We start from the raw sequence: 72,089 nt of genomic DNA, 5'->3' as shown, positions 1-72,089 counted from the left end.
GCAGCATCACACTATCAAGCCAATACCTTTGGAATATTGTTACATATGTTAGAATTATCAAGTGAGTGGCATGTATAAAGACCTAGTTCTATGACATATGTTATTATGATTTGGCCAAATGTATTGGCCTATTTTGAGCTATTGTATATGGCCATGAGATGTGGCTCATATTGATTATGGCTTGTAAGTATAGCTAGTCAAGTTATGATTTATTGCTTACGATGTGAAGATATGATTATGTTTGTTTGTCATGCATGGTTGGCAATATGTCATGTGTGTTGAATGCATGTTTTATGACCATGAATTAAATGTGTAATATAGAGATAAATAATAATGCTTTAAACATGGAAGTTTGAAGATAAGTTGAAACAAGTTGGCACAAAGATAACTATGGTATGACTAGTCTTGGCTTAATGTGGGAATGTGTAACACATGCATGTTGACACGGCCATTGTATCCATGTATATGTGTGTGCATGTAAGGGTAACAAAAAGGCTTGGAAAATAGCTTAAGAGTTAATTACACGGGATGAGACATGGCCGTGTGTCTCAACCGTGTGAGGGACACGGCCTGGTGACACGAGCGTGTGGCCTGGCCGTGTGGTTCAATTTATTTGCTGATGTTGTAAACAGAGAGTTACACGGCCTGAAGACACGGGCATGTTGATAGCACACGGGCATGTAACCCTGTTTCATGAGAAAAATTTCTAAGTTTTTCCTAGAGCTTTCCAAAGTTCTCGGTTTAGTCCTGAACTCTTTCTAAAGTATGTTTTGGGCTTCGTAAACCCAAATAAGGGACTATGTGCATGTGATTGAATGTTTTAAAATATGAAAGAAATTTTATGGCCCAGTTTGCATGATTGTTTGTGTTTAAGTCTGTTAATGCCTCATATCCTGTCCCAACGCCGGACACAGGTAGGGGGTGTTACAAACTTAGTTAATTAAAGATAAAATAACAAAATAATTTTTAAAGACAGGTTTTTTTATAAAAGATTTCTAAAGGATTTAATTTCTTTCTTTCTTTATTAGTTTAATTTAAGATAAAAAATAATGAAAAATGATGAATTCTGGTTAGTTCATAATTTCTCCCTCTACAAATGCCCCCTTAAGACTTTGTTATGTACATGACTTTTGCTGAGTTTAGAAAGTGGGAAAGTCTTAAAACTTTATTTTCTTCCAATTTGGAATATTCTTTTTCAAAGAATGGCATCGATTTTTTTTTTTCATTTAGACTGAACTTGGCAATAAAATCAAATTACCTATGCACCCTTATTTTTTAAGGATCAAGTTATAATGTAGTTCACTTTCTTTATGGATGTGCAGTTTAAGCTCACGCTTAGGAGCATATGTTTTTGGATGAACAGTTTAAACTTGTGCTGAGGAGTATGATCATTATTTTGTGCTAACAGTTTAAGCTCATGCTTAGGAGCATTATCATTTATTTTGGATGAACAATTTAAGCTTGTACTTAGGAGCATTATTGTTTAGGAGCATCAACATTTTGGATGAACAATTTAGGCTCGTACTTAGGAGTAATGTGACAGTTTAAGCTCATGTCTAAGAGGGTTGCTTTTTATTGGCTTCTTTGACATGTGATTGGAGTTTAATCATGATTGTTTCTATATTTTGGAAATAGAAGAGTGCCCCCAATCCTTTGGAAATCCACCATCCTACTTTTGCTTAGAGCCAGCGTAATAGGGTTGAATAAACCAAATTTTATGGTTCTATCCATCATGTTGAATTGAGAAGCCATAGTGGGTGATGTAAAGTTTGATGATGCTACCTCTTCTTCAAACTCATTTTTTTCTTCTTTATGGAGTTGCATGATTTTATCTTTCAACACGAAGCACTTCTCGAGAGGATGACTAATCAATATGTGGTATTTGCAATAGTTTAGATCATCTACTCGATTAGTTTCTTCATGTCACTTCATTTTCGATAACCAAATCAAGTTAGATTTTAAAATTTCTTCACACATATTGGGAAGGAGTACTATAGAATCAATTGAGAAATTATTGTTTGAATTTTTCATAGCTGTCAATCATTTGAGACTCAAGGCTAGTGTATCAATTAAAAGAATTTCCTTTCAATGATCAAATAAATTGTTTCATCATAAGATCCCTGTCAATATTGACACATCTACAAGTTTCCACGTAGTGAGCACATGTTGATGTAGATTTCCTTTGCCATTGAATTGTTGGAATTTTAGAGGCTAATGATTTATTGGCATCTTCCAATGATTGATCCTTTGAGTTTATGGCTTTGAACATTATATAAGGTGGAGAAACATTTTCAACTTGGTATTTGGTGACTTCTTTGATTAGCTACTTGAGTTGACATGAAAAAAAGTACTTTGAAGTCCTTCTTCGATAGCTTTGATTTCACCAACTTCTTGAAGAATTTGATGTTTAGTTTTTTTTTATAAAAAAATAAAAACTAGTTATAATAACTTAAAATCCATCCTCAAATGGGGAATTCTCTAGAAGTTGCAGCCCAAGCCTTCTCTCGTGATTCATCTTTACCAAGTTATTCGCATCCTGATTGTCATATCTAGAAACATGCCAAATACTCCAAAGTCAAATTGTGACAGTAGCTGATGAATTCTCCTAACCAGTGCAGAGTTGGAGTCCTCCAAAGATCTTTCCTTAATTACTTTAACCGCTTTACTATCAGAGTGAATTAACACTTTGTCATACCCCCCGGTCAATTAAAAGTGTCAACCTATCCAAGATGCCTTATAATTCTGTATTGAACACTGAACAGTTCCCCAAATATTTGTTGAACCCAAATAACCACATTCTATTACGATCTTGTACAATTCCTCTTACTGTGGCTAATCTAGTGTCATGATTTACTGAACTATCAGTGTTCAAATGAATCTAATTCCTAGTCAAATTTAAGCAAGGTATCTCAATACCTGTCTCTACTTGCTATCGATAAATACTATTTTTCCCAATTATAGGAAGTCTTAATTATACTACTGCTACTCCAGGAATTACCTTGAAAAATGAAGATGTTTCAATTTTTCCAAATACGCCAAATGATAATCCCAAAGAAGCATTACCAGTCCACGTTGCCCGCATAATTATCCCCACTATTCTGAATGTTTTTATTAAGCCATTATTGCAAATTCCCATAGTAAAAGTTGTCATGTCTTTCAATAGGAATTAAATAGTTATAAACACTTTGCGTTGCTAGACAGTCTCTAATAGCATGTAACACATCCTTAGAACTATGCCCACAAACTCCACAGGTCGTACTATGTCTAAAACCCCTTTTAGCTCTCTCCATATTAGTTAACAGTTGCTACTTGAAAACGAGCCAAAGAAAGAAATGAACTTGTTAAGGTCCTTGAAATTTCAAAGGTAATCGCCATACTGCCTCATTCGGATTCCAAGAGTTTCCTCGAATATTTCAATATGCACTTTTAACAAAAAAGGACCCGCCGAAATGCGCCCCCAAATAATTCTATCATTCCTTGCTACCGAATAGGGTGGAGGAGTCCCTACTATCCTGTTAATCACCTTTTCTAGTAGCCAAAGATAAAAAAGATCAAGGTTCCAATTCCTATCATCTGTAACCATATCATTTCACAAGCAGTCCAAATCTAGACAAGAATGACCATGAATCCAGTTAACAAGATGAGCTATATTCAGCAGCCAAAGGTTGTGCCAATATTTGATAGATCTCCCATCTCCCATTGACCAAAGCAAGTTCTCCCGTATAAGCGACCAAGCTTTTGCCAGGGTTCTCCATAAGAAAGAACACCTACCAAAATATATTGTCTCAAGAAACCTCCTAGAAACCCCATAATTGGCTCGAAGAACCTAAACCCAATGAGCCTTAGAATCTGACACAAGATTAAATCTTAATATTATTATAAATGACATATTATGATCCTTCAATTTTCAGAATCCAAGACCACCATGTCCCATCAGTTGGAAAATATTATCCCAACAGACCAAAGCCACCTTTTTCCCACTATTTGAAGGCCCTCAAACAAATTGCCTAACCATCCGTTCAATTTTCTCACAAAGCCCCTTTGAAATCATTATTGACTGCATGAAATAACTTGGGATTACCACTAAAATGAACTGAGCTAGAATTGCCTTACCAGCTAAAGATAAAGACTTAGCATCCCAACTTTATAGTTTACTTCAAACCTTTTCCACAACAAACCGCAAGGTACTGTTTGTAACTCTATCATGAAAGAGAAGGACTTCCAAATACCTCCCCAGATTCTGTACTCTGCGAAAACCAAGAATAGAATACAAGCTCTCCCTTAAGTTGTCATTGACTCCTTCAGAAAAATAAATATTGGTCTTATGGGCGTTGATCTTATCCCCTGAGTAATCACATAAGTTATCCAACAACCTTTTAAGTATCCTAGCTTGGATTTCCTCTACATGCCCAAAAATGATCAAATCATCTACAAAGAAAATGTGAGATAGAGAAGGATCGAAGCGAGATAGATGAATCAGATTCCAACAACTAGAGCTAATAGCTGAATGAATAATATGCCCCTACCATTTTATACACAAGACAAAAAGATAGGGGGACAATGGACACCGCTGCCGGGCACCTCGTGCAGGTCTAAATTTCTGTGTTTGAGTTTCATTTCATAATATCTGCATAGTAGAGTTTGTCATAACAGACATGATAACATTATGAAGAAAGTCAGGAATACCTATGGCCTGAAAGGATGCATCAATGAAGTCCCATCGCACTCGATCATAAGCCTTTTCAAGATCAATTTTAACAGCCAACCAATTTTTGTTCTTCTATTTGATTTTCATAGAGTGAATCACTTCCTTCGCAATTATGATGTTATCTATAGTACTCCTTCCCGTAATAAACCCAGTCTGTTCTTGTCCAAAAAATTCTTTGGAAAATCACTTTGAAACGATTAGCGATGATCTTCATAACCAGCTTATAGAGAACCAGATATAAGTTGATAGCGTAAAACTGAGAGAAATTTTTAGGATTTTACAATTTAGGGATAAGTAAAATTAAAGAATTATTTAAATCCAGATCAATTTCCTTTTATGCAAATACCTTTTTAACCCAATCACAAACCAAAATCCCAACATGATCTCACTGGCTTTAAAAGAAAATAGTATTTATCGATAGTAGGTAGAGACAGGTATTGAGATACCTTGCTTAAATTTGACTAGGAATTAGATTCATTTGAACACTGATGGTTCAGTAAATCATGACGCTAGATTAGCCACAGTAGGAGGAATTGTACAAGATCGTAATGGAATGTGGTTATTTGGGTTCAACAAATATTTGGGGAACTGTTCAGTGTTCGATACAGAATTATGAGGCATCTTGGATAGGTTGACACTTTTAATTGACCGGGGGGTATGACAAAGTGTTAATTCACTCTGATAGTCTTAAAGCGGTTAAAGTAATTAAGGAAAGATCTTTGGAGGACTCCAACTCTGCACTGGTTAGGAGAATTCATCAGCTACTGTCACAATTTGACTTTGGAGTATTTGGCATGTTTCTAGATATGACAATCAGGATGCGAATAACTTGGTAAAGATGAATCACGCGAGAAGGCTTGGGCTGCAACTTCTAGAGAATTCCCCATTTGAGGATGGATTTTAAGTTATTATAACTAGTTTTTATTTTTTATAAAAAAAAACTAAACATCAAATTCTTCAAGAAGTTGGTGAAATCAAAGCTATCGAAGAAGGACTTCAAAGTACTTTTTTTCATGTCAACTCAAGTAGCTAATCAAAGAAGTCACCAAAGACCAAGTTGAAAATGTTTCTCCACCTTATATAATGTTCAAAGCCATAAACTCAAAGGATCAATCATTGGAAGATGCCAATAAATCATTAGCCTCTAAAATTCCAACAATTCAATGGCAAAGGAAATCTACATTAACATGTGCTCACTACGTGGAAACTTGTAGATGTTTCAATATTGACAGGGATCTTATGGTGAAACAATTTATTTGATCATTGAAAGGAAATGCTTTTAATTGATACACTAGTCTTGAGTCTCAAATGATTGACAGTTATGAAGAATTCAAACAATAATTTCTCAATTGATGCATCAATGAAGTCCCATCGCACTCGATCATAAGCCTTTTCAAGATCAATTTTAACAGCCAACCAATTTTTGTTCTTCTATTTGATTTTCATAGAGTGAATCACTTCCTTCGCAATTATGATGTTATCTATAGTACTCCTTCCCGCAATAAACCCAGTCTGTTCTTGTCCAAAAAATTCTTTGGAAAATCACTTTGAAACGATTAGCGATGATCTTCATAACCAGCTTATAGAGAACCAGATATAAGTTGATAGCGTAAAACTGAGAGAAATTTTTAGGATTTTACAATTTAGGGATAAGTAAAATTAAAGAATTATTTAAATCCAGATCAATTTCCTTTTATGCAAATACCTTTTTAACCCAATCACAAACCAAAATCCCAACATGATCCCACTGGCTTTAAAAGAAAATAGCATAAAACCATCACTACCGGGAGCTTTTAAAAGATATATATCGGACATGGCACTTTTTTATTTCTTCGTCAGAAATTAGATTACTCAAAAACTGGAACTCGCCATCCTTTAGTTGTGGAAACAAATTTTGAGGGAGACTTCTTATTGGGCTCGGATCTTCACCATACGACTTCTAAAAAAAAAAACTAGTCGCCTCATGACATAGATCTTTCTCATCAAAAGTCCATTCCCCTACCTCATTTTTTCAAAATTGTGATCTGATTCTACTTCCTTTTCTAGAGTATGTGTCGATGAAAAAACTTAGTATTCCTGTCTCCCAAAAAAAGCCAGTCACACCGAGTCTTCTATTTACAAAGCGTTTCTTCATGTTATAAGTCATTATCCAACTCCTATCGAACCTCTAATTTTTCCTGAAAAAGAACATCTGAATGGGCGTAATCAAGGCCTTTATGAATATTTGTCAGTCTCTAAATCAACCTTTTTTTACTTGTCCCAATGTGTCCATAAACCTTCTTATTCCAGTCTCTAAGTTAACTTGTAAAAGTTGAAATCATAGAGGACATAAAACTGTTAAAATTCCACTTTTCCTAAACAAACTTACCAAAACTCGGGTGTTTCACCCATTTCACAAATAAAAATAAAAATGAAAAGGTCTACCTTTAGAATAATGAATCAATGGCCTAAGAGACAACAACAGTGGCTGTGGTCAGATTTGATCCTTAGAAGATAAGTTACAGAACAAGTTAGAAAAGAGACCATCAACTCATCGTTACTAATTGCTTTATCCAGATGCTCATAAACAACACTCCTATGTCATGTAAAAGGAGAACACCGAAACTCCAAATTGTAAAGATCCGTTAAATCCATAAAGTAAAAAAAACATATTTTTCTCTTATCACGCCTACCTCTCTTTTAATTGATAGAGAGAATAACATTAAAGTCCCCTATAGCTAACCAATGGCAACCATTCCTCGGAATCATTGATTTTAAATCATCCCAGAAAAATCTCCTTTTGCGACTATTTGAACCACCATAAACCAAAGCCACAAAGATAGGACTTAATAAAGAATTCTCAAAAATACGGATCAAAACAAACTGAAGGTGACTCCAAATTATATCAACACAGAGCGACTCCTTCCATCCAACCCAAATGCCACTAGAAAAACCAACTGCCTCCATTCGATAAGAGCACTGGAATCCAAGACTAGCAATAATAGAATCAGCTTTATCACCACTAACTCTTGTCTCTAAAAGACCTATAATATCAGGCTTGTATTCCCAATTGTACTCATGAAAATTTTTTGAAAACTTGATATTTTTACATCTTTAGCAATTCGATGAAACTATGGATAGATTCATAAAAATAATAAAAGAAAAACGATAACTAACCTTAACGCCAACTTAATAGCTTTCTCTGTGATAATCTTCATCATGACTCATTTTCTCCTTTTCAGCCTCATTCATAATTTGTGAACTGATAAGTTTGGCCATAGAATTCATGCTATCCGATAAATAGACCCTTATATTTCTTAAATTTTTAAACCGACCACCACGATCTCGGATAATCTTATTGATGATTGTACCAATTTGAAAAATTCCACATTTACCCTCTATACCTCGCCCTTTAAGAGGCGGAAGTCCTTTAAGAATCTCAATCGAAGTAACTTTTCCCAGAGATTTAGTATTTTTGGGCCCTTTTTATCCTCAAAAGAAATGAACTAAATGTTTCCTAGGATCAAGAAAATATTTAACAAGATGCACCATAAGCTCCATTCTTCTTTCTAACATAGGGTTATAATGGGAATTAATGTCCAAAGGCTATCCCTGCTACTTATGAATAAGCAAATTAACAGAATTAAAATTACTACTAGTGTAATAACCCATTTTTTAGTGAAATCGAAACAGTAGTTTCAGGACCATAAATTCGACCCAAAAATATAATTTATTTTTATTTTATTATAAGGTCTGTAATATGGTAGATATGTCTTGTGGAAATTTTTATATGAAAATTTTATCTATTAAGTGCTTAATTACGAGAAGGACTAAATCGCATAAAATGCGAAAGTTGAATTCTAGTACTATAAGGATCAAAAAGCTATGGAATTCAAAACTTAAGGTCCTTATATGGTAATTGGACCATTAAGAATAGTATGTATATTTTTATTGGTGACTCATCCATGGAATTATAGAAAAAGGGCAAGGACTAAATTGAAAATACCAAAATATTTAATTAATTAGAAGATGATAAAAGAAAATATCATCATATTGTTTTCATCTTCAACATAAAACACATGGAAACCTTAGGAGAGAAAAGAAACTTTCAAGGCCTAATTGGGTAAGTTCTCTAGTCCCGTTTTTAGTAATTTTGGTATTTTTGAAACCTGGATAGCTTAATCTCTCTATTTGAGGGATTAATTTGAAAAGTTATCAAGGTATGAAAATGGGTCATCGATGTATTATGTTTGAAATTAGAAATTTATGGTAGAAAATGAAAGATTATTGATAGATAAACAATTTTTACAAAGTGATTTTTGATGAAAACATGATTTAGGGACTAAAATGAAAAGTTGTAAAATTTGATGAAAAATTATGAAATTATATGAATACATGTGTTGGAAAATTTGTAATGTGGTTTTGTTTAGGCTTGAAATAGGGAGTAATTTGCACAAGTTTCATTTTTCGGGCCTAGGGACAAAATTAGAATTTATGGAAAAGTTAAGGGCAAAATGGTAATTTTTCCTAAGACATAAATCGAGTCCATTTAAATATGAAATGTTTGAAATTTATGGTTAAATTCATATATATAGATCCGAACAACACTAATTCGAGGTTAGATCGATGAAAAGAAAAAGGTTTCAGATTAGTAGATTTCTAACGCGATCAACTGTCGAGGTAAGTTTGTGTAACTTAATCTGGCATGTAAATATTTTTAATTGAATGTTGTGTTGTGTGGAATGTGATTTATATTGATGTGCATTATTTGACTACTATCATGAGAAATTTGATACATGCTTGAAAATGGTGAAAAAGGGTTGAGTCCCGATTGAATGTTGAATTACGATGATTATTATATGCACTTTCTCGAAACTAATAAAGTACTGCATTTGTTGCAGATGGGATTTAGCTCGGACGAGTAATTCTAATAACCTTGTTATAGAAAGGATTTAGCCTAGGCAAGTAATCCCGGTATAATACCTCTCGAGCATACGTTATGATTTGGATTTAGCTTGGACTGGTAATCCTAATCGAGCTCCTCGGAGCATATGTTATATAAAGGATTTAGCCTGAATTGGTAATCCTGTTATACAATAAGTGGCTTGAGAGAGTGGTTCTTGATTAAGTGCCCTAATGGGTACCCTTGAATAAGAAATTTACTGGATTATTGATTCGTACACTTCTAGTGTACTACTTAAGCATCCATCGGAATTCAATCATTCAACGGACATAAAACTCTTGACATGACATGAAAATCTTGAGTTGATATAATAATAACTTGAAAGAATATTGCTTGATGAGCTCATCTATTCTTACTTGATGTGTATGGAAACTTTGTGACTAACATGTTTGATTGAATGTATATGATTAGGCAATTTAGCCGAATGGATGGAAACATAACATTGTATGCCTAGATTTAATAAGCAAGATTGGTAGGTTTAGTTTCCATTATACGAACTTACTAAGCATGTAATTCTTACTTCGTTTTATTTTTCCCTATTTTATAGTGCCCAGAAGCTCGTGAAGGTTGGAAGATCATTGGAGTATTGTTACACTATCAACTAGACTATTTTGGGTATATATATAGTGAAATAATTTTGGTATAATGGCATGTATAGGACAACTTGGCTAATAGTGGCTTGAAATGTTATTTTGTAACCTAGCCATTGGAATGGCTAGTAATGGTTTATTTTAGCATGATCAAGTAGGTTATGATGTTATATTCATATGTGATATGTTATGTATAAGTGATCAAATAATGCTAATGCCTAAGTTATTCCGAGGTGAGTTTATAAACACATATTCATGTAGTGATATGCCTTGTTGAATGATGAAATTGCCTAATTTGAATGCTTGAATTGGTTGTTATTGTATGTGTGTTTCAAGTACAGGTCTTGGGTGAAATTTTGGGTGAGAAATGAAGCTAGAAATGGCTTCATTTTGTCCACACGGGCAGACACACGGGCGTGTGTCTAGACCGTGTGTGACACACGGCCTGGTAAAATGGGCATGTGGTTAGGCCGTGTGTCTCCTGCACCTTAATTTTGAGAAACAGAATGCTCAGAATTGGGCACACGGGTAGAGACACGGGCATGTGTCTCAACCGTGTGTGCCACACGGCCTAGAACACAGGTGTGTGTCTTTGTCATGTGAAACTTGCACCTAATTTCGAATTGAATTAATTAACCACACGGCCTAGCACACGGGCGTGTGGCATGGCCATGTGTGCATGTCAGAGAGGTACACGGGGTCGAACACGGCCTTCAACACAGGCGTGTCCCTTGGACCACATGGGCGTGTGAGCCCTGTACCTTGGAAAAAAAATTGTAATTTAGAGAAAAATTCTTAAAGGTTTCGATTAAGTTTCGGTTCGATTCTAATGCTCGTATTGGGCCTTAAGGGCCCGATCAAGGGACGTTATAGATGATCTCTATAAATGAATATTAATTTACGTAGGTTAATTGAAAAATGTTCTGAATAGTCTGGTAATGCTCCGAAACCCTGTTCCGATGACAGGTACAGGTTAAGGGTGTCACAGCTAGAACTGGTATTATCCTTTTGGACCGTCCTAGGAATTATTTCTCCTTAGATCGAATCCATTTTTCCAATCAATTGCGCAGACCGAAGAGTCAATTGTAATCGGGTTTTGAGAGCCCCCAATCAATTGATGTTTAGTTTTTTTGGAAGATGTTTGGCTACTTCCACTTAGATGTCCAATGTGAGCCATTATGGAAGTGATTAGATAATTCGTTCCTTTAATTAAAATTAAATGTGCAGTTTTTAAAATTGACACCCTAAGATTAAATATACTTTTTTTTAAAATTTATATTTGTTGTTTATAATATAATTTTGTGCTTATAAATTTTAAAGAAAAATTAAAATTACATTGTTATTTATCCCTATTTATAGCTTGTATTTTTCTATTTCCATCTCTTAACTCTTCATAAGTTGATGTGAGCTATAATATATATTTAGCCTTTTTATTGCTCCAAAAAATCAATAGCAACATCAATTGGATTTAAGGTGCAGTCATAGTTGTTTGAATTGGATTGGTGATCAGACTTATTAGATCAAGAATCAATTGACATGCTAGTCCAAAGAGGTATCAAATTGGTTGACCTATGGATTGTTACAGACTAATTGAACCAGGCTAAAAAATTAGTTGAACCGACTGAATCAATTTTTTAAAATATTTTTTTCAATGAATTATTAATAATTTATTGAATCGAACTATTCAAATCGATGACCTAATAAATTCAACTATTGATTCGATGCTAAAAACATTGAGTATAATTGAAACAATGGATTGATGTTGGGAATGAGAATTGACATCACCCCAAAAAATTAAAAATATGTTAAATAAAATTAAATGGACATTCTAAAATTAAAATATTAAATATACACTCTAAAATTAAAATTTTAATTTTTATAAATTAAAAAAATAAAAATTACATTGTTACTTATCTCTTTGGCTTATAGCCTACATTCTTCTATTTTTCATCATTTAAGTTGACACTGTTAAGGTATGCTTGGCTAAGGGTGTAACAACCCGATTTTGGGCCTAGCTGGAACAGTGGTTTCGAAACCACTATTTCGGGGCCATAGAAATTATTTTTAATATTATTTTATGTGTTATAGCATGATTATATGAGTGCATGAAAATTTTTGGTGAATTAATTTTAGCGTTTGTGAGCTTAATTTTGAAAAAAGGACTAAATCGCATAAAGGGCAAAAGTTTTGATTTACTGCTAAATATGTTAAATTGCTAGAGAAACATAATTGGGGGTGTTTAAAGTGCAAATAGACCCCTTTCACAAGCTTAGCCGGCCATAGAGACAAATAGGAGTTGAAAAGTCAAAGTTAGGTGACTTTTTTTGGTAATAAATAAAATAAAAAGAAAAAATTGTCATCCTTTCATCTTTTTTTTCTTCTTCCACCAAAAATGGTAGCAATGAGGGGGTTTGGAAAGCTTAAAATATCAGCCACTTATATTCTTTGCAAGTAAGTGATTTAGATGCCTATTTTTTTTATAATTTTTGTACTTTTAGAACCCTTGTAGCATGAACTAGCTAATGGGGGACTATTTTGTGAAATGGTTGATAGTATAGGAATTTTCCATGAAAGGATTTATGTTGTTTACTGAATTTTTATGGAAGAAAATGAGTCTTGGGTGTCTTATAAACAACTTTTGTGAAAGTTGTAAAATAGATGTTAACTATGTGAAATAGTGGGAAATTGGAGTTGCTATAAGAGTAAAAAGGGTTCGGCTAAGCTTAAGATGTGAATAAATTTGATAAAAATCGATTTTCGGACCTAGGAGTAAAATGGTCATTTTGCAAAAGTCTAGGGGAAAAATGGTCATTTTGCCCAAATATAGGTTATTGAATACCTAGATCGATAAAGTGATTAAATTTGTGAACTTTTGTTATTTTAAATTAAGAAAATCGAGATTTGGGATTAAATCGAGAAAGTGGGTGGTTAAAGACAAAAAGAGAATAATTAGCCGAAATTACATTTGAGGTAAGTCCGTGTGATTAAATGAGCATGATATTTATGCCATTGTTATTATACTTGAAAATCTATCTTGCACTGATTGTATTAAAGTTTAGGTTGATGATATTGTATATGAGAAAGTGATGTCAAATGTAAATAACATTTATGTGTTGATTGAATGCTTGGAGATTTGATGGAATATGATATTCCATTGAAACGAGTAAGTTGTATGTAAATAATACAACTACATTATTATTATATGTGTTTAAATTGATATAGCATGAATTGCTTGGTTGTGGAAATGATTATGTTTGATGAATATTGAGATAGTAGAATTACCGTTTGAACCATAAGAAACAATTCAGATATTCATGCCATGACATTCGGGTTGTTTGTGAGCCAGGGTAAGACCATGTCTGGGACATCGCAATGGCATTGAGACGAGAGCTAGTGTAAGACATGTCTGGGACATGCATCGGCCTCGAGATGTAAGCCAGTGTAAGACATGTCTGGGACATGCATCGGCTACGAGATATGTCAATGTAAGACCATGCCTGGGACATGGCATCGGCACGGATATGTGAGAGCTAGTGTAAAACCATGTCTAGGACATGGTGTCGGCCTCGATTTTGATAGTCAGTGTAAGACCATGTCTGGGACATGGCATCGACTTGATGGATGAACCAGTGTAAGACCATGTCTGGGGTATGGCATTGGCATTATACTTTATGTTTGAGGCTTAGTGAATATCCGATAGCTTTCTGAATGGTTCAACGATGAGAGTTATGGTTTAAGCTAAATGAGAAAGGTTATGACCATATTGTGAGTGGTACAGGTACTTACATGAAATTGATGAGATGTGAATTCAATTCATGTTATATGATTAGTAAGAAATGAAAATGAGCATGTTGAGAAACACAGGTATGTATGCCAAGCTCATGATAAATGATTTCAGTTTATGATACACCTTTAGTGAAGATGTAAATAGGTAATTCATGCTTATGAGAATGATTTTGTAATGACCTTGTGATTATAGTTCTATACTTATGATGCATGAATATGTAACCTTGCCAATGTGCTGAAAGTGAATTAATATGGTGTGATAAACTTAGTATCATTAATTTACATTAAAATAGTTTTGGACAGCAGCTATAGTCTGAATTTGAAAATCCATCAAAAATTATAGAAATTAAGTTAGAGGCTTAATAAAATATGAAATTAAAGTCTAAGAGTCTAATTTCACATAGAAGAAACGGTGTAAGCAAAAGAGTTTCATATTATGAAATATTTAAATTGTTGTGAGACAGAGTCAGAATGACTTCAAAATCCCCTGTTCTGATTTGAGAAAATCATTGAAAATTGTACAAAAATAGAATTCTTAATGAGTCTCACGGGAACATCATCCGAGTCTTGTATTATGAGATAATTAATTTTTAGTGAAGAGGGGTCAAAACTGTCAGACAGCGAAAAAGGGTAAATTTAAGGAATAAAATGTACTAATTGGCTAAACCAAAAATTCTAAAAATTTTATGGTAAGAAGATATGTGAGTCTTATTTCAGGGAAAATTTGTGGAACTTAATTTGGAGTTTCGTAGCTCTAGATATAAATAATTTAATGACTCTGACTTGAGAAAACAACTTGACTGGAACATGAGTAAAATGCAAATATGGTTGTATTACCATGAGAAGCAAGTTGATAAACTACTTTTTATTTTCATACGGTCTTACTAAACTATAAAGCATATTCCCTTCCTTTCCTTTCCTTTAGTGTTTTCAGGTTAGCTTGGAGTTGGAGATCATCGGAGGCAGCATCACACTATCAATTCACTACCTTTGGAATAATGAAGTATATAGTAGAAATTTCAAGTGAGTGGCATGTATAGAGATCTAGTTGATTGACATGTATTATTTTCCTTTGGCCAAATGTATTGGCTTAAATTGAGTCATATGTATATGGCCATGAGGTGTGGCTCATATTGATTATGGCTTGTAAGCCTAGCTATTCATGTCATGTATAATGTTTGTAATGTGATTATGTTTGTTTGCCATGCATGGTTAGTAATATGACATGTGTGTTGGATGTATGCTCTATGACCAATTGAGGTGGTCATAGCCATATAGTAAGTGCACGTTATATAGAACGTGATAATGATTGAACATGAGTGCTTGATGGATAAGTTGGTAACCATAGTATAATGGTAAAAATGGTCATCAAAATGACCAGTCTTATGAATGTGAAATAAGGAATCTAAACTTGGTATTGCATGATAGATGCATTACTTGTAAGAGGACATGTTAATGTTAAGGATATATCTTAATAAAGAGTGTTTAATCACTAAAATGATGCCATGATTTGCGATTTTAATGTGCATAAGGTGTAAGAGATTATGGGTAACATGAAGGCTTGGAAAATAGCCAAAGTGTTGGCCACACGGGTTGAGACATGGCCGTGTGTCTCAACCATGTGAGGGACACGGCCTGGAGATACGGGTGTATGGCCCGGCCGTGTGGTTTGATGTACATTCTGACGTCATAAATAGAGAGTTATACGGTCTGAGGACACGGGCGTGCCAAAGGCACACGGGCATGTCCCCATGTCCACACGAGCGTGTGACCCTATTTCATGGGAAAATTTCTTAAGTTTTCCTGAAACTTTTCAAAGTTCTCGGTTTAGTCCCGAATAAATTCCGATAAATATTTTGGGCTTCGTAGACCCAAATAAGGGATGACATACATGTGTTTGAAAGCTTTTGAATTAAAAGAGATTTTATGGCCCGATTTTTGCATGAATGTGTATGTTTAAGTCCGGTAATGTCTCGTACCCTATTTTGGCATCGGACATGGGTAAGGGGTGTGACAGGGGGGAATGAAGGATTGGGGGACGAAAATAAATTTACCTTTTCCATCCTAATGCATAAAAACCAATACTTTCAATTTTTACTAATTAAAAGAAAGAAAATGGGAGATAATTTTACTTTTTCAAATGTTTTATTTTCTCTATCTAGAAATTGATGAAAAGAAATTTACTTTTTCTTTTCATTTTTTCATCTCTCCTACCAAGCACATCCATGGAAATAATAATTATATATTTCATCTTGTTATTTTTATATTTCTTCAATTTTATATCTTTGTAATTTTTTTCACTCTACCGAGTAAAGCTTTAAGCAATGGCGTAACCAAAAAGTTAAGTAGAGGCCTCAGCCTCCCAACCAAATGGTATAATTTTTATTTAGGCTCTTCAAAAAGTGAAGTATTAAGTAATTTAATTTAAATATTTTTAACGCAATATTAAACAAAATTATCAACTTTAGCGTACAACACGTAGTAAATAACAGATGAAAACAATAAAAATAAGGGAAACTAAACTAAACTGATCGATAATTTCTGAAACCAACTGAATATCTTATATCAGCTTACATCTCATGACAAAGCATTATCCATAAAATTAGGGGAACATTCCAGGACAAGTCGCTACCCTTAGAACTAGGGATACATCCCATAACAAACCACTACGCTAGAAAACAAGAACAACTGATTAAATTAAACATTGACTAAAGACTCAATTAATAAACAAGAAGAAATCAATTAATTAGACCAACAAACCAAACATAAACAACACCAAAATTGTTGGTGTTGCTATTTTAACATTCCCCCTCAATGCCAGCATACTTTCTTTCTAACGTATCGAGTTGATAACAAAAACCTTCAATCTTGTTCTCACTCAAACCTTTCCTATAGCAGCCAGTTTTTGGTAAAATCAGAATAGTGGTTTCGGGACCACAAATCTGAGGTCAAAATATTTATATTTTTATTATTTTATTGTTTGCAGCATGAATATATAATGGTGTGAAATTTTCGTTAAGAAATTTTAGCATTTGAATGCTCAATTTAATAAAAAGGACTAAATTGTGTAAAATGTAAAATGCATGTTCTATAATTTTAAGGTGTCAACCAGCTTTTGTTTTTAAATATGGTGGCCTTAAATGGTAATTAGACCATTTTGATGGTAAGTGGACAATATTGGACATTAAATGGATGATGTAAATGGTTTATTATTAAGGGTATAATTGTAATTTGTTAAATTAAGTTAAAATAAATAAAAAAATGAAACCATCACCTAATATTATCATCTTCAATCGATTATAAAGAGAAAGAAAGCCATTCTTTACGTTTTCCTTTCAGCCTTGGTTAAATTGCTCATTAAGGTACAATTTTTATTTCGTTTTTAACGATTTTCAAGGATTAATCTGCAAAACTATTAAAGATTTTGAAAGTTTCCATTGATGAACAAGCATGTGTTTTGAAGTTTCTTGATAGATTATGAATGCTTGTTAATAGATACACAAGTTTGTTAAGTGATTTTTGGGAAAAATACAAAATAGGGATTAAATTGAGAAATGTGTAAATTATGTGATAGAATTATGAAATAAATGAAAAATAACTACTAGGGGTATAATGGTAATTTGGATAGCATGGGTTAGTCTTGAATTTCATGAATTTGTGATTTTGTGAAATAAAGACTAAATTGTAAAAAATGTACAAGTTCAGGGGCAAATGTGTAAAATAGCCCTAATGTGTGTTTTGGATTGAATTGAATAAATAGAAGAATAAATAAGTTGATTTTGATTACTTATAGATTAAGAAAAGAGGAATTCAGACTTAGATCAGGGGAAAAACAAAGTAATTGAGTAGTCGGTCCATTCCGTTATTTCCGTACACGAGGTAAGTTCGTATATTTGAACTTAAATGTGTATTTATTCAATGAATGGATGGTATTGAGATTGTATTTATCCTATGGTTAAATGTGTAGAACTTAATTGAAATGTACTGTTTTAGTAAACGAATTGTTGAATAAGACCATAGTTGGGCTATGGCAAATCAGATAATAAAACCACAACCGGGTTATGGCATGTGAATGTAAGACCACGGCAGGGCCTTGGCAACGTATGTTAAGAACATAGTTGGACTATGGCATAGGAAAAATTGAAGTATTTGTATCGTAAACTTTTATAAGCTCAAAGTGATTTGGTAAGAGAATTGGTGATATATAAATATGTATCGGTACAGGTACGTATTGAAAACTATTCAGGTAACGAGTTAGAAGAAGTTGAGTACTTATGAGTTCGATATGGTTAAACTTTATGTTAACTCATTGATTGATGTTTTAAATGTTAATTATGTTATCCATTTTGAAGTGCTAATGATTGTTAAGATTATTTCATATTTACATACGAACTTACTAAGCTTTATAGCTTACTTTGTTTAATTTTCAATGTTTTATAGTTCTACGAAGCTAGCTCGGATCTGGGGATCGCCAAGGACTTCATCGCACTATCGAACATTTATTTTGGTACTTTTGAAGTGTGTATATATGGTATATGGCATGTATAGGCTTGACTCATTTTGGTATGTGATGAAAATGTATTTTGACCACTTAAGTTGGCTTGTGATGATGAATTTAATGATGTTTATAAATGTGCAAATGGTTTTGTTTTGAGTTTGGTAATTGACTTATATTGTGTGTTTGAAGTTAGATTTATGATGCTTAATGATATTAGGTAATTTGAATGGTAAAGGATTGATATTTGGGAAGCTTTATGCTTGTGAATTGGTAGATGATAATGCATGATTGGAAGGGTATAATTAGTTGAATTATATATGTGAATTTAGGTACGAAATTAGATGGAAAATTGTAGCATATTTGTGATTGGTATTGATGGTAAAGAAATGGTATGATTTGAACATTGGTTGATAGTATTTTGATGCATATTAGTGTCTTGAAATGGTGGCATTTGAGCTTGAATAGGTATGTGCAAAATGGGTGGCAAAATGGCTTGGTAAATAGCCTATTTTTGTCCATACAGGCAGAAACACGGGGGTGTGTCTCAGCCGTGTGTGACACATGGTCATGTTACATGGCCGTGTGTCTCCTGGTGTTGAATTTGAAAACAAGTCAGTATGCTCCACATAGTCTCAGACACGGGCATGTGACTTGATCGTGTGGTATAAGTCAGTGTACCTTACAAGTTTAACACGGCCCGACACACGGGCGTGTATAGCCATTTTTAGGGTACACGGGCTAGCCACACGGGCGTGTATGTTGGCCGTGTGACCCAAGTCAGAGAGTTACATGGGGTCAAACACAGGTTGTGACACGACCATGTGCTCCCATTTTGAATGTCCATACGGCTAGTGATACGGGCGTGTCTGGTGGCGACACACGGCTTGGTCACACAGGCGCGTGTCTCTTGTTTTGAGGAAAATTTTTCAAGTTTCGTAAAAGTTTTTAGAGTTACTGGTTTAGTTCCGAATCACTCCCATTGCATGTTTAGGGCCTTGTAGGCTTGTATAAGGGACAAATTGATTGAGATTGAATGATGAATGCTTGAATTGAGAAAATATATGCTAAATGGATGTTTAATTGTTTTGTGAGTCAAGTAATGCTCCGTAACCTGATTCCAGCGTTGAATACGGGTGAGAGGTGTTACATTTATTGGTATCAAAGCTACAATTTAGTCGATTCTAGAAATAACGTAGCGTGTATGTGAGTCTCGCTATACATTCCATATATATAACCTGCGATAGTGTGATGAATCCTGACATTATAAAATATTTTTTCGTATAGTAATAGATCCTGGATGAGCTGTAGCAAATGATGTTGAGAGTAATGCACAAGCTCCCACTTAAGGGACAACGCCTTCTGAATCTAGACCTGTGTTGAGTAGTCACGAGGTGAGGCTAAAGAATTTTTTTTCCAAATGATGAGCGAGTGGTTCACTCAGTATGTCCGGACAAATCCGGCTACTCAACAACCTCCACCCCCTCCAATTCCTCAACCAATCCCCGTAGTTCCTCAAGTTATTGATCCAATATGATTGAACAAGCTACCAGTAGATAAAATTTGTAAGTATGGGGCTGAAGAGTTCAGGGCTAGTGTTGATGATGATCTTGAGAAAGCCGAGTTTTGGCTTGAAAATATGATCCTAGTGTTTGATGAAATTTCCTGCACACCGGCTGAATGTTTAAAGTGTGCTATATCCCTTTTGAAAGACATTACATACCAGTGGTGGAATACATTAATATCTGTGGTGCCGAGAGAGAGAGAGTCACCTAGGAGTTCTTTCAGACCAAGTTCTGAAAAAAGTACATAAGTCAACAATTTTTGGATCAAAAGCATAAAGAGTTTTTAGAATTGAAACGAGGCCTCATGACTGTAACCGAATACGAAAGATAATTTGTACGGTTGAGTAAGTATGCTCGGGAGTATGTTTCTATCGAAGAGATTATGTGCAAGCGGTTTGTTGACGGGTTGAACGAAGATATTAAAATTCTGGCTGGGATATTGGATTTAAAGGAATTCGTTGTGTTAGTTAAGCATGCTTGCAAAGCTGAAAAACTGGGCAAAGAATAGAGAAAGGCTGATTCTGAAGCTAGAGATTCGAGAAAGAGATTAGTGAATAAACCATATCACTCTTCATCAAAGAAATCCTGAGATTCGTATAGTCGATCAAATGCATTAGTGAAGTACTCTAATAGAGATAGTGGGAAAAAAATTACAAGTTCAAAAACTCCAACTACATCAATGGCAAGTGTGGGTAATGCTACATCAAATAAACCTAAATATGGAATATGTGGGAAATGACATTTTAGAGAGTGTAGAATGAATGATAAAGCCTGTTTTAGATGTGGTTTGCACGAACACTTTATTCGAGATTGTCCTGAGTTAGATGCGAAAGATAAATCTCAGAGTGCAAGACAAAACAACATGACTGGGAGGGGAAGACTATTCTGTAGTGCTGGAAATATGAGTGGTGGTAGAGGTATAACACGAGATGCTACTATGAAATCAGAGGCTAGAGCACCTGCCAGAACTTATGCTATTCGCGGTCTCGAAGAAGCGTCATCTCTAGATGTTATTACTAGCACATTCTCTCTTAATGACATTGATGTAATTGCATTGATAGACCCCAGATCAACTCATTCATACATATGTGTGAACTTAGTGTCTAGTAAGAATTTACTTGTTGATTCTACTGAGTTTGTTATAAAAGTGTCGAACCCTTTAGGCAAATATGTCCTGGTTGACAAAGTTTGTAAGAATTGTTCGTTAATGACTTGGGGTTATTGTTTTATGGCTAATTTGATGTTGTTGCCGTTTGAAGAGTTTGATGTTATTCTAGGTATGGACTGGTTGACGTTACATGATTCCGTAGTAAATTGTAGACGAAAGATAGTTGAAATGTCAAAAAAATGAAACACTCTAAATTGAATCAAATTATTTGAAGGGTTTATCAACTGAAATTCCGTCGATGTTAGCTCAGAAATATGTGAAAAAGAGATGCAATGCATATCTTACATATGTACTTGAATCAGTACCAGTTGTTTGCTAGTATTCAGATGTGTTTTCAGAAGAGTTACTGAGTTTGCCACCAATCAGAAAGGTCGAATTTGCTATTGATTTAGTACCGGAAATCTCATCGATATCGATAGCTCCGTACAAAATGGCTCCGACAGAGTTAAAAGCGTTGAAAACTCAGTTGTAAGAATTAACTGATAGAGAATTTGCAAGACCGAGTTTCTCTCCCTGGGGTGCACTAGTGTTGTTTGTAAAGAAAAAGGATGGTTCTATAACAATGTGTATAGACTATTGACAGCTCAACAAAGTGACAATCAAGAATAAATATCCTCTACCGAGAATTGATAAGTTGTTTGATCAGTTAAAAGGAGCTACAGTGTTTTCTAAGATTGATTTAAGGTTTGGCTATTATCAGTTGCGAGTTAAAGATGCTGATGTACCGAAGACAGCGTTCAGGACGAGGTACGAACATTATGAATTCCTTGTTATGCCTTTTAGATTAACTAACGCTCCTGCTATCTTTATGGATTTGATGAATCAGATTTTCAGACCATATTTAGACAGATTCGTTGTTATATTTATTGATGATATTTTGATCTATTCATGAGATGAGTCTGAGCATGTCGAACATTTGAAAATAGTGTTACAGACCTTGAGAGATAAACAATTGTTTGTAAAGTTCAGTAAATGTGAGTTTTGGCTTTGAGAGGTTGGATTTCTGGGGTATATCATTTCAGCCGAAGGTATTAGAGTTAACCCAAACAAGATTTCTGCAATTGTAGATTGGAAACATCCGAGAAATGTATCTGAAGTTCGAAGTTTTCTGGGACTAGCTGGATATTATTGACATTTTGTGAAAGGATTTTCTATGATTGCAACACCTCTGACTTAATTACTTCAGAAAGACATAAAATTCGAATGGTCTGAGAAGTGTCAGTAGAGTTGCGAACAATTGAAAGCATTATTAACAGAGGCACTAATGTTAATACAGCCTGAATCAGGTAAAAAATTCGTAATTTTTAGTGATGCGTTGTTGAATGGTTTGGGTTATGTATTGATGTAAGAAGGCAAAGTAATAACTTATGCTTCTAGACAGTTGAAGCCGCATGAAAATAATTATCCGACGCAGGATTTAGAGTTAGCTGCGATTGTGTTCGCATTAGAGATTTGGTGACATCACTTGTTTGGTGAGAAATGTCACATCTATACAGATCATAAGAGCTTAAAATATTTAATAACTCAGAAAGACTTGAATTTTCGACAAAAAAGATGGCTTGAATTACTGAAAGACTATGAGCTAGTAATTGATTATCATTCCGAAAAAGCAAAAGTAGTTACTGACGCTTTGAGCAGAAATTCATTATTTGCTTGCATGCGATGAACACACAGTTAGTTTTATCTGATGACAGTTTGATTGTAGCTGAGTTGAAAGCGAGACCGTTATTTCTTTAGCAAATTTGTAAAGCTCAAAAATGTGATAGTGAATTGCAAGCTAAAAGAGTACAAAGTGAGTCGACTAGTGATTCAGAGTACCAAATCAGAGCTGATGATTGTTTAATATTCCAAAATAGAATCTGTGTACCAAGAAATTATAAGCTTATTCAGAAAATTCTGCACGAAGCACATAACAGATGCTTATCTGTTCACCCAGGGAGTACCAAAATGTATAATGATTTGAAAAGATTATATTGGTGGATGGGTATGAAATGAGACATTTCAGAGTTTGTATCGAGATGTTTAGTTTGTCAACAAGTTAAAGCAGAACATTAAGTACCGTTGGGACTACTTTAGCCAATGATGATACCTAAGTGGAAATGAGATAGAGTTATGATGGATTTCGTATCGGGGTTGCCCCTATCTCTGAAAAAGAAATATGCAATTTGGGTTGTCGTTGATAGATTAACGAAATTTGCACATTTCATTCCTGTACGTATTGATTTTTTACTTCCTAAATTGGCTAAATTGTATATTTTTGAAATCGTTAGATTGCACAGGGTGCTAGTTTCGATTATTTTGGATAGAGATCCGAGATTTACGTCGAGGTTTTGGAAGAAATTGCAAGAAACTCTAGGTACGAAGTTGAATTTTAGTACAACATTTCATCCGTAAACTAACGACCAGTCTGAAAGAGTAATTCAGATTCTTGAAGATATGCTACGGTGTTGTGTTTTAGAGTTCGAAGGCAACTAGGAGAAATTTTTGCCGCTAGTTGAATTTGTGTATAATAACAGCTTTTAATCGAGCATAAAGATAGCACCGTACGAAACTTTGTATGGTCACAAATGCCGAACTCCATTGTATTGGACTGAGCTTAGCGAGAAACAGATTCACGGGGTTGATTTGGTTAGAGAAACTGAAGAAAAAGTGAAAGTGATTCACGACAGTTTGAAAGCAGCTTCTGATTGACAAAAATCGTAAGCGGATTTAAAATGAAAAAACATTGAATTTCATATCGGTGAAAAAGTGTTTTTGAAAGTATCTCCGAGGAAGAAAATACTTAGATTTGGTCGTAAAGGCAAATTGAGTCCAAGATTCATTAGGCCGTATGAAATCATTGAAAGAATAGGGCTAGTAGCATATCGGTTAACTCTACCATCAAATTTAGAAAATATCCACAACGTGTTTCATGTATCGATGCTATATTGATATAGATCTGATTCACCACATGTGATTTCTCCGTCTGAGATTGAAATTCAACCTAATATGACGTACAATGAAGAACCAGTCATAATTCTAGCTCAAAAGGTTAAAGAATTGAGAAATAAATGCATAGCTTTAGTGAAAGTTTTATGGCAGCGTCACGGTGTCGAAGAGGCTACGTGGGAGCCCGAGGAAGCTATGAGAAACCAGTACCCTAACCTATTCACTGGTAAGATTTTCAAGGATGAAAATCCCTAAGGGGGGAGAGTTGTAACAGCCTATTTTTGGTCAAATCAGAATAGTGGTTTCAAGACCACAAATTTGAGGTCAAAACATTTATTTTATTATTATTTTATTGTTTGCAGCATGAATATATGATGGTGTGAAATTTTTTTTAAGAAGTTTTAGCATTTGAATACTTAATTTAATAAAAAGGACAAAATCACATAAAATGTAAAATGCATATTCTATTAGTTTAAGGTGTCAAATAGCTTTGGTTTTTAAATATGGTGGTCTTAAATGGTAATTAGACCATTTTGATGGTAAGTGGACAATACTGGATATTAAATGGATGATGTAAATGGTTTATTATTAAGGATATAATTGTAATTTGGTAAATTAAGTTAAAATAAATAAAACAAAATGAAACCATCACCTAATATTATCATCTTCAACCAATTCTAAAGAGAAAGAAAGCCATTCTTTAGGTTTTCCATTCGGCTTTGGTTAAATTGCTCATTAAGGTACGATTTTTGTTCCATTTTTAAAGATTTTTATATTTTTGTGATTGTTAGAGCTAGTACCTAGCCCAGGGATTAATTTGTAAAACTGTTATAGATTTTGAAAGTTTCCATTGATGAACAAGCATGTGTTTTGAAGTTTCTTGATAGATTATGAATGCTTGTTAATAGATATACAAGTTTTGTTAAATGACTTTTGAGAAAAATGCAATGAGAAATGTGTAAATTGTGTGGTAGAATTGTGAAATAAATGAAAAATATGGACTGCTAGGGGTATAATGGTAATTTGGCTAGCATGGGTTAGTCTTGAATTTCATGAATTTGTGATTTTGTGAAATAAGGACTAAATTGTAAAAAAATGTGAAAGTTTAGGGGCAAACGTGTAAAATAGCCCTAATGTGTGTTTTGGATTGAATTGAATAAATAAAAGAATAAATAAGTTGATTTTGGTTACTTATAGATCAAGAAAAGAGGAATTCGGACTTAGATCGGGGAAAAAGCAAAGTAATTGAGTTGTTGGTTTGTTCCGTTATTTCTGTACACGAGGTAAGTTCGTATATTTGAACTTAAATGTGTATTTATTCAATGAATGGATGGTGTTTGATGCGTGATATTCGTAACAGGTTTTAAAGATTTATAAAAGAATCGTTCTTGAGACTAACTTATTATCACGATTAAGGCAAGTGTACCTATCGAACAGTAGTATAGTTCAACAAGACCGGATTGTTGAACCCAAAAGAACTACGAGTACTAGTATTTACTTCCTCTTTATTATCAAGCCTAAAAATTAAGAGGTTTGGTTATCTAAACTAATTACTAACTAAGAATGCACGGAAAGAAAACTTGGGAAAATACTTTTGGGGAAAATTCGATTGATTGAGACAATACCTAAGGAAAAATCTACTTAGACTTCACTTGTTATTTGACTCTGAATCAGACGATTAATTCATTTGACTTGATCCGTAGAAATCCTTGAATTATATTATTATCTCTCTCGAGACTAATAACTTCTAACCCTAGGTTGAATAGTTGAAATCTCTTTCTAATTAACACCCTAGAATTGCATTAACTCGATCTATGGATTCCCTTATTAGGTTTCACCCTAATCCGGCAAAATCTTATCACCCTATCTCTAAGCGTGCAATCAACTCCGCTTAATTATGACAAATTTACTCTTAGACAGGGTCTATTCCTCCTCTGAATAAGAGCTTAACTTGGATCAATATCCTGGAATATCAAAACAATAATTAAGAACATATAATTAAGAACAAGTCAAATATTTATCATACGATTCAGATAATAATAACAAGATTCGTCTTAAGGTTCATTCCTCTTAGGTATTTAAGGGGGTTTAGTTCATACTTATGAAAGAAAACATCTCAAAAGCATAAAGATAACAAAACATAAGAAAACCAAAAAACTCCTGAAGGAACTTGAAGGGAGATCTTTAGTCTTGATGATGAATCCGGCTTCTAAGATGGATCAATCGGCTTCCCTTGAGTAATTCATTGCTTCCTACTCTGCGTCCCCCATCTAAGTGCCTCCTCAGGTGTTTAAATAGGCTTTGGAATGCCTAAGAGCCCTCAAAATTGGCCTTTTCCGAATTGGACTAAACTTGGGCTCGGCAGGGACATGCCCGGTGTGCAATTACTTAAGGCCGTGGTCAAGGCTGTTAAATGGGCACGGGCATGTGATCTACCTGTGTAAATCGTGCTTTGACCTTGCCAAAGGGACACGACCGTGTGAGGAAGTCCAGGCCATGTTGTTTTCCCATGTGGGTCAATTCTCTCTGTTTTTGGCTCGTTTCTCGCTCTTTTTATTCTCCTATACTCACCTAAGTATAAAACATGAAATTAAAGGATTGAGAGCATCGAATTCACCAATTCTAAGGAGAAACCATCCATAAATGCGTTAAACATGGGGTAAAAATATGTATAAATTACGGTTTATCAGTATTGAGATTATATTTATCCTATGGTTAAATGTGTAGAACTTAATTGAAATATACTACTTCAGTAGACGAATTGTTGAATATGACCATAGTTGGGCTATGGCAAATCGAATAATAAGACCATAACCGGGCTATGGCATGTGAATGTAACACTATGGCAGAACCTTGGCAACGTATGTGTAAGACCATAGTTGGACTATGGCATCGGAAAAATCGAAGTATTTGTATTATAAAAATTTATAAGCTCGAAGTGATTTGGTAAGAGAGTTGGTGATAAATAGATATGTATCGGTACAGGTATGTATTGAAAACTATTCAAGTAACGAGTTAGAAGAAGTTGAGGACTTATGAGTTTGATATGGTTAAACTTTATGTTAGCTCATTGATTGATGTTTTAAATGTTAATTATGTTACCATTTTGAAGTGCTAATGATTGTTGAGATTATTTCATATTTACATACGAACTTACTAAGCTTTGTAGCTTACTTTGTTTAATTTTCAATGTTTTATAGTTCTACGAAGCTAGCTCAGATCTGGGGATTGTCAAGGACTTTACCGCACTATCGAACATCTGTTTTGGTACTTTTGAAGTGTTATATATGGTATATGGCATGTATAGGCTTGATTCATTTTGGTATGTGATGAAAATATATTTTGGCCACTTAAGTTGGCTTGTGATGATGAATTTAATGATGTTTATAAATGTGTAAATGGTTTTGTTTTGAGTTTGGTAATTGACTTGTATTGTGTGTTTGAAGTTAGATTTATGATGCTTAATGATATTAGGTAATTTGAATGGTAAAGGATTGATATTTGGGAATCTTTATGCTTGTAAATTGGTACATGATAATGCATGATTGGAATGGTATAATTAGTTGAATTATATATATGAATTTGGGTATGAAATTAGATGGCAAATTGTAGCATATTTTTTATTGGTATTGATGGTAAAGAAATGGTATGATTTGAACATTAGTTGATGGTATTTTAATGCATATTAGTATCTTGGAATGGTACCATTTGAGCTTGAATAGGTATTTGCAAAATGGGTGGCAAAATGGCTTGGTAAATAGCCTATTTTTGTCTACACGGGCAGAGACACAGGCGTGTGTCTCAGCCGTGTGTGACAGACGGTCATGTTACGTAGCCATGTGTCCCCTGGTGTTGAATTTGAAAACAAGTTAGTATGCTCCACATGGTCTCACACACGGGCATGTGACTTGGTCGTGTGGTATAAGTCAGTATACCCTACAGGTTTGACACGGCCTATTACACGACCTGACACACGGGCATGTATGGCCATTTTTAGGGCACACGGGCTAGCCACAAGGGCGTGTGTGTTGGCCGTGTGACCCAAGTCAGAGAGTTACACGGGGTCAGACATGGGCTGAGACATGGCCATGTGCTCCCATTTCGAATGTCCATATGGCCTGTGACACGGGCGTGTCTGGTGGCTGTGTGAGACTCACGGCTTGGTCACACGGACGTGTGTCCTCTATTTTAGGGAAAAAATTTTCAAGTTTCGTGAAAGTTTCTGGAGTTACCAATTTAGTCCCAAATCACTCCCAAAGCATGTTTAAGGCCTCGTAGGCTCATATAAGGGACAAATTGATTGAGATTGAATGATGAATGTTTGAATTGAGAAAATGTATGCTAAATGGATGTTTAATTGTTTTGTAATTCTGGTAATGCTTCGTAACCCTATTTCGGCGTTGAATACAGGTGAGGGGTGTTACACTTCATGAATAAGTCAATCTACTATTCTATCTTAACATGTTACAAGTCAATCTCTTCTTATAGCACCAAAAAACTATCCCAGACCCAAGCAAAAACACATACCCAGTCGTTAAGTGTTGGGTATCATGATCACCCACATAATCAACATCACAAAAACCAACTAGCTTGCAACCAAATTCTTTCTTGTACAAAAAACCATAACTGGGAGTATTCTTTACATACCTCAAAATCCATTGAATAGTTTCCAAATGAGGCTTATTTGGACTTTGCATATATTGACTCATCACCCTAACTACATAAGAGACATCAGGTTCTATCAAAGTTAAGTAGATTAAACTACCAACTAGTTGCCGATACATTGTTGCATCTTTCAAATCCTTCCCTTCATGAGCACACATCTTGATATTTGGTTCCGTGGGTGATGAAATTGGCTTGTAGTTTAACATTCCAAACTTCTTCAACAAGTCTTTAGAATACTTTTGCTGATGAAGGAAAATACCTCTCAACTACGATAAACCTTCAGACTAAGAAAATGCTTGAGCTTTCTAAGTTATTTTATATGAAAACGCACAAATAAATTCCCCTTTGTTTGAAGAATTTTTTCACCCAAATCTCCTGTCACAATTAAATCATCTACATATACCAGAACCAGAGTTCGTCTTCCTCTATTGACTTTAACGAACAAGCTCAAATATAAAGATGTCATTAAATAACCGCTATGAGTCAAGAATTCAGTGATCTTGCCATACCACACCCTCGGCGCTTGTTTTAATCCATAGAGTACCTTTTGAAGCTTGCACACATACTTCAGATAATCTTGACTCTCAAAACCCATCAGTTGATTCATGTAAATCTCCCGGTCTAACTCTTCGTGAAGAAACACATTCTTCGCATCTATTTGCCACAAGTTTCAGCCTTTACTAGCTGTAAGTACAAGTAAAACTTGCACAGTTATAAATTTCACCATTGGGTTAAACATTTCATCATATTTTAGTCCATACTATTGAAAAAATCCTCGAGCCACCAAATGGTCCTTATGCCTCTCAATTGATCCATCTGTGCGACACTTTATCTTATAGATCCACTTGCAAGAAATAAGTTTCACATCACTTGGCTTTGACACAAGTCCTAAGTCTCACTTTTTTCTAGTGCAACAATCTCTTCTTCCATTGCTTTAAGCCACTCCAAACTTTTAAATGCTTTCTCAAATGTCTCCAGTTATCTCTTATCTTCTTCGACTACAATAGCGTTGGACTTGGCATTCTTGGGATTTGACTTTCTAACTTTTCTCAATTTCTTAAGTGGACCTGGTGCTTCTAGTTTATTCGGATCATCTTCTTCATTTAGTGGTTGATGCACATAAATTTTGTTTGGATGCTAAAGTACATCAGTTTTAACTAGACATTGGTGCATGCTAGTTTCCCAAAGACTTTGAGTTTCGGCTTCATTATTAGCAACCTTGGCTTTTCCCAAACTCAAATAGATTTGAGAATCCTGCAACTTATGCCTACAAGCATTTGATTGTGGTGATATCTCATTCTCTGATGGCCACCATAAAGATGATTCATCAAACACCAGATTTCGAGACGTATAACACTTTCCAGTTATAGGATTACAACATCTCCACCATTTTCTTTAGTTGTCACATCCTATAAAAATACATCTAACAACTTTCTTGTCCATCTTGATACGTAAATTATTAGGAAAAAATACATAGCATACACATCCAAACACTAGAAAATAACTAACTATAGGTGTCATGCTCCATAATTTCTCAAAAGGAGAAAGAAAAGATAAACTTTGTCGAAGAAGCCTATTGATTACAAAAGTGGTTGTCTTCATCATTTTCACCCAAAACTGTCTTGGGATATTTTTGGCGTGAAGTATACTATGACATATCTTTGAGTGCCTATGTTTCCTCTCAGCCAGACTGTTCTGTCATGGCATCCTCGGACATGTGAGTTGAGAATGTATTCAACACTTTTGAAGAAAATTTGAGAACTCACCTAATTAAGGAATACTCTCCTTTGTTGTCAGTACGTGAACAACGAATCCCTTTACCAACCTCTACTTCAGCCACCTTCATAAAATCTTTAAACTTTGTGAGAGTTTTCAATTTTTCCTTCATAAAATAAACCCACATAAATTTAGAAAAATCATCGATAAACATGACAATATACTTCATCCAACCAATAGAAGCTTGCTTAACTGGTTCGAACACATCAATTTTGATTAAATCTAATTGTTCATTTTCTTTAAATTTAGACACTTCATAAGCAAGTTAGTGTGTTTTCCCATATTGACACACACCGTATTTTTCTCACTTCAAGTTGCAGAAAACCCTTTAGCCTCGACTTCTTCATCATTACGCCTAGTCGGGAATAGCTAACATGACTCAGCTTCATGTTCCATAAATTAACTATCTCATTTTTCCTCATCTTGTCCACGTATGCAACTTCACCAGACATCACGTAAACTTATTGTAGTCTGTAACACCCCGAACCCGGCCCAGACATTATGGACGAATCTGGTGTGTCACACCGAAGTGTCTTTGCGAAAACTTTAGTGAGTCAAGTTCTTTGCTATTACCAAATCATCTTGTCAAAACATTTTACCAAATTAATTACTTTTGATATGTTAACCTGTTTAAGATTTGCTGAAGCTTTTAAAACCTTGAAGTTGAAACACATATTTTTAAAAAACATTTATTATTTTGGAAACACGACTTCTTAAAACTAGCAGTTTTTAAGTAATTAAATAAAAACCCAATTAAAAATTATATCTCATAAATGGCCTTATTACAAAAACATAAACCCAAAATGAAATTTTAAGTATAAATAAAACCAAATGTAAATTAATTGCATTCGTGTGGCCGCCTACGAGTCCATCGCAGCACCAAATCGCTTATAGCTGAGGATTACCTGTACAGTCGAAAAGAAACAGTGAGTTTACGAAAACTCAGTGTGCAACCCCCTATCAATCGATCAATGTACAACATGCAGTAACAAACTGGGCCTGAGCCCTATTTAGAAGTAGTACAGAGTGGGCCTTAGCCCAATACAGTAACAAAATAGTACAGTAGTTTCAACCCAACCCAATCCAGCCAACACACCACTCCATACCTCCATCGCACCATGTGGGGACAAAGTCAACCCACCTAGCCAACACATCAATATCGCAACAAAGCTGCAAGTAATAATATCGCAGCAAAGCTGCCAGTATCAGTATATGTGGCAAAGCCACCATTAACAGTACACTTCCTCCTTAACGAAATTCCAACCCCATGCAGAATGTCATGTCATAAATCATACTTGTATGCAGAATGTCAAGCTCAGTATAGTCATATACTTATCTTAGACATATTAGTCATTATATCACTAGCGGTTTAGCGGCCATAATAGTGTAGATGGGCCCGAGGCTCATTATTCGACCCAAATGGGCCCACACGCTCAAGTGGCCCATTTAGCCCAAGTTTAGCCATAGCTATGCTAACCACACAGCCGAACCTAGTATTTTCCACGTATTGTGGGTCTTATCCGTGTAGAGCCCACGAGCCCATTAGGCCCACACGACCCATTTCGGCCCAACATGGCCCAAAATAGCTTAAGCCCATGAGGACATCCATGGTGGCCTCTACAGTCTTACGACTATGATTCATGGGCTTGGTTTACCACTCGAGCGATTGCACGCTCGTGTGACCTCAAACGTTGTATTTTCGACTTTTCGGCTTTTGCCGATTTGTAGTTGAAAGGAGGTGTAGTTACACACCTAGTTGCGAATACTTGCAAAATGCCTTCGAACATGAACCTTAATCTATGAATGAAGTTTAACCCGTCAATAATGTTAATCGAAGGTTGGCCACACCCTCTTTTGCTGAAAAACTTAAATCAAATGATAAGAAAACAGTTTTGACGGCTAAATATCACCAAAACTCCTTCACTTCTCGAGGAAACTTCTGAGAATCAAAAGAATAGCACACCACAGTCGTCAAACCGTAACAAGATGAAGAGATGAGGAGGAGAGAATCGGTCATGAACCAAAGACACCAACCAAAATGGATGAAAAAGACGAAAAGAAAGGACAGTGAGCAACCGGTTCACCAACAAAAAGGGAGCAAAGAGGGAAGAAGGAAAAGAAACATAGAGAAGAGAGAAAAGAGAGGTTCGGCTAGGAGAGACAACTGAAGGATAGAAACCACAATCCTGAAAGGTAAAAAGAAGCATTTAGCTTACCAGCAATTGACCAAAGTGCGATTTACGTTTTTATGAACCAAAAATATTTAGCCAGAGAGAAAAATGCAAAAGAAAAGTGCCAAAATGAGAAACCGAAACAAGGAATACTCCCCTAAAAGAGTTATAGCCAAAATTCTGAGTAGCTAGAAACCCAATTCGGCACTACCACATCCATACCCTCAAACTCTTTGATTTTCTCCTAATATCTCTCCCTGATTCTCTCCACAAAACACTCCAACATCCCATTCAAACTCTATTCAAACTCTCATGACCAATTCAACCTCAGAGTCTCAATCTAACTCCACTACCCATCCAGCTCAACAGTAAAATAATTACTCCATTGCGCAACCCAGGACTCGAACTCAAGTCCCCCAGCAGAAGCAACATGCCACATTGCCACTAGACCACATGCTCTCTTTGTGTCATAAAACAAGCACTACTATTTGAAAAATTTTTCAAAAGCCAAGACTTGAACCCAGGCTTCTCAAACACTCCCAAACCTAGTCAAATCACCAAGCCAGTAAAGCAAACATGCCATTTGTGTCAAATAATAAAAAATTAAAAACTCTAAATTTTTGGGGCGTTACATAGTCTTTATCTTTGCATCACTGGCTCCCCAGAATTCTCTAGGTTGCGATAAACCTTTACATCTTTAGGACCAAACAAAACATAATGTCTTGAAGATGTTAATTGTGCTATTCAAAGAATGTTTTTTTTTTCATCCCGAAACATGGTAAACATTTTCTAACGACACCTCAGTAGCAATATGCTGATGAGGGACTACAGTATTACCAATATAAGCTATTGATAACTTCGAGTTGTTTGTAGTCACTATTACACTTCTTTTGTATTTGAAAAATTCTGCAACTTCTTCTTATCACTTGTCATATGATTTGAGTAGCCCAAATCAACAATCTAATCGTTCTCATAATCAATTCGATTGTAAGAGGTATCTCCTCTTCCCTAACAAATAGTGCCTCGACAACCCATTCTTCTTCACTGTTGGCAGTAGCAAAATTACTTTCCATGGGCTTTTTCTTTGACCAGCAAGCACGCGTCTTGTGATCCATTTTGCTGCAATTATAGCAGCTCCTTTTAAAACTTTCTGCCACTATCATAGGGCTTCGCAACTCCCCCTACACAAGAACTCCCTTTATCCTAAAAACTTTTCATCTTATCCTAGCTCCTTTTTTATCCACCTACTCTTGTTGGCATAGAACGTTTGCTCCTTCCCTTTCAATGGAACTTTACCCATATTTTTCACTAATGCTTCTTGACCAGCAAGCAAATTCTTGAACTCAACAAGCGATGAATGGGTTTTCCATCTTTGTACTGCAGCAATAATGCGTCTAAATTTTGGTCTCAAACTATGGATGATTATCCTCTTCATCCCGTTGTCCTTGATCGGAGCTTATAAATCCAAATCACCAATCTCTCGTGATACATTTAAATTATATAGGTTTTATTAGCACCTTTTTACTCATAATTTATGCAAATTCTGAGCATGTGGATATCCAATTGAGTCATTTTAATTCATATTAAGATATTAGACATAATTTGAGTGAAGTTTGTAATTTTATACAATTTAGTATTAATTTTACATAATTTTACTATTTTAGGCTACATGTTAATTTTTACTCAATTTTTTGCAGTTGGACCACTAAATTAATTCATGTAGGAGTCAAAAATACCACACATGAACACAAGTTAATTGCTACTTCATGTGGATGCCTGCTCACAAATTGGACTTATAAATTCAATTAAACCCAACTAGAAAGATGGTTGCTGAAAAAAATGAAGTCTGCTCTTAATTGGGTTGTCAAAACCGTCCAGTAAGGGGGAGAATAACCCAAATTCGGTAAATGCATGAAAGAGACACACATCAGCTTTGGGGGAATTAATTTGAAGTCCCTACATGTGCAATCACAAATCAGCCTTTAACTTTCACTTTGATTGTCGTCCAACCCATGCCACAAATCAAGCAAGACAATCAAGAAAAAATCAACCCACTCTCCATAATTAATGGTCGGCCAAGCAAGGGAGCAATTCAAAGGATTTCCAAGCTATTTTTATCTAACTCCCATGCTATTCCTCTACTATAAATACTACATTCATTTAACTTCTCAATCATCACTCACTTTTCATTCATTACATTTCTCTTCTCTTTTCCACGCATAGGCCTTCCCATTTCCCCATTTTTTTTAGCTAGAATTTTCCCTTAAGGAAAACCACTATTGGCCAGCCACATTGAGGAGTATTTTACAAAGGAGTAAACACGAGAACTAGAGGAAGCCACCACGATTGGTCTTTCAAGAACCGCTAAAATCATCAAGAGTTTCTTTTTTCCCATTCTCTAATTTTGTTCTTAGTTATTCAACATGTTCACAAATTGTTTTGATGTTTTTTCATTGACAATGATGGCTTAATTTTGTTTTGGCTAGAATGATTGCATTAATTTGATGGAGTTCATTTGATTCATGTTTATGATGTTATATGCCTCAGTTGCTCATGCTTCCAATTAAAATCATTTATGTATTATATGTATTAGCACATGTTTGAATGCATTAGAACATGTTTGAATGCATTAGAATTAGTTGATTAATCCTGACTAGATGGCAATTAATGGACACGATAATTGGAAGGTGCTTGCTTAATTTAGATCCTAATCTGATTAAATTAAAGGTTCGTAATAACTCGGAAGAGCTCTATTACCTTGCATAGCTTTAAGTTTGTGTGATTAAATTATTTCAAACCTGATCCGTCCTTGTTACTTCACATAAGTTCTAAGGAATCCTTAGTTAAATGTGGACATAAAAATATACATGTTTTTCTAAGTATAAGATTTTGAAAGAACTTATATTAGATTCCAAGTTAATGAACAATCAAGTTGCCATGGAATTTTTTTGGAACATTGTTAGGCATGATGAAAAATGAATTAAGTCAAATGTTGTAATTATTCTAGTTTAGTTATGTTATTGTTGTTAACTAGTGAAAATTGTTGCTAAACCATCACCTTGTATTTCATTTTATTTGCATTTAGGTTAACTTTCATTTAGTTAATTAACTTAATTTGACACCTATCACTCAAAATTATGTGTTTTCCTTAACCAATTTATGAATAATAATTTTACAATTATTGATTTAAACGCAGTCCTTGTGGAGACAATAAATCTAATACTTACGTATTACTTGATAATGATTGTGTACAATTGCACATTTCGTCACGAACCATCTCGGCATAACGGCTTCACCTTGTGAAAATACTGTAAGATTGTCATGTTATGTTACACCATCAACAAAAATTAGCTCTTAAGAAGTTGAAGCTTCGTGTCGTTTCTCTTGGAGAACAAACTTGCCAATGTATCCCACGCTTCTTTAGGAGTTTTGGCATCTCGGATGTGCTCTAGCACGTCTTTTTCAACTGTCATATGCAAAGCATACATTACTTTGCCCTCTTTAATCTTCCACTTCCGCATCATATCACTTGTAGGCTCTGCCACTAGTTACGTGATTTTGCTTCCGTTCACCACTTCCCACAGGTTTTGGCCTTGCAAGCATGACGTCATACATGTTGACCAAGATTTGTAGTTTTGATTATTGAGTTTCTTAACTCCACCTATGACATGAAGGTCACTCATTTTGCCAAGAGGAAACACATCAAACGATACAGAAACCTAGCTCGGATATCATGATGTAGAACACGCAACAGATAACATAAGAAAACAATAAAAATAAGGGAAGCTAAACTAAACTGATCGATAATTTCTGAAACCAACTGAATACCTTATATAGGCTTACATCCTATGACAAACTATTATCTTTAAAACTAGAGACGTATCCCATAACAAGCCACTATCCTTAAAACTAAAGATATCCCATGACAAACCACTATGCTAGAAAACAAAACCAACTAATTAAATTAAACATTGATTAAAGACTCAATTAATAAATCAACAGAAAACAATTAACAGATCAATAGACCAAACATAAACAACATAAACATTGCTAGTGATGCTGTTTATCATTCAGCTAAAGTTGAAACGAGCTATAGTTTAATTTTAAAAATATATATGTATTCTTTTTATTCCCAAAATTGGAATCGCAAGATTTAGTGTATAGATTCAACACTCAAAAATCAGGTCCAACTAACCCATACTCAAACCTCCAAAAATAGACGGTGAGAATGGTTTCCAACCAAATCAAAACAACTTCAAAACTAAGCTACAAGTGGCTCCAATGGCACGTGAACCAAAATAGATGAATGGCTTCCTCATTATTTCACTCAACTATTTAAACAAGTCTTAAGGGCTAGCAAACTGAAACAAACAAGTAGCTTTCATTTTATTTTATTTTGTTTATTTTGTTTTTTCAACTGTGACTTTTTAACTTAAAAATAAAAAATGGCAACAAAATCCGAATCAAAATTATGTTAATCCTATAATGGTAGGTAAAATTGATCGCCTGAGGCCCAAGGAATCTATCAATATGGGCATAAGATAAGACCGAAGATGGTGAATAAAACAATACGGACATAAATACAAAAAATAAATAAAAGGAAAATATAATTAAAAACAGAGGGCATTATTGTGATTATTCCATCCACCTAAAAGCAAAAATCTCAAAAAACGTAGGCTTTAAGTGAGAGAAAGAGAAGGAGGAGAGCAGAAGATTACAGTTGTTTCGTCATTTAAGATTTCTTTTGCTCTTCCTATTTCACCCTTCCCTCCTTCCTCTTATTTGCACTCCTCACCACTCTCCGCCATTGTCGTTTCGCCATTCCCAGCTCCCAAGCTTCACCGAACACTTTTTGGACGCGCTGCGTTTAGAGCTGAGAAAGAAGAAGAACAAGATAAGGCTTATTTTGATCCGCGAGGAGTAAAATTTGAGGAGGTGAAAGATGAATCGGAGCTTTAGGGCTCAGCAAGAAACGGCAATGCAAGCGGCGGTGTTGAAACAACGGCAACAATTAAGAGCTTCGATGATGAAAGAGAAAGAAGAAGAGCTTGCATTGTTTCTCGAGATGCGAAAACGTGAGAAAGAACAGAGTGATCTTCTTCTTAATCACTCCTATGAGGACTTCGACGCTCCATTAGGTGAAGTTTCTAAAATTTCTTCAACTTTTCTAGGGCATTTTTCTTTTTAATTTTAATTTTTGGTAATTTGGTAATTTCTTGAAACTGTAGGATCTAAACCTGGAACTTCACCGATATTTAATCTTTCAGCATCAACAACGACTCCGCCGAGAAAAGCGGCTGCCGCTGCCGATGATTTTCTTAATTCTGATGGTGATAAAAATGATTATGACTGGTAATTTGTTTGTTTATTCCTTTAATTTAATTTAATTTAATTTAATTTAAGGTATTGTTTGGCTGAAACCAAACTGCAAAAAGGCGCCTTTCGATCTAGAAGTGAATAAAAATTCTGAAGGATTAAAATTGTAATATCTTTACTATTTTTTAGATGCGGAGCATTATATTAGAATTAGCTTTCAGTTTAGATATTTCTTTATCTTTACTTTTAATATTGATATTGATTTATTTTAGCTTTTAGGAAATAAGAAGTATAAAGAATAATTACCAAAAGGCAGAAGCATTGGCAACAACCAAACAGAGCCTTGATTTTATAAATCATATTCATGCTTAGCTTAGTTTTGTTATCAGTTATTGGCAGGTTTTCGTATAATTTACTTAATCTTGTCCAATGTATTTTTAAGGCAATAGGAAGAAAAAGGCAAAAAACAAGTAAGAAGGGTTATAATTATTGGTGGCATGTTTAATTGATTAAGTTAATAATTTGATGGTTGTGATGGGAACTTTTAAAATGTGCCCTGGGGTCGCTAGTGGCAACTAGAGCATTTATTTTTTCTAAACATCAGTTGGCCATTTTGAAATATAATATTAGTGATGATTTGTTATGGTTTCTTTTGATGAATCGATTGCAGTCATGTTTTGGGGATTCAAACTTCAGTTTTCTACTTTTTAGTTGAGTTGAATTATTTTTCATTTTTAGAAACTTGATTCCATTTGTTTCTCATGGTTCTATGTTCTTTTCTGGTCCAGTCTGATCAGATTCAGATGTCATGTTTTGCGAATCCTATTAAGTTCGTTTTATACGTTGCCTTCTCTAAAAGAAGTTAGAACTTTGAAATTTTGTAGATTTTAACTGCTACTTGTGGACAAATCTAGGTTAGTTGCCTTAAAATATTTAAGTTTCAGATTTTCAAAGAAGCCAAATGTTCAAACTCAAGAGAAAATGTTTAGATGACAAATTTGTAGATTATGCTTGTAATTAGGTTCCAATGCTTTGATATAAATAGAGAAAGGGTCCCAAGACAAGGACTGAATTCGGAACTTCTTCTCTAATTGGGGACGAAAGATGTGTTAAGGTCTTTCACTTGCTTCAGCTTTGCACTAATCCTTTCTTTTTCCTACATGAATGTAACTAAGTTAAATTATTTTCTTTTAATATGACAGTATTAACAGGAAATCTCTTCCATGTCAGGCTTTTAACACCTCCTGGTACTCCTCTTTTTCCTTCCTTGGAGATGGAGTCACAGAAGACTGTAATGAGTCAGATTGGTACTCCCAAGGCTCGTCCAACTGCCCTGAAATCTAGAGTATGAAAATTTTTCTTAATGCTATGATATGGATTGCATGCCTTTTGAGAAATTTGGATTTTTCAATTACATGATATTGCTGTTTCTGGAAGTAGAAAGGTATCCCGTCACTCATCTATTAAATGAATCTGATCTCCTTTTTCACCTTGTTTTGATCAAATCTTAGCTCTGTTGTAACCATTCCACCGTGAAATTTGATTATTTCCTGCCATGATTTTAGATTAGTCTATGGTAAAAAATCAGCAAAGCTGTAAAGGCTCACTTTTGCATCTACGTTAAAAACCTTCTTTTAAACTTTGAACCAACAAAGATGACTGCCTGATATCTTGGAACTGAATATATTTTGCTTTGCTTATTACTGACTCGCCATTACATGAATTACTACTTTTTTGCACCTTAGTTGGAGTAACTATCATTATTGCCCAAATTCAAAAAGTATTTTGAAGTTTTAAAATCTGTGTACCTGTTAAGATATTATGGATGACCCAAGTTTCCAGAAAGATTTTTGTATTAAATCCTTAAAAGGCTATTTCCATAGTTTTGTTATGTTTTTCTGACCTTTAGGTGTTCTGATGATTGGGTTCATGAACTTATTTGGGTATTGATTTTTGTTCATTGTGTTTATAGCTAGCAAATCCCCAGCCTGAGTCTGCTGCTAGAGGCAACTTAGCACTGAATCAACCGGCTCTATCACCTGGATTGAATTCTACAGGGATTCGGAGGCCATCATCATCAGGGGGTCCAGGTTCAAGACCTGCAACACCCACTGGACGACCTACATTGACTGGATCTAAACCTACGAGATCATCAACACCAACATCTCGGGCCACGTTACAGTCGACTAAACCCTCTATTTCTGCATCCAAGCCTGTAGCAAAACCTTTAACTTCGTCAACTAAGCCCACAGTTTCTGCAGCCAAGGCTCCATCTCCTGCAACTAAGCCCACAGTTTCTGCAAGATCCTCCACACCAACAAGGTCCACAGCTAGGTCTTCTACACCAACTGCAAGATCTTCTATACCTTCATCCAAACCTGCATCAAGAGCAGCTACACCAACTCGTCGACCATCAACTCCATCAAATACTCCTAGTATATCTGCCCCTCCAATTAAATCATCTTCTTCAGTTACAAAGCCAACTCCTGCAGCATCCAGAAATTCTGTACCATCACGTGGTGCCTCACCGACTGTAGCATCTAGACCATGGAAGCCTTCTGAAATGCCTGGTTTCTCACTTGATGCTCCACCAAATTTAAGAACAACACTCCCTGATAGACCACTTTCGGCCACCAGAGGTAGGCCTGGAGCGCCAAGTGCTCGATCTTCTTCTGTTGAACCAGGTGCCATTGGTAGACCGAGACGACAGTCATGCTCTCCTTCAAGAGGACGCCTCCCTAATGGTGCGATGCTGCATTTAAGTGGTGGCTCTGTTCCTGCAGTAAGTCGTGGCTATTCCAAAGCTAGTGACAATGTGAGTCCTGTTGTTATTGGAACAAAAATGGTTGAGAGAGTGATAAACATGCGGAAATTGGCACCACCCAAGCAAGATGATAAAAATTCTCCTCAGGGTAACTCCTCTGGGAAGTCTGCTTCACCAGACAGTTCAGGCTTTGGAAGAACACTTTCAAAGAAATCACTGGATATGGCTATAAGGCATATGGTAACTATCTCCTAAAATTTTGTGGCATTATATTTTATACTTATCGAAATAGGATCCAATAAATGAGAGTGGAACAATCTAAATATGTTATTGTCAAGGTATCCCAAAAAGTCATTTATAGGAGGATGCCATGGGTATTCTCTCTGATTTGAATATTGTCTTGAGCAGGATATAAGGCGAAGCATTCCTGGAAATTTACGGCCGTTGATGACAAATATTCCAGCATCATCTATGTACAGTGTGCGATCAGGTCATACACGAAGCAGAACAATTAGTGTCTTGGATTCCCCTCTTGCTACAAGCAGTAATGGTAGTTCAGAGCTTAGTGTGAATAATAATGGCCATTGTTTTGATGGGAGCGAAGTAGAAGATGATATTGGCAGCGAGAGAGTTGGTCGATCCCCTAGCCGTGTCCATGCCAGGTGATGGTCAGTGTGTACAACCATGAGAAATACCCATACATATTGTTTAAAATTCTACAAGATTTAACATTTGGAGGACGAAGGACGTATCGAGATCATTATTCTAATATCCATGTAAAGCTAATTAGATTTGTTTACTGCTGTGTAATTCACCATCTTTTGTATTATTAGGTAAAGCCAGGTGGATGGTAAAACATGTTTCTTCCCCAAATTCTACACGGTGAGTTGTTGTTGTGAAACTAGCTGCTTTGAAATGGTGAAAAAGCTTTGTCAATTGAAAACTAGAGTTCAGCGTATTTACCTTAATTCTTTTTTCCCAATTGGAATGAATTTGTTTATGACATAAAATCTGCTCAATCTTTGTCTTTTCTTTCAATAATCTGGATTTGGAATTTTCTTTCCCGAAGTCATGGAATATGACAGGTCGAACCGGCAAAGTAATCTGTCCAATCAGGTGAGTATAAAATAACTAAAAAATTTTGAATAGGTTAAAAATTGGTTTCTCGAGAAAGGATAGGTTTTTTATTTTATTTTATTTTATTTTATGTATATATTTGTAATTAATGAACTATCTCATAGAGCAAGCAATACCATTATACCAAATGCATTTATTTCAATACTAACTTTGTACGTTAAAAGATAAAATGAAAAAAGAAAAAAAAAACGAAGTTTTGATCCAGATTATTTAACGTTGCCCCCGTATAATCTTAAGGGTGTGAGTGTATATATTAAATATTTGATTCATAATATTAGTTCATTGTTTTCGTGGAGTGGAATTCAGAAGGACCTAATTTAGAACACTGTCCTCCATTAATGTATCACAACAGTAACTTGGATTTTGATTTTGATTCAAGTAATAGAATCACAATCACATAACCAAATCCTTAATTAGAAAGTTGTTTGAGAAGCTGTTGTTGTGTCAACAAAAGGTTGAAAGCTGATTGAGAACTTGTAGCATGTGAGGAGGCCCTTTCAGATTCCCCAATTTACAAGATATTTCAAAGGCTTTCTCAGCTGTATTATTGAATTGCAAGACTATTCAGCATTCAGAAAGAAGCATCCCAACTTGGTCTGGAAAGTGACTTTCACTCAAAACTATCATGTAAGAGAATATTTCTGAGTATGCTAGACTCTTAACAGCTGGACCACATCTAACCACCCATCTTTTGTTTTTGCAGTTTTTATCCCCACCCCACTTTTATGTTAATATATTTTAACTTTTCCCTGCCCCCAGTATTAGTTTATACTCCGACTTTGATCTCATCTTGCTAGCATTTTAGTAAATATAGAGGGATCAAAGGATTTTATTTAAACTTGTCTACCCAACTTCGAAAATTCTAATAACAACCCTAATTTATCTCACTCAAAACTTCATTTTTTTTTCAAAAATCCGTCTTTATAAAATCGGAGTGGATAAGATTCCAATGGGTTTGTAGGTCTTTTACCTCCTCAGAGAGGGTTGCAAAAAAGAATAATGTTAAAACTTTGAACCGGGGCATCCATCATAACTTGCATAATTCTTCATAAGATGAAGGCGTCTTCAGCTGAAATCTACAACAGAATTGTTTGGTGGATTCCTTCCTATGTAAACAAACGAATTCGTATGATGATGCAGAGTGGATACCCTTAGATTTAGACCAATATGTGCCTAGTTTCAAAACCTTATATTACGTGTATTAATTAATTATGTTTTTTTTTGACTAAAAGATTTGACTGGAGTTTTATTAATAAATAAACTATCAAACAGAACTGGGCTAAGTCCATAATAGAAGCCCTACTAAAATTCCAAGCCTGCACAGATAGCAAAGCCGACCTAATAAAAAACTAGTCCATGAATCTTAAATATAAAATCAAAACAGGAAACCTAATAGTATCTTATCCAGTCAAATCACCAGTTGGGTCTTCAGTATGTTGTCGTTTCACATCCTCTCTAGCATTATGACGGTAGCAATTTCTAAGGGAAGCAATTTATTTCCTACTACCTTTCCAAACGGTCCTTCACCTTTATTTTCTTTCAATCCGGTTCTCTTGGGCTCCTCTCCTCCGATGCTTGACGATCAAAATCTGGAAGCCCTCCTACCAGGTAATGGTTAACTTCTCTCTTCAACGCTTCTTTTGCCAGAGCATGAGCATAAAAATTTTCTTTGTTGGGTATGAAATGGAACTTTATCTCTTGAAATCTGCCTTTCTTATGCTGAATATCTCTGATGATTGCACCGATGTTCAATTTGTCTATCTCTATGTTCTGGCATTTTTTAATTACTGTCTTTGAATCTCCCACAATTTCCAGTTTGTTTAGACCCATTAATAACCCTAACTTGACTGCTTGTAACCCTGCATGCACTTCTGCTATAAATGGATTTGCGATTTCGGAGTGGATGGTCGTTTTTGATGCAAGAATTTGTCCTTCCTCGTCTCGTACAAACAGTCCTGATGCCGATCTGAAGGCTTGTTGGTCAATGGCCGCGTCAAAGTAAATTGTGACTCCTGATCTTCTTCTTTCCTGTACAGCGCTTCCATTAGACTGAACGATAAGTCTCTTTTCTTTAATCTCGTTCAACTCAGAAATATAACTGTAAGTTTGTTTCGCAATGGCCCTCCTTGATACATTTATTTTATCATATATTAACCGATTTCTATTGAACCAAACTAGCCAAAGGCCGCAGCAAAAATAACGAATCTGTTCAGTCGTTCCTTGGCTAAAGACCCAGGTAAGCCATTCCCATATATTCTGGTGATTACGATTAAGTACCTATGAGAGCTTTAAATGATTCCAAACCTCTCTTGTCATAGGACACTGCTGAAAAATATGATAACTATCTTCCTCATTTTGTCGGCATTGAGGGCAAAGGGCGTTAGCTACTGCTTTCTTCTACTTGAGGTTGACTAATGAAGGAATGAAATTTCAAGATATTCTCCATACTGTTAATGTAACTTTTGAAGGGATGTGTAGCTTCCACAATTTTCTGTAAAAGTTATTAGTCTCGGTCTGTAAATTAATATTTCTAGGATCTTTGCTAGTCTCTTGTAATAGTTTATAGGCACTCCTTACCGATAATTCCCTTGACATCCCCCCTCCAAACTTGGAAGTCCTCGTGTGCTAGCTCTGCGAGTGGAATTTGCAAAATTTTTCTCGCAATTTCTGGTTGAAAGGTAGCAATTGCAACATCTGTATTCCAACTTCTATTGTTAGTTTCTATTAAATTTGATACTAACTTGATATTTTCTTGATTTCCATGATGTTGCAAACGATCTGTTTCGTTTCTTGATATCCACAATGTTAGAAAATTTGGACATCACATATATAATAAGGATAATTACATATTATTTATTATCATGATAGGTTAGCTTAAATTAAAAGTGATCTAATTTGGTTAGAATTTTATTGGGCTTTTAATTATTAAATAAAGTATGGGTCAAATATGTGTAGATACTCTTCTAATCAAATTCTAATTAATAATGGGTTAATTAGAATTTAATTAAAACTAATATGCTAAGGTTATAAATATTAGGGTTATGGTCCCTAAATTATACATAAAATATCTTTTTTAATATCCCATCATTAGGAAAGAGAGAGCAGATATTCTCCGAATTTCTTGTGTGTAATTTGAAAGATTAAATCTCCAAGTTCCAAAAAGTTTTAAGGAATCCATGGATTCAGGTATGCTTCTACATCTAGTTTTGTTCTTGATTTATTCTTAATGATTTGACATGACAGATCCTGGTTTATTAAGTTATATTGTAGATTTATTTTATAAATTCTAACAAGTGGCATTCGAGCCTCGTCATATCGAATCATTGGGAATTGATTCAGGTTCTTCATTTGAATAATTGATTCATGAAATTTCATGGGTTTTATATTTCGGATATATATGTTATTTTTGAAGATTTATATTAAAGTTTTTATTATCTTGAATTCATATAAAAAAATTCGGTGATTTTCAAATTAATAGATTCAATTATAAAGTTTAAAATATTTGTGTAATATTATTTGACACCTACGTTTTTAAGCTTTATTTGAAAATATTGCGATTCAGCCTGTGTATTTGTAAGGCATGTGATTATTATTATTTTAATCCATATGACATTTAAATATATATATTGAAATTGATTCATATATATGTTTTGTTTGTTTATATAAATATATAATATATGCATGCTTTGATTGGTTTAATGTTTTGGAAAATTATATAAATATATATGTTTTATCTTTTAATTTGATTGAAAGATGAAATTAAGGTAAATATTTTGGAACAAATAAATTTAGATTTTGGCTTTTAATTAAGGATATCTAATATTTTAAATAAATTAGTTGAAACAAAAAGCCGCCAAAGTGACCTCTTTTGTGTAGATTAGTTTATTTGAAATATTAAGATGGTTATATATTTTTTTAATTCATGCGTTTATTAATTGACCCAAAGGTAAGTTAATATTTGGCAGAATTACGACATCTGTGGTGATAAATGTGTGACAATTATAAGGTATTTTATGTGAGTAATAAGTTAGTCCAAAGATTAATTCATTGCTTAGTCCAAAGATTAATTCATTGCTTGGCATAGTTTATTGTCAATGTTTGATTGCTATAACAAGAGTACCGCTTATTATTAATATTATTGTCCAAAAACTTGATATTAATGTAGTGTTTGGTATCTTGAGATGGGATTAGCCATTATTTTGAATTTATTGTTTACTTATGAAGCTTGTTTTTGTTCTCTATTCAATTCATCTTCTGCTGCCACAATATCTGCTAATATAAATTCTATACCCATGCTTAATAAAACTAATTTTAAAGAATGGAAAAGGCACTTACTTATAATGCTTGGCTGTATGGACATAGACCTTGCACTAAGGGAAGAACAACCTACACCTCTCACTGCGGAAAGCACCCCTGATATTAAGAGGGACTTTGAGAGGTGGGATCGTTCAAATCGCATGAGTCTAATGATCATGAAACACAACATTCCAGAAGCCTTTAGGGGCACAGAATCTGAAGAGATTACTCAAGCCAAAGGTTTCCTTGATGAAATTGAGAAACGTTTTGCTAAAAACGATAAGGTTGAGATGACATCACTTTTGACTTCTTTGATGTCTATGAAGTATAAGGGTCAAGGAAACGTAAGGGAGTACATTATGGAGATGTTTCATACTGCTTCAAGACTTAAGGCACTTAAGATAGAGCTTTCTGAGGAATTGCTTATTCTTATGGTTTTGGTATCGCTTCCTACACAGTTTAACCAATTTAAAATTAGTTATAACTGTCAAAAGGAGAAATGGACCCTAAATGAGCTCATTTCTCATTATGTGCAAGAGGAAGAAAGGTTGAAGCGTGATAAGTTTGAAAGTACTCATTTGGCCAATGCCCCTAAGGACAAGGGCAAGAAAAAAAAATATCAGAATGAAGCTGCTAAGGGTCCAGCTCAAAAGAAACAACAACAAGCTACAGAAAGTTATTTCTTTTGTAATAAGTCTGGACACGTAAAGAAAGATTTACCAAATATCATGTTTGGCGTGTAAAGAAATGTATAATTCCTAATTTGGTCTATTCTGAGATTAATTTAGCTTCAGTACCTAGAAACACTTGGTGGATAGATTCTGGTGCTACTACTCACATAAGTGTTTCTATGCAGGGTTGCCTGAGTTATCGAAAGCCATGTGATGGTGAAAGACACATCTTTGTGGGTGATGAAAAATCGGTAGAAGTGGAAGCAATTGGGCATTTTAGGTTGTTTTAGGAACTAGTTTTTATTTGGATTTAAAAGAAACTTTTGTTGTACAGTCATTTAGACGAAATTTAGTTTCTGTTTCTTCGTTGGACAAATTTGGATATTATTGTTCATTCGGAAACAATCAATTTAATTTGTTTTTAAATTCAAATGTTATTGGAACTGGTTATTTAAATACTTATGACAACCTTTATTTGCTAGAAATAGTTGCATCCTATAATGAAACCTTTCATGTGGAATCACGTGTATTAAACGCAAATTAAATAAAGAAAATTCAGCATCATTATGGCATAGGCGCTTAGGTCATATCTCAAAAGTTAAAATTGAACGCCTTGTGTCTGATTGTATTTTAAAGTCCCTTGACTTCACAAACTTTGATGTTTGTATCGATTGCATCAAGGGAAAACAGGCCAAAACCAAGAAATTGGGTGCCAACAGATCTTCAGACGTCTTAGAATTAATTCATACAGATATTTGTGGGCCATTTCCTATGGCATCATGGAATGGTCAACAATATTTCATAACATTCATAGACGACTACTCACGTTATGGGTACCTATATCTCATTAATGAGAAATCTCAGTCTTTAGATGTGTTCAAAACTTATAAAGCTGAAGTTGAGAATCAACTCAACAAAAGGATTAAAAACGTCAGATCTGATTGTAGTGGTGAGTACTACGGTAGATATGATGGCTCAGGTGAACAATGTCCAGGAATATTTGCGAAATTCCTAGAGGAATGTGGTATTGTCCCACAGTACACCATGCTAAGATCACCAAGTATGAATGGTGTAGCTGAAAGATGAAACAAAACTCTTAAGGATATGGTAAGGAGCATGATTGCTTATTCTACCTTACCTGAGTCCCTTTGGGGAGAAGCATTAAAGACAGTAGCTTACATTCTGAATAGAGTACCCAATAAAATAGTTGCAAAAACACCTTATAAGCTTTGGACAAGTCAAAAGCCTAGTCTAAAACACTTTCACATTTGGGGATGTCCAGCTGAAGCAAGGCCTTATAGGCCACATGAAAAGAAATTAGACTCTAAAACAGTAAGCAGCTACTTTATTGGCTCTTTTGAGTGATCTAGGGGCTATAAATTTTATGATCCCATAATAAGGAATATTTTTGAGATAGGAACTGCAACATTTTTTGAGGATGTTGAGTTTGGAGGGAGAAATAAGGTTAAAGACATTGCTTTTGAGGAGGAATTGGATTCTAACTCTATTCCTACTATCACTTTTGATGATGTTCAGGTTCTTATACCTATCATTGATCAAGAAGTGAATCCAGAACCTCTACAAGACAGTGTTGAACAACTTCTTATTCAAAATGAGGTAACTGTTCCAGAAGAACAAACTCAACAACCTCAAGAACAAGTGCCATTAAGGAGGTCCACAAGAGAAAGGAGAAATGCTATTCCAGATGATTATATTGTATTTCTCCAAGAACATGAGGATGATAATGGAATGATGGAAGATGATCTAATCAACTTTCATCAGTCCATGAAAAGTTCTAATTCTCAAAAGTGGATTGATGCCATGAAAGATGAGTATAAATCTATGCAAGACAATAAAGTTTGGGAACTTGTCCCATTACTTGAAGGTGCAAAACCAATTAGTTGTAAATGAATATTTAAAACCAATAGAAATGCAAATGGTAATGTGGAAAGGTATAAGGTACGTCTTGTAGCTAAAGGATATACTCAGAAAGAAGGCATTGATTTTACAGAAACCTTCTCTCCAGTTTCATCGAAAGACTCCTTCAGGATAATCATGGCACTTGTTGCTTATTTTGATTTTGAGTTACATCAGATGGATGTTAAGATTGCGTTTCTTAATGGCGACATTGAAGAAACAATTTATATGGTTTAATCAGAAAATTTTAAGTCGAAAGACTTAAAGAATATGGTTTGCAAATTGACAAATCCATCTATGGACTCAAACAAGCTTCCTCTCAATGGTACCACAAGTTTCATCAAATAATTGTTTCGTTTAGTTTTGAGATAAATATTGTTGATGATTGTGTGTATCACAAATTCAATGGGAGTAAGTACATATTTCTGGTTCTATATGTTGATGACATTTTGCTTGCCACTAATGATATAGGCTTATTGCACGAAACCAAGAGATTTTTATCCAAGCATTTTGAGATGAAAGATCTTGGGGACGCCTCTTTTGTTTTAGGAATTTAGATACATCAAGATCGATTTCGAGGTGTTCTTGGATTATCACAAAAGAGCTATATCGATAAAGTACTCAAAAGGTTTGGCATGCAGAATTGTAGACCAGGTGACACCCTTGTCGCTAAAGGAGACAAATTTAGTCTTACTCAATGCCCTAAAAGTAACCTTGAAATTCAGGAAATGCAAAAGATTCCCTATGCATCAGTTGTTGGGAGTTTAATGTATGCTCAAGTATGTACGCGTCCGGATATTGCGTACATTGTTGGAATGTTAGGCAGATATTTAAGCAACTCCGGTATAGAACATTGGATAGTAGCCAAAAGGGTTATGAGATATCTTCAGAGAACAAAATATTACATGCTTACTTATAAGAGATCAGATCTTTTGGAGGTCATAAGGTATTCTGATTCTGATTTCGCTGGATGCCAAGATAGTAGGAAATCTACATCAGGCTATATTTACCTGTTAGCCGGAGGAGCTATATCTTGGAAAAGTGTCAAACAGATACTTGTAGCTTCATCCACTATAGCAGCAGAGTTTGTAGCATGCTATGAGGCATCAAACCATGGAATATGGTTGCGGAAATTTGTCACAGGGCTGCGCATTTTGGAGAATGTAGAAAGACCACTCAAATTATTTTGTAACCATAAGTCAACAGTGTTGTATTCCAATAACAACAGGAGTTCATCTAAGTCAAAGCATATTGACATAAAATTCCTAGTTGTAAAAGAAAGAGTGCAAAATGGTCAAATATCCATAGAGCGCATTGGGACAAACTCCATGATAGCGGATCGGCTCACAAAAGGTTTACCACCCAAGGTCTTTCATGAGCACACTGCTCACATGGATGTTACATTTTTGAGGATATCATGATTTAGTGGGAGTTTATATTTCAGACATTTATGTATTTGGTTATTTTTTTATCAGAAATGAAGCATTCAGTTTATTCACTCTGTTTATTATTTTGAAATTGACCTCACTTAAGTTTAAGGAGGACCAGTTGGAAATAGACATGTTTAGATCATATTGCATGTAATTTCCATGCTACACATCTATACTTGATCTATGTCATTTGGTTGTGTTAATATATGTGATCATGGATGGATTTAGTTACGATATTTGTAACGAAAGTTGTCTTGGTTCTATGTTAACATAATTAATGGACGAGATTGCACGGAATGCCTTTTGGTTATGGTAGTAAAATTGTGAGCTCATAAGGTTATATAATGACATGTAATTATAAAGTAATTAGTATATATATGTGGTCCAAGTAGGAGATTGTTGGAAAATTTGGACATCCCATATATAATAAGGATAATTATATGTTATTATTTACTATCATGATAGGTTAGCCCAAATTAAAAGTGATCTAATTTGGTTAGAATTTTATTGGGCTTTTAATTATTAAATAAAGTATGGGTCAAATATGTGTAGATACTCTTCTAATCAAATTCTAATTAATGATGGGCTAATTAGAATTTGATTAGAACTAATACGCTAAGGTTATAAATATTAGGGTTATGGTCCTCAAATTATACACAATATATCTTTTCTAATATCCCATCATTAGGAAATAGAGAGCAGATATTCTCTGAATTTCTTGTGTACTAATTTGGAAGATCAAATCCCCAAGTTCCAAAAAGTTTCAAGGAATCCATGAATTCAGGTACGCTTCCGCGTCTAGTTTTGTTCTTGATTTATTCTTAATGATTTGACATGATAGATCCTGGTTTATTAAGTTATATTGTAGATTTATTTTATAAATTCTAACACACAAATCTCCCAATACTAAAATTTTATCACCTGTTCCAACCCTCCAGCATAAGCCTTTCTCCAAGAGACCTTGTGCTGCCCAAACGCTTTTCCAGGTAAGTAAAGGTAAATTCCCTAATCGAGCTTTATAAAAGTCTAAATTAGGATAATATTTTTCTTTTAAAACATGCGCTAATAATGAATCTGGAAAATTAACAAGACGCCAACCTTATTTTGCTAACAACGCAATGTTAAATTTTGCAAGATCATGAAAACCAAGTCCACCGTCTTCTTTTAGCGAACATAATTCTTTCCAAACTCACCAATGAATGCCTTTTTTATTTCGACCTCTTTGCCACCAGAATTTAGCTATAATTCCCTCTAGGTCAGGATAGATTGTAGAATGGCTTTAATGAAGATTTTTTCCTCCTTGTGAAAGATGTCTTATACTCCAATTATTGATCTTTTGTTTAGATCTATCTTTCAAAGCTCGGAAAGACGATCTTTTCTTCCTCCCCACCAAATTCGGAAGCCCTAAATACCGTTCTGGATTTGTTGATCTTTATACCCTTAAGATGTTTGAGACATCTTGTGTATTTAAACTGAAGAACACTATTGACTTTTCATAATTAACATGCTGTCTTGAGCATATTTCATATTCTTTTAGAATCAACTTGAGAGATTGTGCCCCTTGTTATGTAGCTTCTGTAATCAAAATGCAATCGTTCGCAAAGAGTAAGTAAGAAATAGATGGCCCATTTCGACTTGCTTTCACTTCGTTAAGAATTTTCCTCTTAAACGCTATCCTCATCAGACTAGAAAGACCCTCCCCATAGAATAGAAACAAAAACGGACTTAAGAGATCCCCTTGTCGTAATCCTCGAGTGGGATAAAAGATCTCCCCTATATTTCCATTAATGACAACAAAATATGAGACTATGGACACACACTTTATTAGAGACTTTAACCATCCTACATCAAATCCCATTTTCTTCATAATCTCTTCCGCAAAATTCCATTCAACTCTGTCATATGCCTTGCTCATATCTAACTTTACTTCCATTAGACCCTTCCTTCCAAGCTTCTTTTTCTTTAAAGTATGCAGTGTTTCATATGAAAGTAATACATTGTCAAAAATCAGCCTCCCTGGTACAAAAGTACTCTGTGTTAAATCAATGCATTTTTCAATCACTCTCCGAAGCCGATTGGCAATCACCTTAGCTATCAATTTATACAACATGTTGCATAGACTTATAGATCTAAATTGAGTAATACTGGTAGGGTTAGAAGTTTTTGGTATAAGCACAATGTTTGTTTTATTGATCAAGCCTAAGTCCATATCTCCGCTCAATTTCTGAAGGCAATATTTTGAAACATCCTCACCAATAATGGGCCAACACTTTTGATAAAATAAGGCTGGAAATCCATCTTCCTCTGATGCTTTCGTGGGACCTAATTCTGATACAGCTTCCCAAATCTCCTCCTTTGTATACCTTGATGTTAATCTTCGATTGTCTTCTTCAGAAACACAACAATCAATGCTAAACAGAATTTGATCTAAATTTCCTGATACATCTAACGAGAATAATTTCTGAAAAAAACGCTCTCGCGATATCCCCTATCTCCTTATCTTCTTCTGTTATCCTGCCGTCTTCAAATTGAATTTTCTGAATCAGATTTCTCCTTTTCCTCTGAGTTGCTTGCTTATGAAAAAATGATGTATTTTTGTCCCCAAGTTTCAACCAATTAATCCGAGCCCTATGTTCTCAATAACATTCATCCTTCTCAATTTCAAAATTCAACTGAATTTTAGTATCTATTATTTCTGCCAGAGTTTCGTCTTTTCTATCAGCTTCCAATAAAGTTGCCAATTTATAGGACAATACCTCTTTTTTGAACTTTCTTCTTCTTCCAATCTACTTTGCCCACCCCTCTAGATTTTTCCCCATATTTTTCAACTTGTGTAAAAGATCTCCGGTGGAGCTTCCCCAAATACTTCGAACCTCCTCAAAAAACGTTTCTTCTAAAATCCACCAGGCTTCAAACTTAAAGCTCTTAGCAATCTGTCTTCTTTTACCCCTATCTGTAGCAATGAGTAAAGGGCAATGATTTGAAAAGGAATAAGTAATGTATTGAATTGACGATTCAGGAAACAAAGACATCCATTTTTTAGTCGCTACACCCCGATCTAATCTCTCCTGAATATTTGTTTCTGGAAAATTACCCCTCTCCCAAGTAAACCATCTTCCTGAGTAACCTACATCAATCAAGTTACACTCTTCTAACACTTTTCGAAAAGCTTCCATCCTTCTTTCATTTCTAGGTAATCCACCTTTCTTTTCAAACCCATATAGAATCTCATTAAAATCCCCACAAACCAGTCAAGGGTAATCACCATTATTCCTTAAACGTTTTAAAAGATGCCAAGATTCATCCCTATAATGTGAATAAGGAAAACCATAGAACCCTATAAATCTCTATTTTTTCCCATCATCTGTATTTTCAATTAAAACATCAATATGTCGAATTGAATAAGTTTGAAGTGTTATATCAATTGTCCCACGCCATGCTAAACATAATCCTCCTTTTGAACCAACCGCTGCCATTTTCACTCCATAGTGATAACCACAATTACGTCAAACTTTCTAACTTTGTCTCCATAAAGAAGACCATATGGGGATTTTGTAACCTCAGCATATGCCGAAGTCTTGTAACTGTCCGTGGGTTCTCCAGTCCACGAACATTCCAGCTCAATATTTTCATTGCGTCCGGTCGGCATGCCTTTTGGTAGCCGTCGATGTTAAGTTGTTGATTTCAGATATCCTCCTACTTCTGTTTGCGATAATGCTATTCTCTTCAGTCTTACCTCTAGCCCTTTTTTTTCATTCTCCCCCCAATAACACATTATCTTCTAAGTCATGATCCATAACATTTAGGAATTGACCAGATACGAATCTTCCCCCCTATCTGTGCAGATGGCATTCTTCTTTCTAAACTGAATCCCAGTATAGGATCAATCGTCTTTGTGCTTTCTTCTACTTTATTAATTCCCCCCACTGTAAGTACTTGGTTTTTGTCCTCCACAATATCCCCTACCAAACACTTTCCCTTCCTCTCGTAGCCAAACACTATTCATTGCTTGGGCTCTCCTAGATTGGGCACGTAGAGTTAGGTCCCAGCCCATCTCAGCAACTTCCACCCCTAACATCATATTTGCTTCACAAAAGGAATCACTATGCCCTAATTTAACACAATAAAAACAAAACAAAGACAGTCTTTCATATTTAAATCTGACATAAGAACATTTATCACGGACCATGATTTGTTTCTTTCTTTTAAGAGTCTTTCGAACATCAACTCTAACACGTATCCTCATAAAATTTCTATTTTCCTTACCTAGACTTGAACAGTCATATTCCATGAAGTTTCCTATGAAATTTCCTAATTGCACAGCCAAATTTTCAGAATAAAAGCCTATAGGGACGTCATAAACTTGTACCCAAAAAGGAGTAACAATTAAAGGGACTGTTAATGGATCCTTCCCCCATTGCAACTAGTGCAAAATCAATAAATGATTATTAAAAGACCATGGAGATCCCTTTAAGACCCTTTCCATTTCCATGATGTGATAAAATTGGAATAAATACCTTTTTTCCCCCAGATCACGAATCTGAATCCCTCAAACAGGGTGCCATATATTAGCCATGGTGTTCGTCATTGCTGGAAACTGTATGATACTGGTTGGTAAAAAGCACCCTACCAAACAAAGATCTTCTTCTTCCCTTCTCAAACCTAAATCTGCCTGTAATTGCAAAACTGCTTCTTCCTCTTCCTCAAGGGATAATCCAGCAAACTCCATTTCCATTGATACGAATGAACTATCTATGCCTTGATGCCTTTTGCTAGTAACTTTAAGAAAACTGCACCAATTAACACTACCAACATAAGAGAACGAAACGAAATAACAAAGAAAACCTAGAAAAAAGCGTGCCAAAAGGGCAGACAAAAGCGTGCTAGGGTAGCAGACTAGTAATAGATGATTTATAGTATAGCAACTATTCATGATTTGTTGCTAATTAATTATGTTTTTATTTTGGGTAAACTATATGTTTTTTCTTTTGTTAAATTTAGTCACTCTAATTAAGATAATTGTTCAAATTAATTACTGCCGTAAAAAATCTATTAATCCACAAACATATTGCAGATGTGGTATGTTAGCCTATTGAGTGATTGATATGTGACTTTTTTTTTCTTTTACTAAAGTTAGGTATCTCTATATAATTAATCCAAAACATTTGTTTTTTTGTTTGTTTATTGGTAAATTAAGAAAGTCCTCATGATCATCATAAATCCCAGACTCTTGCTCCAGAGAGAAACTGTTGCTGGAACCGGTTGCCGCCCCCCGGAAAGTGTGGACGTGCATGTAGCAAACGTTGTACTCATTTATTTGGGATCATTTCTGGTGCATCAGCTATCCCACTTTTGGTGGGATACTTGGGATCCCATCATTAGCATCCTTCCCTTTTATCTCCAAAACCATCTGCTTTGAACTCGATACCGTAAAACTTGCAATATTGGTTTCTAGGAATAAAAGTCAATCAAGATTAGAATTGCAGTATACCAATTATCATATGACAATACGCACTTAAGTTCAACAATTAGCTTAACCTTCTCTTTCTTTTCATTATTACGATTGCTTTTGTCAATGCTGGAAAAGGATGACCTGCAAAGAACAGAAAACATGTCGAAAACTTCCATTTATAAGAAGTTTAATCTCTCTTCCCATCTGCCATGAAAGTCCAACATTCAATTAAAGTTACCATCTTTCACATAAAACTCATATCCTTCTTTGGGGGTTTTTGCAACAATAGTCCCATTGACAAGCGGTTTGCTCTTTCGGGTACTACGTTTGCTATGCGCACGTCCACACTTTTCGTGCGCGGCAACAGTTTCTCCATGGAGCAAGAGCTGCTGCTTTCGAGGACCGAAACTGAATTGGATGTCTGGAATTGATTAGCACGAGAATTGGTGGTTCTAATTTACAAATAAACCAAAAAAAAATATTTTGGACTAATTATATGGAGGTCCTTAACTTTAGTAAAATGCAAAACACTGTTATTTGTCAAACACTTAATGAACTAATGTGTCGCATTAACAATCCATTAATAAATTAATAAAAAGCTTTATGTAATGACCAATTCGAACAATAATCTTAATTAGAATTGACTAAATTAACAAAAGAAATTTAAAATCTCCAAAATGAAAATGACTATTTTAGAATAATATGCAGTGTAGTTTACCCTTTTATTTTTAGTCAATTGTGTTTCTAATTACTAAATATTCTTCTTTACCAAAAGAAAAATATTTATATAATTTTTGACATATTTTTAACATGTTCATTTTTCGTTGTATTTTTATTTTTATTCTCTCTTTGAAATTGTCAGTCCCGAAAAAATCTGGCACAACAAACAAATTCTATGATTCAAAATTGGGACCTTATTTCAGGCAGAGACAGTTTATTGTTACAGTTTCCTGGCAATCAAGGAACTGGTCCAAGATTCCAAGTCAGATCATTCTGTAAAAAGTACAAAAGAAGAGTTAATTGACCAGACACATGGACTGAATCTGACAAATTTTCATATATATATAGATAAAAAAATAGAATATGAACTTCCAAATACACTAAAAAAGAAAAACTAAGAAAACAATTAAGCACGTTCGTTCCAAACATATACTCGCATCAGATATATCCGAATTTGAGTAAAATAGCGGCGTACATTATTACTACATTCCATCTAAACGACAAAGTTTCGTGCATAGACAAACTCTTAATTTATAACCTCATAAAACCAACTATGTACCCTACTACTGCTGAGGATGACGACCAGCTAAACATCAGTCTACTCACAAGATATAGTCTTATAGATACTTTTTTTTTTTTTTTATTACAGAAGCTGATAAGTTAAAATGAAAACTATCTAAGCAGCTACTACAGCTTCAGGGGTGCTTGTGACTGGAAGAGCAGCTGGGACAGAAGAAGTATTACCAGTTTTTGCATCTTGATCTTTTGCAGCAGCAGCTGCTGGTGGTGGTGGCGGAGAGTGCTTCAGGTGAGAAGGTGTGTTGTGCTTTAGTTTCACTAGTATCTGTCTCATCCTCGAACGGTCAGTAGGTTTCCCAGGCTTAGGACCTTGGACAACAACAATGGAAGGCTTCTTCTCCTCCTTTTTTCTTCTTTTCTCTATGGTTGGCACTTCATTAGGAATGAGCTCCGCGATTGCTTTCCAGTAATTCTTATCAGCTTCGGCATGGAATTTCTCATGATTGGCTACAAATATCTGACACAGAATACAAGTTATAGTGCATTATATATGGCATTGGCACATTGCTCTGCATCTAAGATGTTAGAAAACGAAACATAAGCAAATTTTATGAGAATGTTATTCTATAACTCAACAAACCAAGTTAAGTCAGTAAAATGAACTTCCAGAGAATGTCGTAGTTTCAATCACTTTACATCTACAAATGACATCCTGATCCCTGCTTTATAAGGCGATAAGTAAAGTGACACCAATCCTCCGTCCGGTAGGAGTATTGAGTTTTCAGTCACTGAAGAGATAAGAAAATGTTTCCATTCCAGAGCATAATATCAATGTTCAATCATAGACAATGAACATCTTGATAATATCAACATCAGCAGTTAAATACCGACAAAAGAATGCATGTGACATTTAGCACCTAACAGTTCATGCACGACTAGAAGCTGGAATAAGAAAAAAAAAAAAATTCTTTTTTCAGTTCTGTTTTGTTTTGGGCAAGTTACAAACTTATCTAAAAATGTAAAAGTATTAGCATACAGCTTCAACAACAACAAAAAAAGGGATACCTTCTCTTTGTCTCTGTTATTGGCCTTGTTGTTTTCACAGGTCACCTCCCTTTTCTTATAAAACTCAACTTTGTATTGATCAGCTTCCTCAATTATTTGGCTCAATAACTCCTTCTCCCTCTTGTCCTTCTCCTCCAACCGAATTGCATTCTCCCTATGCAATAACAACAGTCATATTTCCCACGTTTAGTACCATTGAAACCTATAAAATTAGCAACAGCTTTCACATTTTCATTATTTACTTATTTATCTTTTTGGTATAAATGAGACTGTAGCCTGTGATAAGGGAAAGGCTTGCTCTATGTTGCTATCCGTGTTTGACACCCATGCCTGAGGTATATCTGGAGGAATAGAGGTAGACCCTCCAAGGGTCTCATAACACATGGAAAAAAAATTAAGATATATATGTTGGATACATATATGTACCCAACACTTACATGGCATTCGGACTCCGAAATGGTTTGGAGCACCGCTTTGGGTGGGTACATCAACCAACTAAGCTAAGCCACTACAAAATTTACTCAAAAAAAAATATAAATTATTAAAGGAAATACAAAAAAAAAAAAAGAACAAAAAAATCCAGATATTCTCTTGATTCAATCTTTTTTCTTTTATAAGATGACCAAAGTTCACAAGTGATAAAAAATTAAACGCATAACCACTCCTGTCCTAAAATATTTTAGCTCTCCGTTTTTTCCAAACTAGCCAGAGTATACTCTAGATTTGTGCTCTTATGATGCAGATACTGTCCAATAATGGCTTGAGTGTCCAATTGACCGAAAAATGCTTTTTTCCAATGATACCACCAATTAGCTTATCTTTAGGTTTAAAAATGCCAGCTTGGAGTGAAATTACTAGCGCTAATCGTAACATTAAAAATTTCCTCGCAACTCCATTTTCATGCTGAAATCTACCTTCATATGTTGACCCAATTCTTCTATCCGAATTTCTTATATGGTGCACCCATGCTAGTACCTCACTCCTTCTCTTTGATTCAATCTCTAAAAAGAATAAATTCAAAGATAAGTAAAATCCTACAACTCTACTTCTAATCCCAGAAATTAGCACTAAATTCTTAGATTTCCCTACTTAAACCCTAATATGGCTTAACCAAACTTATTTAAAACTTTTCAAAAAATTCAGTTCTTTAACACCCTAATATGACTTAACCAAACATATTCAAAATCTTCATAAAGATAAAAAAAATTAACTAAATCTAGCTCCTTCGCACATTTCCAAAATACCTAAGTGCCGTATTCATAAGTTCAATTCCTAACTTTTTAACTTCCCCAAACTCTATACTTAAATATAAGACAAAATTATTAAAAAAAAATGAAAATTTTTTAATGGATCTTAACCTTCTCCATTCCCTGAGAGCAACACCTTCCTCAGGCTCTATCTCCGCCGGCGGAGGCAAAACCGGGCCGTCCGATCCGCCAAAATCTTGGCCAAAACCTACCCCATTTGTGTATGAATCTGATGCAAACACATCATCAGTGGAGCCCTTGCCATGATCCGAGTGGTCGGCGAAAGAGTCGAATTGCTGAGAAGGGTCGTATCCGGCGTAGCCGGCACCGTCTTCATCCTGGTGTGGAACAGAGTCAAAAGAGTCTAAGGAGTCGTCGGCGAGTTGAGTGAAAGAGTCAGGGAAGGTTGACATTTTTCTTCTAAGCAAGGTCTTGTACGGAGACGACAAAGGGTTGATGAAAATAAGCTATGGAAATTGAATCGAAGTCAATCACTGTCGCAGTGGGAGGCACAAATGAAAAGACGATAACTCTCAAGGGATGTTAATGGGTTTGGTTAAATGAACCAATTGTTTGGGCCATTGTTTGGGTTTGATGGAGGTGAGTTTTTGGGCCATTAAAACTCTAAAGTTTTTGCCGAATTCCGTTCGGTATGGATCACTTTTTGTAGTTAGTTGTCCCTTCAAAAGCACATTGGAATGATGCAATCTTTAAATAAGAAAGAGGTTAAGACAATTAGACATTGAGATCATGCCCTTCCGGCTTACATTTCAACCCTCCCCTCCACTTCAATCAGATTATTTTATTTATTCAATTTTTTTGTTTAATTCCCTATAACTTATGAATTTAGTTTTTATATTTTAATTTAATTATTGTATTTATCAAATTTTAAAATTTATATCCTCAAGATGGTTGTTAAATTTAGGAATAAATACCAAAAGTATACATGAACTATGATTTAATGCAATTGTATACATGAACTTTGATTTTATGTAATTTTAATTTGATCCAATTCTTGTAAATTATTAACACAATTATTGACATAACATCATTTTATGTTTATATATTACAATTATATTTATCCAATATAAAAATAAATTGATGTATTTATTTCTTTAAATGTGTATGATTAAATCAAAATTAAAGTTTCAAGTATACATTTGAACTACAATTAGAGTTTCACATAAATAATTGCATCAAATAAAGTTCATGTATACAATTACACATTAAATCAAAGTTCATGTATACTTTTTGAGATTTATCCTTAAATTTATTAAGTATTTTTATTTTCAAAATTTTATGTAATAAAATATTAGTACATGTTTAATGCCATGTCAACTTGCTATTTTCATATATTACTAAAAAAAAAAGCAAGTTAATAGATTTAATGGTTGTCGTTTGCATCAAGATTAAAATTTCAAAATTAAAAAGCACAGGACTAAGAATGACTAAATTAAAGAACGTCAATTAAATCTACAATTTTATACGCGATATAAGACTAATAACAAAAATTAACAAAAAAATTAATTGCTACCTATTAAGACTTAAATTTTAAAATTAAAAAGTGTAAGGGCTTAAAATCAATCCAATAAAAAAATAAAAACTAAAATTAATCAAATTAAAATACACTGACTAAATATACAACTTAAGTATAATACAAAATTAATAATATTTTTTTTTGAAAATAAGCTAGTTTTTTTTTTTAATTTTGTTTTTCGTTTTTTCTTTTTTAAATCTCTAACAAGCACACCACTTGAAAATTAGTGTGCAACTGTTTTTCTTTTTAATAAATTTTTTATTGGGGGATTTGTTTTTTTATTTGTGCAACTTGTGTTTTTTTTCTTTTTTTTTTTAGAAATTGTCAGATTTTTATTATTAAAAACAAACTTCATAACAGAGAGCCCAAAATACAGATTGGTCAAAATCAACAGGCCAGCCCTAACCCAGCAAAAGAAATGAGATTGCTCTAGAAAAATAGAATGCATCAGCAGCGTTAAAGATTAGCACGACTTCTGAGGTAACAAAATATCTCCCGATTTCACACGGCTTTCACATCCTTCAACCCTTCCACTTTCTAAAGTCAATAATAAATAAGAAGAGGATTTTCCCTCCCTTCCTTTAATTTGCTTTTCCCTCTCTTGAATTCTACCGGTAAGATAACTTGTACAATGGTTTATTAAGTTTCTATGTTCTTCGGTTTTAATAATTATTTCACATACAAATTTTGTGTTGAATAAGAATTTAAAATTTGAGACAAATAAACAATTTTATTTAAAAATGAGTTATAATTTTTGAATAAATTCTTTAATTCTTTTTTCAAAATTTATCTAGAGTTGATGATAAGATTTGCTTCATATGTCGTAGAGACGTGTTCTTAAAAATAAAATTTGTCTCTTTTTTACTGGTTAAACAATATCAAATGATGACTTTTGAAAGCCCTTCTAGATTGATGCATCGTTATTCAAATTTTCTTTGAGTTCTTTATTTTTTTTTTGATACTTTTGAGATTTTAGAGAGAGCTATTTTACTATTCAACATCTTATCTTTGATCTTCGGTTCCTTCAAAATATCTTGTTGTTTATATCTATCATTAGCGAAGAGTCTATATTATGGTAGTCAATATTGCATCGGTGGACGCACCGTTTTTGTATTGAAAATAGTACATAATGATACTCATCTATTTTGGTGTACCATTTCAGATTTATTGATTTTTAAAAATATATATATTTAATATATTTATATAAAAATATTACATATATCAAATAAATGATATTGAATAAATTTCAGATATAGAATATCCATTAATCATCTAAAATACTCATAAATAAAATCCACAAATAAAAATATATCATTCAACCAAGGGTTAGTGGGGATTTTTCTTTGATAATCGGTGAATAAGTTTTTTATATTATATTTTAATTTTTATATTTTAAACGTGAAAGTATGTCCCAAAAAACTTTAAAGTTTAAAAGTTTTTTTATTAGTTAGTACATACTAATTAAGTATTTATCATAATAGTAAATAGTTAAAAATTATATATTTTTAATATTATTCATCCATTGTGCGATGCACCATGTTCTAGCTGGTGTGACTGGAATTGCTCGAAACAGGTACTGATATGGATTAAAGTTTTCACTGGTGCAGAAAAAAGGTGTTGCTTGTTTCACTTTAGCATTGGAATAGTGCACACCGACTGGGTCAACCGAAACCAACTTGAAATCGACCACATCGGTCTATATGCATTAGGACCGAAACCATCTTCTTGATGAGAGGGAATACTTTTATGTTCACAATAAGCTCCAATTGGCCTAGCATATACTTTTAGAAGTGGTTTAAGAACTTTCAATTCTTCCAAGTTAGTGAAAAGAAGAGTTAGAGTCTTCAAACCTTGTGTTATCTCACCATCTTCAATGGGAGAGGGAACTATACTTTTTTTCCCTTTTTGCTTTGAGTCTTTGACCATTTTGTCCATCATCTCTTCTGCAACAGTACTTTTGAGATAAAACTTAGCATTAGCAAAATGAGCTTTGTTGAACTAAATGGTTTGGCATCTGTAAAAATAGTTTTCACTTGGTTTTTTTTTTACAATATGTGAAGTACTAATGAAGAGTAGAAGAACTTACACCATTTTGATGTATCTATCGTAGTTTTAGCATCATATTATGTCATCCGAGTATTATATATGAAAAAATAGGTTTGAGTCTATATCTCCGATGAAAAGTTGATGTCTCAATTTACATAAAGCCCATTGTTCCCTTAGATCATCAAACACCTTTGCATTAAGTCATCTAGAGGGATTCCCAATTCCTTCATTATCTTTAAAAGAAGTATGTTGATCGTTGAAACATTGTCAACCAAGATCCAATTATTTTTTTATTCCTAAGCATTTCCTAAAACAAGCAATGACTTATTTGTAAAGAGTGGATCCTAATAACAAATCTTGATAAAAAAAAGGTTGATTTTTAGAGTGCTAATCAATAGATTCAAGTGACTTTTTTCCTCATCTTCATTATCAAATTCATCACTATCATTAACATGGTAACCAGTTTTAGGAACTAAATCTTTATCTCTAAATTGAACTACCATGTATTCTTTTAGTGTTATTGACTATCTTGGCTTTACACATTTAGTTGACCTTGTGCTCTTTCAAGGCATTTTGAGATTTGCAATATTAGCTATATGCATGACTACCTTGCCTATTATTGGGACTTTGATAGGTCTTGAAAGATAATTCTTTTGGTTCCTTCATTGTGTGACTAATGTCTAACCATTGTCCTCTTGATTATTTTTTTGAAGTAAATGATTGTCTTAGTCTCCTTAAAGTGTTATTGTTGTACTTGTGTTTGGGGCAAAAATGATAGGATAAAAAAGCCCCAAAGTTCAACATGTTGGTTTAAGGATACTGATTGATGCTAAAGATAGCAATGGGGTAGTTTTTTTTCCACCCCCACCCAATATAGTTAAAACTTACTCCGATCCTAGCCCAACCATTAATATAACATGATTCACCCTAAACTTAACCTTAAAATAAATGATATATCTACTCCCAACTAGACCCAACCCAATATCAAATATCAAACTTTTTATTTTGAACAAGTAAAATATCAAACTTAAGTTGAGTAACACACGACTATTACTACTGACTCAAAATTTAATGAAGTTAGGATTAAATTGGAAGGGTTAGCAAAATTCTGAACTCCATTGGGAACTTCAGAACATTTGTGGGCTAAATTTTGAATAGTTGGATCTCAATTTTAGTTCGATTAGAATGGAACTGGCTGGTTCCATAGTAGGAGACCAAATGATTAATGATGAATGGATGTGGCAAACGGTGATAATTGTGCCAAAGGAGTATATATATAGATGTGTGTGAGTGTGGAGATAGAACTTCTCAATTCTACTCATACATTTTTCTTCCCGTAACACCACCTTCTCTAGTTGCTTTGAAGAATGAGAGGATTTAGCTAAAGGCAACTTTGCATGCCACAACAGTCGTGTGAATTGAAGTTTGGTATTAGAAAAAATGGGGAACTAGTAAGTTTTCTTACCTCTCTATACTTATGGATTAAAGAAAGAAATAGCGTAAGAACTCTTAAACGCTTTCTAGAATGACAAATTTTAGGTTTTTAAGGTTTGAATGCCTTCAAGATAATCGATAAGTGGTTATTATGTTTAGTTACCAAGACAAATGAGGTTTTGGCGATTGGAAAAAAACTAAGCTATTAAGAATAATGAAGCAATGTGAGTTTCTGCACTCCATTTCTAAAATGCTCAGTAGCTGGTTTAACTCTGTGATAAGTGCTGTGATGATAAATGATAAGCTTGTATAAAATTTGCTTAATGAATGGGTATTTGCCCAAGTAGTTGATGTATGTATCATGTTTTAAGTGAAATACATGTATTGTATGATTATATAGCTGGGGAATATCAATGGATAAGATGAAGTTAGAAATGGGAAAAAAAGGTGATTCTGTTAGATACCGCCATTACGGTGTTGCTAAGTGCACCCTTGATGTGCAAAGTTTCGGGCCTTGCGGATGGGACCTTGTGGTGTTCGAGTATCAAGGTTAGGATGATGAATGGATGAATCAACAGAGGAATAAGGATAAAGAAAAGTGGAATTCTGTTAAGATTTCACCATCTAGGATTGCTATGAGCAAATTGTGATGTGCAAAGCTCCGGACCTTGTCTGGGGGCACTTTAGTGTTTGAGCATCAATGTGAAATGTGAAACAGGTCATTTGGGACGACACTATGATGACGTTTAGTAGGTTACATGTAACACCGTGATGACGACCAGTAGGCTCTATGGGCGACACCATGACGACAATAAGGTCCTTCAAGGCGATACCTCTTAAAGGTTTAAGGTGTAAGATCATAGCTTGACTATGGAAACCAATGAAGTCTAACGGCACAATAAGTACGTGATAGTCCTCCAGGACAATAAACATATAGTAGTCTATTAGAAAAATAAACACGATATTATTCTGGGAAAAACCACAGATCAGTATACTAGTGAAGAATATAACAAAGGTGATGATAACAGTGGATCAAAGAATGTCTTAAACTAATAGGGGTAAAAAGAGGAAGTGACTCATCAAATAAGAAGGTATACGTATTGTGTTTAGTTTATGATCGCCGAGAGAGGTGCAGATCCCACATTTTTGTGGGGGATATAGAATTGGGCTAGACAGTAGGTCAGCCATCAAGTAGATGTGAGTTTGGGAAAACCTACTGGAGTTTTAAGGGAAGAAAGTGTCAGCCTAAGGCTAAATTTCTAGTAGAGTTTGTCAAGGCTAGTGATGGGAGGGAGTTTGTCAAGACCAAGAAAAGTGATAATAATATTGATGGCTACTCTAGGCGGGGGCCGCAAGCTCAATAAAATCGCTTTGAGAAAGAGGTTGAAAGGGCGACTACCTTAAAGGTTACACTATAAGCATCAGTGACTTGGGGAGAAAGGGATGTTATATAAAGATAGAGTTTTGACAAAGACCTCCACTTTAGAAGTAATTGAAAAAGAATACTGAGCTTCGCTAATCTAGAATATCAAGTATTAGTATCAAAGATCCTGTACGCTAATGAATGGCTCAGGGTGGTGAAGGCACTGGGCTTGCCAACTGAGTTGACAAATTTCTTCTATGAAAACCAAGGAGTTTGATTTTAAGCTAGATGCTTTATTTTCACCAAATCTATGTCAATATAAATATATAAGCCTTGTGTAGATCTCACTAGTTTGAACCTATGAAATGATTACTTGAATGCAGGATTAGGTAAAGATATGGGCATTACGAAGGACCAAGCCTTTGTCAACTGGAATAGTTGGCTTGCTATAGCTGTTCACATATATAGAGGGGAAACCATAAAGGCCTTGCCTTAGGGTTTAAGTCGATTATTTTCATATTCAAGTATAAATCCACATATTATAATTAAATGTGTAAAGATTATACACCAGTTGTGAGCGAGATTTGTATTAGTTAGACTCCTAAAAACTTTGAGTTATTAAAGTATGTATTTAAATCCAAAACGTGAGTACCATTTAAGTTATTTGGTTTGGTGTAGCATCTAGTATCTGATTCTAGCAATTAGGTCGGGTATAGAGTATTACAAATTGATTGGTATCAAAGCTCTGATTTAGTCAATCCTCTGGAAATGGAAAGTTAAGGAATAGCCCTTATATATGTGTTACAGTAGATTTGGCTTAGTTTCTCGAGAGTTGTTTTTAAAAAGTAACTGTGACATGAATAAGTGCAGGATTGGCGAATTATAGTCAGGTTTGCGACAATTGTAATACCGAATAGTAAGGAAAAGATGGGAGTTTCCATTATTTTAGAAAGATTAGTCCAAGTACAAGAAAGAATTAAGTAAAATCCTTGATTGGTAGACTAGCCATTTCCTTTGTGTTTTCTTCCATCTCAACATTGGCTTCCCTTTGGGTTGAAGAGATGGATGCATCGTTGGAGGTTTCATCCTAGAAGGCGGTACCACTTGAGGAATCCAAGTCGAATGTGTTTGAATCATGGTCGTAAAAGAGTTCACCGAACTCTTTCCATTTTTTTTGAATTTTTCTCCATATAACCCCTTTTGGGATTTAGGACGTCAAAGCCAAGGCCGATCTTAAAAAGATGTAATAGCTCGATTTTTAGTTGTGTCAGAAACAGTGGTTCGAGACCTCCAAATCCGGCGAGTAAGCTCATAAATTTTACTATTTAATATTTACGAGTCAAATATGGTTTTAAAAAGATTTTTGAATTAATAAATTTTGTGTTATAATGAATTATTATGTTTGAGTGATAAAACTCTAGTTCAAATGATTTTAGAAAATGAGGTAACAAGACCTCGTTTCTATAAACTGAGCTGTAAATATTTATAAAAATATTTACAGAGTGTCATTAAGGTGGTATTAAAGTTTTGTTGAAAAATTTTAACGTTTTGACATTGAATCAAGAGTAATTAGGTATAAGGACTAAATTACATAAAGGGTGAAAGTTGAGTTATAGCTTAAAGAAAAATTAAAGGGACCAAAGAAGCAATTATGCCATTATTTCTTTATGAGGTGGCATAAGGAAGATTTTTTGTGAATTTATTATATTTATTATAAAATAAACCTTAAGTGTTAAATGTATATATATTATATTATATAATAATATACTAATGTATAATAAAACAAAATAATAATAAAAAAGAATTAAAAAGAAACAAAGCAAAAAAGAAAAAGGAAACAGAATGAGAAAGAAAGAAAGAAAAAAAAAAGGGAGAAAGAAGGAGACGAAGACATTAGGGGTTTCAAAGTTCCAAGTTCAATTAGTTAGTCAATTTAGTCCATTTTTCTTGTAATTTTTATGTTTTTAAGATTGTTACTATTAGGTCCAACTACACATTACCTTTGTTTTCTAGTTTGTTAAAGATTTGGGATGTTTCCATTGATGAATCTATATGATTTTTATGTTAAATGATGAATTTGAGATATTAGTTGTTAATTAAAAGTATTTTGTTAAGTGATTTTGATGAATTTTTTGATTAAGGATTTGTTAAGTTAGTAAAAATACAAGGGTTTGTTGTGAAATCATTTCAAAAATGGGCTGTATTGAATGCCATGAATATTCAGCTAGCCTGGGTTTGCATTAAATATGGTTAATTTGCATGTTTTGGGTTTAAGGACTAAATTGAATAAAAAGTAAAACTTGAGGGGTAATTTTGTAAAAATGTCAAAATAAAAAAATTGCATGAAATAAATTGTTTAATCGTCTAAAATAATATATTGAATGAAATTATTAATTTAGATCAATATCAGGTGGAAAATAGAGGAAAATAGAAAATTTCTAAAATGCCATTGAACTTTGGTATTTCTGCAATTTAACTAGGTAAGTTCGTGTAACTAAATTGTGTATTTAAATGTTTTAAATTGAATATTGTTGTGTGTGAAATGTATAATTGCTATGTATAAGTATTGAACACATATCTAAATATATCCACCAAGTATTAAGTCTCATTTGAATAAATGAAATTCAATGGATATAGGGTTCCCGAATTGGTTGTAGTCTTGCATGTGTTGCGGACATACCATAGCTCAAAAGAGCATCCCGTTATTAGCTCTCATGAGCATCACAATATATGGCCCTCTCGAGCTTCACATTATATAGTTTTTGTGAGCTTCTCGTTAATAACTCTTCGGAGCATCCCGATTGGTTGTGATTCTGCATGTATTGTAGACACACCACAGCTCTTATGAGCATTCTGATATATGGCTCTTTGTGAGCTTCTTGATTAACAGCACTTTGGAGCTTCCCAATATTGGCTCACTTGAACTTCCTGATATATGGCTATTCGGAGCTTCCTAATTACTGGCTCTTCGGAGCTACCCGTTATTGGCTCGTATGAGCTTCCTGATTATGACTCTTATGAGCTTCTTATTATACAGCCCGGATAAGCTTCCCGTTACATGGCTCACATGAGCTTCCTGATTATGGCTCTTATGAGCTTCTCGTTATACAACCCAGATAAGCTTCCCGTTACATGGCTCACATGAGCTTCCTATTATATGGCTTGAGAAAGAGCTTCTCGTTTATGTGCTCGTATGAGCATTCCCGAATATGAATTGACGAATCACAGATTTGTACACTTTGCGTGTACTACCCGTGTATCCATCGATATTTTAAATGATTCAATGGGAAAAATCTTGACATGAGAAAATATGAATACAAAATGAATTATTACCCGTATATGGTTGAAATACATGAAACTGATATTACATAACATGTTGAAATATGATATAGAAGATACATGTGTATGAAACTTTCCTGATGGCTAAGTACATTAGTAATTATGAACTATTATCTAATATATATGTATACAAAGTACATGGAAATGATGGTACATGGTATATTGAAATAAAAAAAGAATGATATATATATTTATAAAGAAATAGTAAGAGAATGCATCATGGTATGTTTATATGTGAATATCTTTTAGATGTTGATACAAGGAAATTATGTAAATTAAGACGAGTAATAACCTCAAGTGTGACACGTAGAGAAAATAAGTTTATCAATGTTGATTTATATGAAATATATGAAACTACACTAACAAGTGTTGCTGTTGATGCTTAGACAAGTGCCAAGATATTAATTGAATGGTAATATATTTATTTACATGATGCATTGAAATGGTAAGTACTCGAGAGAAAATATGCAAGTGCTCATGAAAGAGTGGTAAGGTTTAAATTGTGCAATTATTTATGAAACAACTTATCATGGGATTAATTCGAGAAAGGCTACGTTAAATGCACTAACTTGTGGCTATGGTTCAATATTATGCTTATGACTTATGTGTTATGCACATGAAATGAGTGTGTGAAGTAAAGAAATGCAAATGAAGATAAAGAAATTTAGAAGAGTTTAAAGTTGTTTAACATCCTACCATGTTAGGATAACATGTAAAAGTGATACTATGGATTTATTCATCTTGTGAGTCGATGAATATAGCTCCATGAGTATCGCAGTATCATTATTAGATTATTAAAAATATGAAGAAATTTCATATTTGAAATGAATTGATATGATTAAAGTTTATACGAGCTTACTCAACATTTATTGCTTATATAGTTCTTTTCTTTTACTTTCCAGATTATTGAAAGCTTGATCGGGTTGGAAGCTTGTCGGAATATATCACATTATCCGATAATTTTATTGGTACTTTCGGATGTTTTGATTTTGGTTATAATGGAATGTATAGGTATTTTGTTTAATGTTGGCCAATACGTGTTTTGTTAAAATTAGTCACTTATTTGGCTTTTATGATTGATGTGTGATTTAGTTTATGATTGTGTGGTAAAAAGGTAAAATATTAGCTAAAAGTGCAGTTATATACATGTGATTTGGAATGTGATGAATTAATCAGGAATCGATACCTTAATATATAAGGTATTAATATATTTAAATACATTAGTATTTAAAATACATTTTGACACCATATGTATGTTTTGGTAGGTAAGTGACTTGGTTTGAAATAATGCAAATTAGCTTGGTAAACCTTGGCTACAATTATGCATATAAGTTAGTTACACATATGAATATATTGAATACATGAACACACATGTTATATTCTATCATCTGATGTACCTAGAGGAATATTGGTTGTATGTGAAGATATTATATATTTAAGGCTTGATTTTGACTTGTTTTGGATGCTTAATTATGGCTTGTAGATATTCATAATGATGATTAAAGGTTGATGTCAAATTGAGTGAGAAAAATGGCTTGTAAAATGGCCTATTCTCGTCCCCACGGGGAGAGACATGGGTGTGTGTCTTAGCCGTGTATGTCACACAGCCAGGTGGCATGGCCGTGTGTCCCCTATATTTTTAAAATAGAGTAAAACAGAATGTTCACACGGCCTAGCACACGGGCGTGTGGCTTGGTTGTATGACCCCTGCACCTTAATAATACAAGTTAGTATGCTCACACGGCCTGGCACACGAGCGTGTGGCTTGGCCGTGTGACCTAAGTCAGTGAGCTCACATGTTTGGACACGGGTTGAGACACAGCCGTGTGTCCCTATTTCGAATGTCCACACCACTTTAGACACGGGCGTGTCTTTTGACCGTGTGAGACACACGGCTTGGAAATATAGGCTTGTGTCCCCTGCACCTTTGAAAAAATTTTGAATATTTTTCGAAAAATCTTTTGAGTACCTGATTATGTCTTGACTTGTTTCTAACGTATATTTTGGGCTTTGAGAGCACGTAAAAGGGACTTTAAGCTTGATCTTGATTAATTTCTGATATGAACCCTAAATGAAATGAAATGTCTAGTAATTGATCTATAAATTTTGGTAATACTTCGTAACCCTGTTCTAACGTAGATACGGGTTAGGGATGTTACACAAGAGGCTATAAGCATTTGAAGTTCATGTGGCGTAGGTCAAAGGGACCCATAGTCACTTGTATAAGTAGTACCAAACTGGATCTTAAAACTGGAAAATGTGCCTTAATAACTTTGTTCGTATTCGCTACAAATATTTCCAAAGCTGTGTTATTATCTTTTTGTACTTGCACCTTATTGGTGAGGTGATGTCTCTCTAGGGTCTCCAGATAATGGACCTTTTCCTCTAAATCTTTTTCTCGAGCCGTGGAGGCTTGGTATTTAGCTTCCCATGTAGAGACGGATTGAACAAATTCATGGTTTTGAATAACAAGGGCATCATAAGATTGGTGAAGTTGGGTGGGTGATTGTTTTATCAAAAGGAGGGTTTGCTCAGACTCAGCCTGATTGGCCTCAACCTCATTACAGGCCTATTGAATAGCCTAACTCATAAGTTCCCACTCCACGACTATTTTGTGTAAGAGCTCGCCAGCTCATCATGGGTGGGCTTGTGAATGCCCTCGGAAAAAGAAGAGGGGTAGGTGAACCCATTTAATTTTAGAGACAAGACTTTATCTTATTTTAATGAATCAGGGTTGGGAAAAAGGGATATTGATCTTTACCAATGTGTCTTCTTCAAAGGAAGAAGGTTTGTACCTCACCTGAGGAAAGGGTAAAATTGATAGCATTGATCGAGAAAGTGCGTGAAGTGGAATCAGTAGTAACCTCGACTAGAACCCCAAGTTCAGACATCGATGAGTGTGAAGAGGGGGCTACATAAGTATCTAGCCTAGTGGGAAAGACAGAGGCGATTGGGGGAGAGACGAGGGATTCCCTCTCTGAGATTGAATGTTCTTCTCTAGGTCTTTGGCAACCTTAACTAGCTTTGCTCTTTTCCTCAGAG

At 34.5% G+C, this 72,089-nt stretch overlaps 3 protein-coding genes across 5 annotated transcripts; 1 reads left to right on the top strand and 2 right to left on the bottom strand.

Annotated features, from left to right (window-relative positions):
* The first annotated feature begins 37,291 nt into the window (after positions 1 to 37,291).
* Positions 37,292 to 41,884, top strand: LOC108460549 (uncharacterized). Of its 3 annotated transcripts, XM_053027034.1 has the most exons (6): positions 37,354 to 37,932; positions 38,023 to 38,146; positions 39,341 to 39,455; positions 40,083 to 41,114; positions 41,283 to 41,536; positions 41,708 to 41,884. In XM_053027034.1, the coding sequence occupies exons 1-6, from the start codon at positions 37,737 to 37,739 to the stop codon at positions 41,709 to 41,711; spliced, it is 1,725 nt and encodes a 574-aa protein (XP_052882994.1). In that variant the 5' UTR covers positions 37,354 to 37,736; the 3' UTR covers positions 41,712 to 41,884. The 3 variants fall into 3 exon arrangements, with proteins under 3 accessions (XP_017615563.1, XP_052882994.1, XP_052882995.1); XM_017760074.2 differs by having other exon boundaries at positions 37,292 to 37,932; positions 41,283 to 41,884; XM_053027035.1 differs by having other exon boundaries at positions 37,361 to 37,932; positions 38,062 to 38,146; positions 41,283 to 41,884.
* A 1,368-nt stretch (positions 41,885 to 43,252) lies between these two features.
* LOC108458527 (uncharacterized) lies at positions 43,253 to 44,606 on the bottom strand. Its single transcript, XM_053026742.1, has 2 exons — positions 44,589 to 44,606; positions 43,253 to 44,288 (listed from the first exon to the last, which is right to left on the bottom strand). Exons 1-2 carry the CDS (start codon positions 44,604 to 44,606, stop codon positions 43,551 to 43,553), a joined length of 756 nt encoding a protein of 251 aa, XP_052882702.1. The 3' UTR covers positions 43,253 to 43,550.
* Positions 44,607 to 56,912: 12,306 nt separating this feature from the next.
* On the bottom strand, positions 56,913 to 59,889 carry LOC108460824 (clathrin light chain 2-like). The gene is made up of 3 exons (XM_017760489.2): positions 59,440 to 59,889; positions 58,082 to 58,235; positions 56,913 to 57,533 (listed from the first exon to the last, which is right to left on the bottom strand). The coding sequence occupies exons 1-3, from the start codon at positions 59,739 to 59,741 to the stop codon at positions 57,174 to 57,176; spliced, it is 816 nt and encodes a 271-aa protein (XP_017615978.1). The 5' UTR covers positions 59,742 to 59,889; the 3' UTR covers positions 56,913 to 57,173.
* Between the last annotated feature and the right edge of the window lie 12,200 nt (positions 59,890 to 72,089).

Source organism: Gossypium arboreum, chromosome 4 (assembly GCF_025698485.1).
Source record: "Gossypium arboreum isolate Shixiya-1 chromosome 4, ASM2569848v2, whole genome shotgun sequence".
In the NCBI taxonomy this organism is placed as follows: domain Eukaryota; kingdom Viridiplantae; phylum Streptophyta; class Magnoliopsida; order Malvales; family Malvaceae; genus Gossypium; species Gossypium arboreum.
Note: the sequence above shows the minus strand (reverse complement) of the source record. Positions and strands in the feature narration are given on the sequence as shown.

Excerpts from the sequence above, each read along its gene's own strand:
- LOC108460549 (XM_017760074.2), top strand. The coding sequence starts at position 37,737 with ATGAATCGGAGCTTTAGGGCTCAGCAAGAAACGGCAATGCAAGCGGCG. Across the intron at positions 38,147-39,340 it reads GATAAAAATGATTATGACTG|GCTTTTAACACCTCCTGGTA; the intron begins GTAATTTGTTTG and ends CTTCCATGTCAG. Across the intron at positions 39,456-40,082 it reads CAACTGCCCTGAAATCTAGA|CTAGCAAATCCCCAGCCTGA; the intron begins GTATGAAAATTT and ends TTGTGTTTATAG.
- LOC108460824 (XM_017760489.2), bottom strand. The coding sequence starts at position 59,741 with ATGTCAACCTTCCCTGACTCTTTCACTCAACTCGCCGACGACTCCTTA. Across the intron at positions 58,236-59,439 it reads GCTCTCAGGGAATGGAGAAG|GGAGAATGCAATTCGGTTGG; the intron begins GTTAAGATCCAT and ends GTTATTGCATAG. Across the intron at positions 57,534-58,081 it reads ATAACAGAGACAAAGAGAAG|ATATTTGTAGCCAATCATGA; the intron begins GTATCCCTTTTT and ends ATTCTGTGTCAG.